Here is a 60,948-nt window from a genome sequence, read left to right as displayed (position 1 = left end):
CAGGGAGCTGGGCTCGTCCTGTCCCTTCTCCCTGCCTCAGTTTCCCCTCTGTAGGAGAAAGATGACAATACTCTCCTCTGTAAGGAGCTTGGAGATCTGTGGATGACAAGCCCTCTGGAGGGGCTAAGAACCACCCAGGGGCTGCACGACTGGGCCCAGGGGCTGCAGGACTGGGCCCCGGATTTGAGGCGTTTAAATAACAAGTAGCCATGGCGATGAAACAAGCCTTTATTTTCAGGGTACAGGCTTCGGACTCTCGCCTGTAACTAGCAGACGGGTTCTGTAGATAACGTCTGTAGATAACATTGCAGAAACCTCCATCCTGTGCATTACAATAGTGCCTGCCAGCCAGTCCCAGCCCAGGGCCCCAGTGCCAGGCGCTGGATAGACAGGCCCTACCCCAAGGAGCTGGCAATGTACACAGACAGGACAGTAACTGCGGCAGGGGACACTGAGGCACAGAGATGGCAAATGCCTTGTCCACATTCACCCAGTGGCAGGGCTGGGAATAGAACCTGAGTCTCCTGAGGTTATGACCTGATCCTATTCCCCGCCCGCCTTCGGGCTAAGTTCGTGTGCCAGAAACACACTGCTACAAAGTCATTTCAGTGGCTTGCCTGGACCCGGGTTCCACCCACCCTGGGCTCATTACTGACTCCTGGTGGCAGGCAGAAGCAATTCAGCCATGGAGTTAATCCCGGGGTGAAGGATCTGTCGGCGGGGGGTCAAACAAGAGAACTCCAGGGCGCATTACGGATGAAGCTCAAGGGGTTACCAGGGGTAACTCAGTCAGGGATCCGGTTCTGTGCATTTGCAGCCCAAACCCAGACCCACCGGTAGTTGCACTAGGTTATCAAGAGTCACTGACAGCAGGCCATCAAACACCAGGGAAAGGCTGTTGTTTCAATGCAGTGCACAATTGGCCTGTGGAACTCATTGCCACAAGATGCAGCTGACATAAAGAGCTTAGCAGGACTGGACGCTCCTATGGCTAAGGAGAGCATCCAACCCCGAGTGTTTTTTTAAAAAACTGACCCCCAGAAACAGGTTATTCCACAATTGTCCACAAGGGGGCATCATACACCTGGAGCAGCTGGCATTGGCCACTAGCAGAGACGGGATACCGGGGTAGATGGGCCTGTGGCACAGCGCGGCCCTGCTGGCACCTTGCTCTCAGTCCCGTGCTAGTTCCCCCAGTAAGGCATTCGCTGCTGAGTACTCCATTGGCCCTTCCAGCCTAGACCCTTCCCTCTTGGGGTTCCCAACTCCCCCCTAGCTCTGGGTTCCCAGGCCCCTCTGAGCCAGGGAGCCCTGTCTGTGCCCCCGCAGCCCCTGGCCTCTCCACGGAGTCTTTCCCACGGGCCACCTCCTGCCCTGCTCCCATAGCACCATCCCCCGGTAAGGGATCCCCCAGCCCTCCTCCGTGGGGCTGTGCATTGATTCCCACAGGCACCCCTGACCCACCAGTGTCTGGGTTCCAGCCCCCCCCACCCCAACCGCTCCTCTCGCCTGCCCCAGTCAGCTAACAGCTGGTTTTTCTCCTTGTCAGGCCTAGAGGGTTAAATCTGACCCCTGAATACCCAGTGTTGATATTCCTTTAATTAGCAGCCCTACAGCAATGGTCTAATGGACCAGCTGGCGTGAAACCAGGCCCAGACCATGCTAAAGGGCAGAATCACCTTTCCCTGAACCTGCACTGTCCTAAAGACTGTGTAACTGCCTTTCCCCTCCTCCTTCCTGAGCCAGAGACCCTCTGGAGCCAGGGATTGAATCACTTCCGTCTGAAGGCAGCATACAGCAGTGAGACCAGATGGCAAACGGACACCCCACGCTCCAGTATTCAAGAGAGTCATTTACTCACCCACCCTTGTCCGTGTGCTTGGACAGCTCCTACGCGGAAACCACGATCCTGGGCTAAAGCATCGACCAAATCGGGCATAAGATGTAATTTGATCACGGGCTCCCGTCAGGTTTCATTTTAAACCAACTATGTTCATGGTTCTCTGAAAAGTTGCATGGAAATTTACAAACGAAGGCCATAGTGTAAGTCTTGTGTCGCATTAAACACACTCCTAGTAGCTAAGACTCGGCCGTATGAGGCACCACTGTCCAGGAGAGGTGAGGTCACAGCCATTACACCAGACTCCCTTTGTGCTGGGGAGATCTCTCATCTCTACACTAAACCAGACACTGGGGCCCTTCTTGTAATGTAAACGCTTTGAGATGTACGCCAAGGAGTGAATTAATGTCCAAGTTCACACCAAGGTTCCCAGATTTAAATTAGAATTTAATTCTCAAGGTAACAACTCTCAATTCTTTTTTTGTAACAAAATCCTACAATTTGCCTCAATACATATAACTACATTTGTTACAATTTTGGTTTGTAATTAGTTTTTTTTATTAGCTTAGAAACAGTTTTTGGTTTTAGTATGAGAATTACTGTGGAAGTGTGTCTTTACACACTACTGATCTAGAGATGGTCTATACAGGAATTGTTATTTTCATTATACATGTGATATTACACCATATTATGAGTTAGAAATAGAATTTTTGCTTATTTTAGTAATGTTTTAAGTTACTTAGGATAATGCCTGGGATAGCCAGAATATTGTAGTTACTGGGAATTAGGAGATTTTTTTGATAATAAACCTAGAAGTTGTTTAAAATTAGAATCAAATTGGGAAAAACTTCTTATTCGTAAGAGAAAGATGGAATGAACTGTCCTCAAATTAAAGTTAAGAACCAGCAGAAAAAAGAACAAACCATGAAACTCTGCAATGTAGCAAAACTCCCAGAAAATAATTACCAAGTTACAGCAGAAGCTTTCTTTCTATGCTGAAATGGCCCAGGAAGTAACAACAGAACGTCGAGCCAAACGACATTTCAACGACTCGGTCAGTGTACATTTGAATCAACGGTGCTGAAGAAGCCCCTGAGGAATTCCCAGGGAGGCTGGACGCCCTGGAGAGGTGGCTATTTCTGGATCCAGCAGGCCAGCTGGATGCGTAAGAAACACTCAGTGACACTGTTGGACAAATTTACAATTTGCAACTGAATCTACCCCAAAATCCGGGCCTGCCCAATGGCTGATGATGGACACAATAAACTGATCGGTTTTTGGAACCGAGCTAGCCCCTCAATATAACTGAATAGGAAAAGAACTATATACAAAATGTTGCAAAATCCCAGTTTGTTGGATCTGTCCGCGAAGAGACCCGACTCTCTTCCCCCGAGAGCAGCCTTCATCTAAAGCCCCTGAGGTCTGGAAAGCCCGGGCATCTCGCTCCCGACTGGGGAAGAGCCCTCCTACGCACGCAAAGGTCAGGAACTTTGCTCTCCCGAGAGGGAGTCTCTTTTAACTAAAAGTCCTTTATGGACAAGAACCTGGGTTTTGGAACCTTAGAGGTCCGAAGTCCCAAATACACACAACCCGAGGAAAGAAAGTGCTTGTCTGACAAGCCAAACCTAGCTACGTAAAAATACAATAATAAATCCCCATCCCCACCATCACGCCAGGAGACTCTGGACACCAAAAGGAAGGGGAGAGAACCATCCCCCTTTGCACCAAAGGACGGGACGATTGAACAGGCCGTGCTCACTGCGACGGTTCCACAGGGAATTTCTGTGCTTTGAAGGAAGCCAGACTTTGGCCCTGTAAAGCACACATCTTCCAGAACCCTGATCTCCCTCCTAGTTCAGATTTGTGTCCCAGAAATGTCTTGGATCTTTGCATTGAAATTCTTAAACTTAACAACATCCACAGATACCAGTAAAATATCCTGGTTCCAAAGAAATGCCAAGCAAAATCACTCTAAACGTGGGGGGGATAGAGCCCTGAAATAGCCTTAAGCATTGAAATCTTCTCCTAAGAATCTGGACGGAGTTACAGGGTTAAATGGAACGCCCTGCAACGAAGTGCTGGTGGCTAAATCCCCGTGTTTGTTTCTCACCGGGAGAGCACTGTAATTGCACAGAAATAACATTTGCATGTTTGGTGGGATAAGGCTGAGCTAACAGGGACCAACTTACTGCAGCTATTTTGCTGTTGTTTAAAGAACTAACCACAAGCTCACAATTGTCTTGCTGGGTATTTTCCACAATCAGAAGCTGCCCTGCCTGTTGGGAGAGCTCTGTAACAATTCCTTGTTTAATGGTTCAGTTCTGCGTTGTCTTATTTAAACTCAGCTCCTAACTTGAAGTGCTACTGAGAACTAGCAACTTCGTTACGTCACTTGTTCTGCTCTGCCCGGTTTCTCACTCCCCCCTGCAGCCATCCGGTCTCCGCAGGGTGAGTGAGAATTGCCAGAGAGAGACAGTCTCAGATCTCTCCCTTGTAACGTGACACTATCGGTGAGAGAGCAAAGCTACCCTCTAACTGCCAAACCTCAGTTCTGTTTTAGTTGTGGGACATAAACGAGAAAACGTGCACGCTGACTTGAATTGTGGCGTGTGTTTGAACTGCAGAGACATCTAACGTGGTAACGTCTTACACGCCGCACTAGCCTCCGTCCCATTTCTGTGCACTCCAGCGGAAACGTTGCTGGTTTCTCTGTGATTTCAAATACTAAGAGGACAGTTTCTTCTTTTTCGGCAAAGTGCACTTCCTATCTGGAGACAGTCAGACCGGGAGCGAGGTGTACATTTTTACCAGTGAGGGTAACTAGCCATTGGAACAATTTACCGACGGCTGGGGTAGATTCTCCACCCCGACCATGTTTAAATCACAGCTGGCTGGTTTTCTCCGAGATCTGCCCCATTATTGACCGTAGGGCCGGTCTCTGGCCTGTGCTATCCAGGGGGTCAGCCTGATGATCACAGTGGTCCCGTCTGGCCTTGGACTCCCTCAGTCTCCATATACATGTGCTTTGCCTGTGACCTTCTGCATCTAAAGGCCTTGCCCGTAGGCCCGTGACCTGGAGGACAGACGCGCCTTCACGCCTCACACAGCCTTCCCCAGTGGCTCGCCTTGCCGGGCGTTTCAGGCCACAGCCCCACACCCTACTGGTCTGAGCCATGTTACGGTCTTCTGCCATTTCCAGACTTCTGCCTGTGAATGCCACCGAACCAGAGCTGACCCCTCTGCCGGTCCTGGGCCTCTCCCCAGCCTTTGCAATCTGGCACCGCTAGCCCCACATCGGGCACTGCTAGCCCCACACGCTGCAGCCATTGGGCACTGCTGCATTAACCCTTCATCCACCAGCAACACAGACAGCATCAGCTTTTCCAATCCTGGCAGAGGCTTTGATCCCCCCGGAGTTTCCAGCTCTGCCTGTGGGGGTGACAGACTGTCTCTGCCATCCCTGCCAGGGCGGGAGGGACCAGCTGGGGCTGCTGGGCCCCTCTTCTTCCCCTCCCATCAGTGACAGGCTTGGCCTGGCTACAGGTCCAGCTCGGGGGGGGGAAACCTCAGCCCTGCTCAGGGTCCCAGCAATCAGGAGACGCCCCCTCCCATCCTGGGGGCGCCTGTTTCATCCCTCTGGCATCAGCACAATTCCATCAGACACTCATCAGCTGCCTCCCATCCCTCCCCAATGCAAAGCATTCACAGCCTCGGCCACCGGATCTGAGAAACAAACCCTGCCGCCCCCAGCCCTGTACCTCCGTCCTCCCACACTCCCTGCCTGCCCCTACCTCCCTGCCACTGCAGGGATGAGGGACTCGCAGCCCCCCCCATCCCCTCTGGGTCAGCTGCTAGCTCTCAGTCCATGACTCTCACCCTCAGCCAACAGAAACCCCGCAGCCCCCAGCCCTGTACCGCCATCCTCCCATGCTCCCTGCCTGCCCCTACCTCCCCACACTGCCGGGATCAGGGACTCATGGTCCCCCCAAACACACCCCTCTCAGCCTCTCACTCCCGGTCCGTGACTCTCACCCTCAGCCGACAGAAACCCTGGAGCTTCCCGACGCAGCGACTCCTGGTCTTTTCTACATGGTTTATTGATCACTTGCAGGGTCCATCCAGCACTGAACTCTCTGGGGAGGGGGAAGAGGAGAAATGAGGCAAAGGGATGCGCAGGAGAGACCTGGCTGGACTCCTGGCCCGGTCAGGCGGCCTCGGCCATCCCGGGACGACGTCATCGGCCTTTTATCCACTGAACTAGAATGGAACGCCTCATCATAAATAGAGCTTGTTAAATACAGCCAGGAAGGGGGTGACAGCACTTGCCAAGTCCCCCAGGCAGCAGGGAGCTCTGACAAGGGCTCTGGGGTACCATTGACAGGGTGCACAGTGCCACGCTCCTTGGGGAGACACGGGGAAATGAGAGCGAGTGGGACTGGCTCTCCGTCCTACCAGCCAAGCCCCGGCACAGCCCATCACATGCGAGCCACCCCAGCACCCAGCTCCCTGGGGAGCACCAAAGGGAGAGGGCAGCGCCCCCCAGGACACGGCTCCAGCCGGGCAGGATGCAGCCCCCGTGTTTTCCATGGCTGGGGAATCAGAGGGAGGTGGCAGGTTCCGGGACCCAGCCGTGATAAGGAGCTGATCTGGGATGCCTGGGCTTGGCAGAGCCAGAGGAGGGGTCTGATCAGCGGCTAGCAGGGATGGGGTGAGACGTGAGGGAATAGGGGAGCGCACCCCTCACTCTGGCCGGCCCTAGCAGGGCGGCGAGGGGGTCTCCTGCCCCGCGTGGCGTCTCTGGTGGGCGGGGACCAGGGGACCCTAGCAGGGCGGCGAGGGGGTCTCCTGCCCCGCGTGGCGTCTCTGGTGGGCGGGGACCAGGGGACCCTAGCAGGGCGGCGAGGGGGTCTCCGGCCCCGCGTGGCGTCTCTGGTGGGCGGAGAGGCCGGCGCCGCGCTGGACGCTCTCCCCGCACTCGGGGCAGGGGCAGGCTCGGGGCCCGGCGTGGGTCCTCTGGTGGCGGCTGAGGTTGGAGCTCTGGCTGAAGGTTTTCTGGCAGCGGGGGCAGTGGAAGGGGCGCTCGCCCGTGTGCAGAATCAGGTGGGTGACCAGGTTGGAGCTCTGGAGGAAGCGCTTGCCGCACTCGGGGCAGCGGTAGGGCCGCTCGGCCGCGTGGGTGCGCCGGTGCCGGTTGAGGGTGGAGCTCTGGGCGAAGGCCCGGCCGCACTCGGCGCAGGCGTAGGGCCGCTCGGCCGTGTGGACCCGCCGGTGCGTCACCAGGGTGGACTTGACGCCGAAGCCCTTCCCGCACTCGGGGCAGCGGTGGGGCCGCTCGCCCGTGTGGACGCGCCGGTGCCGGTGCAGGTGGGAGCTGTGGCTGAAGCGCTTGCCGCAGTCGGGGCAGCGGTAGGGCCGCTCCCCGGTGTGGACGCGCCGGTGCATGGCCAGGTGGGAGGTGCGGCGGAAGCGCTTGCCGCAGTCGGGGCAGCGGTAGGGGGTCTCGGCCGTGTGGGTGCGCTGGTGCCGGATTAGGTTGGAGCTCTGGGCAAAGCGCTTGCCGCACTCGGCGCAGGCGTAGGGCTCCTCGCCCGTGTGGATGCGCCGGTGCGTGGTCAGGTCCGAGCTCTGGCTGAAGCCCTTCCCGCACTCGGGGCACTTGTAGGGCCGCTCCCCGGTGTGCACGGTCTGGTGCCGGAGCAGGTGCGCGCTCTGGCCGAAGCCCTTCCCGCACTCGGGGCAGGTGAAGAGTCTGTCTCCCAGGGAGGCTCTGGGCTGGGCCGCGGTCCTGTGGGGGCCCGTTAAATCCGCCCCGTACGGCGCGGGCTCGCCCGGTCTCTCTGCCTCCTGATGCTCGCAGGCCACTCCCCGCTGAGGACTCTGGGAACTTCCCGGTAACGTCCCATACAGTTCTGCTGGCTCCGGACCGTCCTGTTTGGGACTCTCCTCAGTCTCACTCATCAGCCCCTCGGCTGCCAGGAGAGAATCCAGACACGGGTCAGTCTCGACTCGGAAAGGGGGGTGGCAAAGCAAAGAACATTCCCCTGTGGCTGGGAATCTGCCCCTCAGGGAGAGACCCGAGCCGGGAGCCCTGCGGGGATCAGCCCTCATTTCAAAGCAATGCACTGACGTCCCCAGCCCGTCTGGCTGGGGAGATGATTCGCAGCTGCTGTGCTGCCTTCCTGAGTCTGCAGACAGGGAGCCGGGTGTCTGGGCTGCTGCTGGCCAGAGCTTCCCCAGCAGCAGAAGCAAAGGGAAATTGGCAAGAATCTGGTCAGTTTCAGGGCTGGGGGGAGAGGGATCAGGTCAATTTCACGCTGTCCCCTGGGAGGCTCTGAACTTGGAGCTATTCACCAGGGGGACAAACAGACAGATAAACACACTAGGATCTAGGGATGACGGACGGATGGGGTAGGAGCTAGGGATGGGACTAGACAGACGTCTCCCTTCCTGCAGCAGGTGGCCATCACATTTCCAGGCAGCACCTGGCTGCTGGAGCTCCCTGAGGCCCCCACCGGCTCAAATTGTCACAGATTTTCAGAAAGAAAATAATCCCTAGCTACAAGGCAGGTCATGGTCATTATCCCCATCTGTACAATGGGGAAACTGAGGCACTGCCCCCCAAACGCAAACCCAGCTCTCCTGACTCGCAGGCCAGAGCTGTATCCACTAGGCCTCCCGGTGCCTGTGAAGTGAACTGAATAAGGGCACAGCCAAAGCGAGCACAGGAGCAAACCCCAGGCGTCAGGGCACCCGAGCCATAGGGCGGGGGGTCTCTGAGAACAGGCAGCGTGAGCCAGCCGCTGTCCTCTGGTTCGGGACTCCGGGCTCTGTTCCCGGCCCTGCTGCCGGGTGACCCTGTACAAGCCACGTCCCCTCTCTGGGCCCGTTTCCCCTCCCGCCCTGTGTCCGTCCGGCCTAGTCAGACTGGGAGCTCTGCAGGGCGGGGCAGCCTCTGCGGGGGTCAGACAGCACCCAGCACGGTGGGGTCCCGGCCCACGAGCTCTGCTAATGCAAATAGTAATAACGACACCCCATGTTGGGGGGTTTGCCCTGGTTTCCGACTCGGTTGAAGCGATTCCTCACCTGTGCGGGCGTCTCTCGGGGTCTCCTCAGCACCCCGGGGACCCGGGACCCACCGCTCTGCCCCTCGCTCCATCCGGGAGAGCGCGTCCGGCCCAGGGATGAGAAATCCTGCTCGGGGGACGGGGACAGGCGAGATCAGGGCTGGGGACGTAGCCCCACGTTTGTCACATGGAAGGGTCCGTGATTCTAATGGAGCCCCTTTTCGGGCTGGCCCAGGGCGCAGGGAGTGGGGTGGAGAGATACAGAGCTCGACCGGTCTGACCCGGGGCGTGGGGATTGGGCAGGATACTGGGGGGATGGGCCCGTGGGACTGACCCAGGGGGCAGGGAGGGGACAGGATACCGGGCTGGATGGGCTCATGGGGGTGACCCGGGGGGCAGGGAGGGGGCAGGATATCAGGTGGGATGGGCCCGTGGGGCTGACCTGGGGGGCAGGGACGGGGCAGGATACTGGGCGGGATGGGCCCGGGGGGCAGGGAGGGGGATACCACCCCGGGGGGTACCACAGCCCCTGGGGTCTCACTGTCCCCGCTTCAGACACCCAGGGTGGGGGGGCTCTGGGAGGGCCGGGGGGGCTGTGGGATGTTCAGATCTCAGTCTCCCCCCTGCCCGGTGCCCATCAGCCGGTGGGGGCTGCTCCTGCCCGCCCCCTTCCAGCCCCCCCACCTCCACGCGCCCCCCCCCCGCGGCCCCCCGCACCTGCCGGCCCCGGCTCAGCAGCTCCCCCGGCGGAGCTCGGCGCTGCGCGGCCCAGGGGCGGCTCCAGCCCAGCGCGGCCCCCGGGCTCCCCCCGCCCGGGCCGGGCGCAGCAGCGGGGCCGGGCGCGGATGCAGCCGCGGCGCTGACCCAGGAAGCCCAACCCCCGGGCGGGGGGGCGGGGAGAGCGGCCCCCGGGATGGGGGGGCATGGACCCGCCCCCGGACCCGCCTCTCCCGGGCGGTTCCCACCCTCCCGGAGGGGCCTGGAGGCTCCCGGAATCACAGACCCGTGTCTGGGGGGAACCAGCAGGACCAGGGCCAAGCAAAGCGGCCCCCAGCTCTGGCTGCTCCCCGATCCCATGCTGGGCCCCCCAGTCCTGCAGCCCCCTGCCCCCCACCCGCTCAGCTCCCCTGCTCCAGGGCTGCCTGCCTGAGGGGCAAGGGGGGGCTGGACGGGGCACCCAGGTACCCCGGGGTTGGGGCGCTCGCCTGGGAGACCCGCCAGGGGGGCCTGGGAGAGCTTGGCCCAGGCCCTCAGCCTCTGGGTCCCGCCGGCCATGGGGTGACACCCCAAGATTCATGTATTAGACACTGGGACCTCAGAGCGACCCGCATGACCCCGAAGAGCCGCCGGGGTGTGAAGTCCTTGTTTCATTCCCTCCAGTCTCTCCCCAGTGAAGCAGGGTCACAGGGGAGCTGTGGGGTGTGTGTGGGGGGGGTGTTATTCTCACAACAAATATGTTAACAACTGGCAAGTTGATCAGGTCACTGGCTAAGAACACAGGAAAAGCCGGCTGGCGGGTTAATAACCGAGCCGGGTTAATAATTCAATCACGGGGCGTTTTCCTACCGGGAGCTGCAAAGAGCCGCAGGAGATGGGGTGAGCAGGCCCTCGGGGCGTGCGAGCCGCAGTCCGAGTATCCCTGCCCCAGAGCCCGCGAGGCTCAGACACGCTGGGAACGGGGGCCGGGTACGTCCCTTGGAGAGACAGAGGGGTTGACACCCGTATCGGACCCCTGCTCCGGCCTGGCTGGGATCAGCAGGGGTGTGGGGGAGCAGAGGGGCCACAGGGGAGCCCAGCGGGGGCTGCACAAGGCCTGGCTGGGCCATGGGGCCGGCCTGCATGTGGATCACGCAGGGGAACTCCCCAGCCGGCGTCGCGGGGCCTGGCACGCAGGGAGCTCCCGGGGGAGGGATCCGAAACTCAGCCTTGGGGCAAAACCTTCCAGGCCTACGCGGGTCACAGAGCAGAACCAGCAGGTTATACGGTGTCGCCGATAAACCCCTCAAGAGCATTTCCTGGGGGGCCCGCCGCCCCGTTTACACTCCTGTTCTCTCGGACACAGGACTCAGGGCGACTGGGAAACGCAAAGCCGCTTTAGTCCTCCTGGTTTGGAGCAGGAAAACCCCAAACAGCCCCGGCCCTGAGTGCCAGGGCCCGGTTCTGGATGCTGCATTTCAACCCCGCCCCAGGCCCTTCCCCGCGCCCCGTCCTTCCTTCCTGAACGAGAGGAAACCCGGCTGCCCGGTTTACTAACTGACACTATGGGCCAATTAACCCAGAAGCTAGAGAAAGAAACGCAGAGCTGGTCCTAGGGGAGTGACCATGTGCTGGAGGTAGAAAGAAGGGTAGCATGGGGAAAACACTGGGCTATATCTCAGGACGCCTGGGTCCTATTCCTGACTCTGCCACTGAGCTGCTGGCTGACCTTGGGCAAGTTACTCAATCTCTCCGTGCCTCATCTCCCTACTTGTGAATGGGGAGAACTTCTGCTTTGCCTGTTTAGAGTGTAAGCTCCTCGGGGCAGGACTGTCTCTTCCGCGGGTAGGGCCAGCCGCTGGCACCGGGGCCCCGGTCCCTGAGACGCTTTGGTAATACAATGGCAGTTAGCAGAGGCCCTCGACGGTGGAGATCTGATGAGTCCGTGTCGCGTCACCTGGAATAGGGCAGCTTCCCTTTAACCAGCCCGTAGCCTCCCGAGGCGCTCACCGTGCTCTGCGCGTCGGAAGCTGCCAGAACCCAGCCGCGTCTCCGTGTCGTTAACAAACACGGGGGTTTGGGGCCTGGGTTACTCTTGTGTAATGAGCGAATGACACGACGCGCCCCAATCAGAGACCGAGCCCTGGAGACCCCAGTGCGACCTCGGCTCCCTTCCCGTGGGCCTGTCCGACGCCCCGGCCCTCTGCACCCTTCTCCCCCCAGCTTTTCATTTACCACCGGCTGACGCTAGCTTAACCAAAGGACAGAAACTGCGTCAAGTCACAGCTGCGAACGTACGGAGCCAGCCTGTCCCGGAGACGCTGGTGAGCCGCTGTGACACCAGCCAGGCCGTCCCCGCTAACCAGCATTTACACGCCCAGCTGGCTTGGGCCTGCAGAGGTCGGTCAGTCGGCGGGGCTGATAGGCGGAGGGGCCAGATCCCCAGCCAGTGTGAATCCACACAGACCCCACTGGGGCTGGGGCCGATTCACGCCAGCTGGGGACCCGGCCCCACCGACCCCACTGGGGCTGTGGCTGATTTATGCCAGCCGGGGACCCGGCCCCACCGACCCCACTGGGGCTGCGGCTGATTTACGCCAGCCGGGGACTGAGCCCCACCGACCCCATTGGGGCTGCGGCTGATTTATGCCAGCCGAATCCAGAGCTCTGGGCAACGAGTGGCTCTGCCGGACACCCCAGCCTCGGCCCCTGCGGGCTCAGGGATCAACCCCTGCTGCTTCCCGGGGAATCAGCCGTGCCCTGGCACGCTGGGCTGGTAAAGTCTCTCTGGACAGAACCAGGGTTGGGATAGTAACTTCCTGGCTCTGTCCGACTGCTGGAAATCAGCTGGGTCCTGAGAGCAGAAGAAATGTCTGTTTGGAGCCACTTCACCTCCCGGCTGGCACCCCCTGCACCCAGCGTGGAGGAGGGGCTGGTCGGGGCTTTCCCTCCCCTCCCCCTCAGGCTGCTGGAGGGGCCCAGCAGTGGTGAGGGGGAGCCCGTCGGGGGGCTGGGTAGCCAGGGGGTCAGCGATCACCTCAGGGCACCATGCCCGGACTCCGCGGTGCTGTTGGGGCATTTGTAGGGGCACTGCCCGGTGTGGATCCTCTGGTGCCGGGTGAGCCCCGAAACCTGGCCAAAGCTTTTCTGGCAGACAGGGCCCTGGAAGGGGCGCTTGGCTGTGTGGGTGCACTGGTGGGTGACGAGGGTGGAGCTGGCCCTAGGGGCCCTCCAACAGTCGGGGCGCTCGCCCGTGTGGGTCCGGCGGGGCTTGACCCGCTGGGCGCTGTGGCTGAAGCCCTTGGCACACTAAGGACAGCAGTAGGGCATTCGCCCACGTGGACGCGCTGGTGGGGGACGAGGTGGGAGCTCACCCGGAACCCCTTCCCGCAGGCCGGGCACTTGTAGGGTTTCTCCTCCGTGGGCAGGCTCCGGTGCCGGGTGAGGTCGGAGCTGTGAGCAACGCCTTTCCCGCACTCAGGGCACGCGTAGGGACGCTCCCCTGTGTGGACGCGCTGATGCCTGGTCACGTCTGAGCCCAGGGCGAAGCCTTTCCCGCAGTCGGGGCATTTGTGGGGTCTCTCCCCTGTACGGACGGCCTGGTGTCTGAGAAGGTGGGCGCTCTGATGGAAGCTCCTCCCGCAATCCTGGCCCCGGTACAGCCTGTCTCATTCTCTGTCCCAGACTCATTCCCTTGGGATTGTCCCGGCACCATCCCACCCGGTTCCGCTCACTCCCGATCCTCCTTCTGGGGATGCCCCTCCTCGCTCCTGCTCGCCGGCCCGTCACCTGCAGGATTCAACGCGTTAAAGCTCCCAGCCCGGCTGGGCGGGAAGCAGAATCCAAATGGGGATCCCAGCACCACCTTCCTGAGTCTGCAACCAGCCCACCCGGTGCCTCTGCGTGCTCAGAGCCTCCCCAGCCGCAGCAGAGGGAAATGGGCCCAGAACCGGGACTCACACAGCTGCCTTTGAAATCAGCCAGGTAAAGCACTGGGACGTCCGGCACTTACAGCCTGTTCCACGCATGGCTTTGGCACCGTTCCTGGGCTTCTCTCTAGCTGCCAGGCGGCTCCCGGCCCCCAGCCGGAGCCCAGCCACCTCCCGGCTCAGCACCTTCCCCTGACCTGGCTTGGAGTGCGATTGGGATTGGGAGCTGATGGGACAGGCAGTCCCTGCTCAGCCAGGAGGAGGGACCCGTGCAATGGGGAGGGGGCTGATGGGAGCTGTACCCCCCAGCTTTGCAGATCCGTCACACCTCTCTCCTGAACTGGGATTGAAACATCCGTCCTGTCTCCTCCAGGCGGGAGTCGCTCGGACTCCCGTGAGCTTGAGCCAGGCCACCCGCTACCCTGGGTTACAGTCACTCCAGTTAGCCAGCGTCCCATGCCATGAGCCTCCCCCATGGGGGAGTTCTTGGTCCCCCCGTAGGGTGAGGACTGGGGAATTCGGGGACACATGCGTGCTGAATTAATCTTTATATAGCAGGGGTAGTCGTTGGACTTTGCCAAAGTCCAAATTTCTTGGTCAAGGAAGAGTCGAGGTCCAGACTCCAGAGACAAGAATAAACAACAACAACAACAAGTCAATAGATTTCAGGGTCCATGAAAACTACGGGGTTGTATGTTCTGTTGTAGGAATCTGGCCCCGGTCCCAGTTCGATCGGATGCGCGGGGCCCCGCTGTAATTGCTCCGGGGTATGGGACAGAGCTACGCAGCCCCCGCAGCCCCCCGGAGCGGGGTCAGGTCACTAGCCCAGGGACCTACAGGGACAATCGGGTTTATAACTTCAGCCTGCCTGGGAAGTAGTCACGAAAAGTCAGTCAGGTTATTCTGAATCAGGGTGTTACAGACTGGTGCGCAAAACCCAGACAGTTCAACCGAAAAGGACGACTGATACGGCCCTGGGGCTGTGTGTGTTAAGGGTTGAACTTAATAAATATGAAAACAGGGGAACGAAGTGACTTACACTAAGTTTGCCCGTAGGGAAATTGTGACGATGTGAAGCAGCAGGGAGGGGGGAGTGTTGCCCTGGGAATGTGCCCTGGGGACGGGAGACCTGAGAGCCTGTCACCTGAGCCAGGAGGGGGAGGGGGAGGTAACACCTCTGCCCAGGAATGTGGACGGAGGCTGCAGCAGGGAACCTGCTCGGTGGGGTTAGTTTCAGGTTGGGGCTGGGGGGAGGAACACAGGGAACCCCAGGGCTGGGGTCTAAGCTCCCTGCTCCCCCAGAAGGACTTGACTGAGGGGTCCTGGGTGTACCCACAAGCTCGGTTTTGGACTGTGTTCCTGTTGTCCAATAAACCTGCTGTTTTACTGGCTGGCTGAGAGTCTCAGTGAATCCCAGGAAGAGGGGTGCAGGGCCTGGACTCCCCCACACTCCGTGACAACTGGTGGCAGCGGTGGGATCTACTGCACCCCGTGAACGGCGCTTCCTGCAGTAAGTGACTGGGGAACAGTAAAACGAAGGGGGATTGACGGGGACCAGGTGTGCTGAAGATTCAGAGAGAGACGGTTTCAGGGGGCGGTTAACCCCTGGGAGTGTGTGACCAGAGAGAAGGACTTTTGCAGTAACAGGGTCCCCCGGGGGATTGCAGCGAGCGGTCCCAGGGGCGGAGGAGTCTGCAGCTCGACCCTGGCAAAGAGGTGGTGACCTCAAGAAGGACTGGCACACTAGGGGCTTTTCCTGGAAACCGTGGAAAGCTGCCCGGCCTGCGAGTGGCCAGCAGGGAGATGTACGCTAAACGCCTGAAGAGCGACCTGGTGGAGCTGTGCAGGCAGAGGGGGCTGCGCATCGGGAGGTCCACCAAGGAACAGCTGATTGCCCAGTTGGAGGAGAGGGATCGCTTGGATGACCCGATCCCTGTCCCCGAGGGAAGCCGCCCGGCGGACGCAGCGTGGGCCCTGGGGCCTGACCAGGCTGGGAGGGGTCAGACTGCTGCCCAGGACACCCCGAGACCCTTCCTACCTATGCCTGGGGGAGGGGTTGGGGGAAGCCCAGCGAATACCGAGGGCACCCTGACCCCAGCAGCCAGCAGGGGATCCTCCCGGCGGAGCTCCCCGTCCCTGGAGCGGATGCGGCTGGAATGGGAGAGGGAGAGGAAAATGAGGGAGCTGGAGGATCATGAAAAACAACGTCAACATGAGGAGAAACAACGTCAACATGAGCAGGAGGAGAAGGAGAAACAACGTCAACATGAGCAGGAGGAGAAGGAGAGGGAGCGTCAGGAGAAGGAGAGGGAGCGTCAGGAGAAGGAGAGGGAGCGTCAGGAGAAGGAGAAACAACGTCAACATGAGCAGGAGGAGAAGGAGAGGGAGCGTCAGGAGAAGGAGAGACAAAGACAGCATGAACTGGAGCTGGCCAGGCTGAGGAGCAGTGGGGCCCCGGCTGCGGTGAGTGAGGGGGGACCCCGGACTGCAAGGAGCTTTGATAAGTGCCTCCTGGCCCAGCGGAAGGAGGGGGAGGACATAGATAGCTTCCTGACGGCCTTTGAGAATGCCTGCGAGATGCACAGGGTTGACCCTGCAGACAGGCTCCAGTTCCTCACCCCCTTACTGGACCCCAAAGCCGTAGAGGTCTACAGCCGGATGACAGGGGCAGAGGCAGGGGACTATGAACTGTTCAAACAGGCCCTGCTCCGTGAGTTTGGGCTGACCCCCGAGATGTACCGGAGAAGGTTCCGGGGTCAGCGTAAAACGCCTGAGGTCACCTACCTACAACTGGTCAACAGGATGCAGGGATATGCCCGCAAGTGGACAGCGGGGGCCCAAACTAAAGAGGACCTGCTTGACCTGTTCGTACTGGAGCACCTGTATGAGCAGTGCCCTTCCGACCTGAGGCTGTGGCTGGTGGACAAAAAGCTCGCGAACCCCCAGCACGCAGGGCAGCTGGCCGACGAGTTTGTGAACAGTCGGTCAGGGGGTAGCCGGGAGGAATCCCAAAAGAACAGGCCCCCCCCGATGCAGAGAGAGAGTCACCATGGGGCCTCCCAGCGGGGAAATAGGGAGAACCCCCTCCAAAGGGGAACGCCTGGTGTCGGGCCCCTCCGACCCGCTCGAGGGGACCAACGTGACCTGAGCTGCTATCACTGTGGCCAGAGAGGCCACGTACGGGCCCAGTGCCCCGGGCTCAGGGACAAACTGAGCAGACCCAACCTACCCAGGGTTAACTGGGTAGGGACTCAGCTGGACGAGGGGCAGGCGACCCAGGAAAGGGGGGTTACCAGTTTGCCACCTGCTCAGGAGGGAAGAGTACCCCCAGCCAGCCCCGCCAGAGGGCCGGATGCTCCGGACTCAGGGTGCTCAGTTTACAGGGTGGGTGCGGGGCTGTCCCTCCGGAGAGAGTGCCTTGTTCCCCTGGAGGTGGATGGGAGGAAGGTCAATGGATACTGGGATACGGGGGCGGAGGTGACGCTGGCCCGGCCCGAGGTGGTGGCCCCAGATCGGGTGGTGCCCAACACCTACCTGACCCTGACGGGGGTGGGCGGGACCCCATTTAAGGTGCCCGTGGCAAGGGTACACCTGAAATGGGGGGCCAAGGAGGGCCCCAAGGATGTGGGGGTACACCACCATTTGCCCACTGAAGTTTTGATGGGGGGAGACCTAGAGGACTGGCCAAGCGACCCCCAGACCGCCCTGGTTGTGACCCGTAGCCAGAGCCGGCGAGGGGCACTGCGACCTGACCCTGGGGAGGGTACCACACTGGAGGCGCGAGACCCTACTCGGGTGGGGAGGGAGCGCCGAGGGGCACGGCTCAGAGAGGCTGAGGCCTCAGACCTGGCCACGGAGGGGGAACCGGGCCCCATCCCTTCCCCAGCCGCTGAGTTCCAGGCCGAGTTGAGGAAAGATCCCTCCTTGCAGAAGCTCAGGGACCTGGCCGACCTCAGTGTGGGACGGACCATGAGGAGAGGCTGCCAGGAGAGGTTCCTGTGGGAGAAGGGGTTCCTGTACCGAGAATGGGCTCCCCCAGGGGAAGGGGAGTCCTGTGGGATCAGGAGGCAGCTGGTGGTCCCCCAGAAGTATCGCCGCAAGCTCCTGTCCCTGGCCCATGACATCCCCCTCGCAGGGCACCAGGGAATCCGGCGCACCCGGCAGAGGTTGCTACAGAACTTTTACTGGCCCGGGGTCTTTACCACCGTCCGGCAGTATTGCCGATCCTGTGACCCCTGTCAGAGGGTGGGGAAGGCCGGGGACAAGGGGAAAGCGGCGTTGAGACCTTTGCCCATCATAGAGGAGCCTTTCCAGAAGGTGGCCATGGACATCGTGGGGCCTCTCAGCAAGACGACCCGGTCGGGGAAGAAATACATTCTGGTGGTGGTAGATTTCGCCACCCGCTACCCCGAGGCAGTGCCCTTAGCTTCCATTGAAGCAGACACCGTGGCAGATGCGCTCCTGACCATTTTCAGCCGAGTGGGGTTCCCCAGGGAAGTCTTGACAGACCAAGGCTCCAACTTCATGTCGGCCCTGCTCCGGTGCTTGTGGGAGAAATGTGGGGTCCGGCACGACTGGGCCTCAGCGTATCACCCCCAGTCCAATGGGCTGGTGGAGAGGTTTAACGGGACGCTAAAGATGATGCTGAAAACCTTTATGAACCAGCACCCGCAGGATTGGGACAAGTACTTACCTCACCTGCTGTTCGCGTACAGGGAGGTGCCCCAGGAGTCTACCGGATTTTCGCCTTTCGAACTGTTATATGGAAGGAGGGTGAGGGGCCCCCTGGACCTGATGAGAGACGAGTGGGAGGGGAAGGCCACTCCCGATGGAGAGTCAGTGGTGGAGTATGTCCTGACCTTCCGAGAGAGACTGGCTGAACTCATGGGCCTGGCCAGGGAGAATCTGGCCAGAGCCCAGAGGAAGCAGAAGGTCTGGTATGACCGCACGGCGCGGGCCCGTGCCTACGCCACCGGGGATCAGGTGATGGTTCTCATCCCCGTGAGAAAGAACAAACTACAGGCCGCCTGGGAGGGCCCGTTCAAGGTCGTCAAGCAGCTCAATGAGGTAAACTATGTGGTGGAGCTGTCGAACCGGGCCCACCACCGCCGGGTGTACCATGTGAATATGATGAAGCCATATTATGCCAGGGGGAATGTGGTGTTAGCTGTGTGTGGTCAGTGGGAGGAGCAGGGAGATGACCCTTTAGTAGATCTATTCCCTGGGACCAGAGCTGGTTCCCCCCTGGAAACAATTCCCCTCTCGGATCAGCTAACCCCTGCCCAGCAAGCTGAGGTCAGGGGGGTGCTGTATCCGTACCGACAGCTGTTTTCCAACCAGCCTGGACGCACTAATCTGACTGTCCACCGGGTGCAGACAGGGTCGCACCCGCCGATAAGATGCTCCCCCTTCCGAGTCACAGGGAAAACTGCTCAGGACCTGGAAAGAGAGGTCCGGGACATGCTGGCTTTGGGGGTGATCCAGCCATCGGCCAGCCCTTGGGCCTCGCCGGTGGTGCTGGTCCCCAAAAAGGATGGGTCAGTCCGGTTCTGTGTGGACTATCGGAAGCTCAATGCCATCACTGTATCGGATGCCTACCCCATGCCCAGGCCGGACGAGCTCCTAGACAAGCTGGGAGGAGCTCGGTACCTTACCACCATGGACCTTACAAAGGGCTACTGGCAAGTGCCGCTGGATGCAGATGCCCGGCTGAAATCGGCCTTTATCACCCCTCTGGGGCTCTATGAGTTCCTGACCCTGCCTTTCGGCCTCAAGGGAGCGCCGGCCACCTTCCAGCGCCTGGTGGACCAGCTCCTGAGGGGGATGGAGAGTTTTGCCGTGGCGTATATTGACGACATCTGTGTCTTTAGCCAGACCTGGGAGGACCACGTGTCCCAGGTTAGACAAGTGCTGGACCGACTCCAGGGGGCTGGGCTGACTGTCAAAGCGGAGAAGTGCAAGGTGGGGATGGCTGAAGTATCTTACCTGGGCCATCGGGTGGGGAGCGGCCGCCTAAAGCCGGAACCGGCCAAGGTGGAGGTGATCAGAGACTGGCCCGCTCCCCACACCAAAAAGCAGGTCCAAGCCTTTATTGGGATGGCAGGATACTACCGAAGATTTGTGCCCCACTTTAGCGCCATAGCCACCCCCATCACTGAGCTATGCAAGAAGGGGAAGCCAGACAAGGTGGTCTGGACCGAGCAGTGCCAGGAGGCTTTCCGGGCGCTGAAGGAGGCTCTGGTCAGTGGCCCAGTTCTGGCAAACCCAGACTTTGACAAGCCCTTTGTGGTGTTCACCGACGCCTCCGACACGGGACTGGGCGCGGTGTTAATGCAGGAGGATGAAAAGGGGGAGAGACACCCCATCGTGTATCTGAGCAAGAAGTTGCTACCCCGGGAGCAACACTACGCGGCCATCGAGAAGGAGTGCCTGGCCATGGTGTGGGCCCTCAAGAAACTAGAGCCCTATCTCTTCGGGCGACACTTCACCGTGTACACCGACCACTCTCCCCTGACCTGGCTGCACCAGATGAAAGGAGCCAACGCCAAACTCCTGAGGTGGAGCCTGCTCCTGCAGGATTACGACATGGACGTGGTCCACGTGAAGGGAAGTGCCAACCTGATAGCGGATGCGCTGTCCCGGAGAGGGGGCCCCGAACTTCCCCAGGTCACTGGTCACAGTGACCCCGCTCAGTTCAGTCTCGAAGGGGGGAGAGATGTGACGATGTGAAGCAGCAGGGAGGGGGGAGTGTTGCCCTGGGAATGTGCCCTGGGGACGGGAGACCTGAGAGCCTGTCACCTGAGCCAGGAGGGGGAGGGGGAGGTAACACCTCTGCCCAGGAATGTGGACGGAGGCTGCAGCAGGGAACCTGCTCGGTGGGGTTAGTTTCAGGTTGGGGCTGGGGGGAGGAACACAGGGAACCCCAGGGCTGGGGTCTAAGCTCCCTGCTCCCCCAGAAGGACTTGACTGAGGGGTCCTGGGTGTACCCACAAGCTCGGTTTTGGACTGTGTTCCTGTTGTCCAATAAACCTGCTGTTTTACTGGCTGGCTGAGAGTCTCAGTGAATCCCAGGAAGAGGGGTGCAGGGCCTGGACTCCCCCACACTCCGTGACAGAAATAAATTTAATTTATTACATAATGACGAGGGGCTGGGCTGGGCCGCCCACCACCCGCTTTGCGGGGCCTCAAAGAAAGAGACGTTGGGGGGAAAAACAAAACAACCAGATGGGTCTACTGGAGCAAGTTTCCCCACCCTGGCTGCCACCCCCGTCTCCTGGGATCTCGACCCTGAGAAATGCCGACCCAGCCCGGGCCAGAGAGCGGGACCCAGAGGACACGGCCACCTCCCCCAGCTCCAGCCAAAGCCCAGACAACACCTGGGCTGAACAGGATCGGACGACTGGCTCCAGCCCGTCTCAGCTCCCTTCTCCTGTCCCGTCACAGCCAGCTCTGACGCACCCCGGAGACGCTCAGAGGAAGGGAGTTTCCTCTCCCGGGCGGATGGGAAGGGGACCAGGGACGCTGTGACAAGGAAAGCCTGGCTGGCTTCGTACTTCATGCTGCGAAGGCTTTACCGGCTTGGCCTTTTTTGCGGCGTGCTCAAGAAAAGGTGCCCTGGCGCTGAGCGGGCAGAGGACTCTGCCCCCCGACCCCGGCCCGCCTCCAACGCCGTGGGGCGACAGTGGACAGCGTTAGCGCCTTTGGCCCCTTCACGCCGGGCCGGCCGGGGGCTGCCGAGCCGGAGGAGCCCCCGACCGGCCGCCCCCGGTGCCGGCGAGCCGGCCGGGGGGTCAGTCCCCGGCGTGCAGCCGCAGGTGGGCCCGCAGGTTGGCGAGCTGGCTGAAGCGCTTGCCGCAGCCGGGGCACTGGTGGGGCCGCTCGCCCGTGTGGACCCGCTGGTGGGTCAGCAGGTTGGCCCGCTGGTTGAAGCGCTTGGGGCAGCGGGGGCAGGGGTAGGGGCGCTCGCCCGTATGCAGCACCTGGTGGGTCAGCAGGTTGGAGCTGCGGCTGAAGCGCTTGCCGCACTCCAGGCAGCGGTAGGGCCGCTCGCCCGCGTGGACCCGCCGGTGCCGGTTGAGGGTGGAGCTCTGGGCGAAGGCCCGGCCGCACTCGGGGCAGGCGAAGGGCCGCTCGCCCGCGTGGACCCGCCGGTGGCTCACGAGGGTGGACCGCACGCTGAAGCGCTCGCCGCACTCCGGGCACTGGTGGGGCCGCTCGCCCGTGTGGACCCGCCGGTGCTGCGCCACGTCCGAGCGGGTGCGGAAGCCCTTGCCGCAGTCGGGGCAGGGGCAGGGGCGCTCGGCCGTGTGGGTGCGCTGGTGGGCCAGGCGGTGCGAGCTGCGCCGGAAGCGCTTGCCGCACTCGGGGCAGGGGTAGGGGGCCTCGGCCGTGTGGCCGCGCTGGTGGACGAGGAGCTCCGAGCTCTGCCGGAAGCGCCTGCCGCACTCGGCGCAGTGGAAGGGCTCTTCGCCCGTGTGGAGCCGGCGGTGGGTCACCAGGTCCGAGTTCTGCCGGTAGCTCTTGCCGCAGTCGGCGCACTGGTAGGGCCGCTCCCCGGTGTGCACCGTCTGGTGCCGGATGAAGTGCGAGCTCTGCGTGAAGCTTTTCCCGCACTCCGGGCAGGTGTAGAGTCGCCCTGGCCGGGCCGTGGCTTCGCTGAGGTCCGTTGTGTCGCCCCCGCGGGGAGCGGATTCACCCCCACTCTCCTCCGCGGGGTTCCCCTCCTGCCCCTCGGAAGCTTTCCCCGGCTCCGGACTCCAGGAAACGTCCCCTGGCAGCGTCTCGTTCACCGCCCCCGGCTGGGTTGCCTCCTCCTCGTTCCCATGTGCTGGAAGAAAGAGAGAATCCAGACACCCGTCACTCCCTGCGCTGGACTCCTCAGGAAAGGGGAACAAACCCAAGGTGTAAAAAATCCCCTGGCTGCTGTGACTGCCCCTGGTGGGAGGAGAGGCCCCCGGCCGGGAACTCCCACAGGAGTCAAGCTCTCATTTCTGGCCCTTCTTGTTGGGAGGCTGATTTTGTAGGGAGCCAGGTGAGGCCGCACTGCCTTCCTGAGTCTGCAGACAGGCAGCCTGGTGCTGCTCAGAGATCCCCCGGCAGCCGGAAATTGAGAGACACAGGCCATTTTCAGGGCCGTTTCCTGTGGGCTGCTGCGACACTGCCTGAGTCAGGCGGATTTCACTCTGGCAGCGCTGCAGGGGCTCCCAGTGCGGGGCGGGGGGGTAGACTGGATACACTAGGATCCGGGGTGGATGGACAGATAGTGCAGGGTCTGGGGACGAGACCGGACCCGTCTCCTTGGCCGCAGCCAGTGGCCGCCAGGTTCCCCACACCCCTGACTGGAGCATTGCCGGGAGTCCCAGGATCAGCTTCTCGCGCCCATGTCAGCGCTTTAGAAATGAGCTTAGAAACGACCCTGCAAGTCCCAGGACGTCGGCGGGGCGGGCGTGGGAGCGATCCATGAAAGCGGCCGCGCTGCCGGGCACCGGGCACAGCCGGCCAGGGAGGCTGGGTGACTAGTCAGTGTCAGCGTGACCCCCACGCGTCACCCCAGGGGAATCACCGGTGCGATGGGTGCTGAGGGGCAGTGCGGTCCGGTGGGTCAGATTCACAGAGCTCACGGCCAGAAGGGACCCGGCCAAAGATCCCTTTAGTAGCTGCTACTTTCCCCCCTCCCAGGTACTTAACCACCACAAACAAGTCACTCCTCCGCCTCGGGCTCTATTCCCGGCTCCATCGCTGGCTGCTACGTCCTCTCGCTGGGCTTCTCTTTGCCCTCACACCCCTCCTCTCGCTGCCGGGTCCGCGGGGCAGGGACTGTCTCTCGCTAGCTGTATGTCCAGCTCCGAGCACAATGGGCTCCTGACCTCAGTCCGGGCTAGATGCTCATCACACAAATCTGGAAGGCCTGTAAATCCCCTGCTGTTACTGCCCAGGATTTAAAGACTCCAGGAAGCCAGGGGTGAATTTCCGAGCCAGTTTAAGCGATTCCTCACCTGTGCGGGCGTCTCTTGGGGTCTCCTCAGCACCCCGGGGGCCTGGGACCCACAGCTCTGCCCCTCGCTCCATCCGGGAGAGCGTGTCCGGCCCAGGGATGAGAAATCCTGCTCGGGGGACGGGGACAGGCGAGATCAGGGCGTGCGACGCAGCAGGAGAATATCTGCTACAAGGAACGTCCTGTGATTTGAACCCAGCCCCGGCCTGCTCCGGCCCGGGGGACCTGGCCTGACCTGGGGCACAGGGAGGGGGCAGGACACCGGGCGAGATGGGCCCGTGGGGCTGACCAGGGACGCAGGGAGGGGGCGGGAGGGGCCCGTGGGGGTGACCCGGGGGGCAGGGAGGGGGATACCACCCCAGGGGGGACCATTGTCCCCACTGCAGACACCCAGGGCGGTGGGGGGTCTCTGGGAGGGCGGGGGGGGCGGGGGGGCTGTGGGATGTTCAGATCTTAGTCAGACACACACGCGGCCAGGCGCTGCCTCCCTCCGGGGAGAAACACCCCAAGGGACGCTAGTGGGGGCTGCTCCTGCCCCATGGCTGGATGGGGTCTGTGCCCCCCCCGCTTCCTCCCGCCCCTTCCAGCCCCCCACCTGCCCCACTCCCCCGGTATCCCGCCCGGCCCCGGCCCGCGGTCCCGCAGCGCCCCTCCCCGCGGCCCCCCCCGCACCTGCCGGCCCCGGCTCAGCAGCTCCCCCGGCGGAGCTCGGCGCTGCGCGGCCCAGGGGCGGCTCCAGCCCAGCGCGGCCCCCGGGCTCCCCCCGCCCGGGCCGGGCGCAGCAGCGGGGCCGGGCGCGGATGCAGCCGCGGCGCTGACCCAGGAAGCCCAACCCCCGGGCGGGGGGGCGGGGAGAGCGGCCCCCGGAATGGGGGGGGAGCAGCCCATGGACCCGCCCCCGCTGCCGGGAGGGGAGCGGCACAGGCAGGGACCGTCTACACCGCACCGCACACCCGGGGCTGCGGCCCCTGCTAGTGCGCTCGGGGCAGATCTGGGGCCGGGGGCTCGGGGAAGGCGGGGACGGGGCCCTTTGTGCAGGGTCCGCGCCCCGCCTGGCCCCGGGTCCCTGTCGCCCGCTGCCCCTGGCTCAGGAGTGGGTGTCCCAGAGCCCACCACGGTCCCCGGGGAACAGCTGGTGGAACCCGCCCCCACCCCCGACCTCCCCCCCAGGGGAGAGAGAGAGACAGGGCTGGCATGGGGGGGCGGTGGGCCCTGCTTTGCAGGGGGTCCAGGAGGGGGAGCCGGTGTTTGGGGCGGAGGGGGAACAATCTCTCACCCCACAGTCCTGGGCACCCCGAGATCCCTCATTCTGCTATTGACTGAAACACCCCTTCCCTCCCCGTAGGCAGCGTCTACACTAGGGCGCAGCCAGGGGAGTGTGGACGTACCCCAGCCACCGTCTCCTCCTCCCCCACCGGCCAGGCAAGCCGTGAGCGGGGACAGGGCGCCCGGCTGCCTGTCCCCCCATCACCACAATCTGCCCCCTGGAACCCCCTGGCCCCACTCTCCCCGAGCCCCCAGCTCTGTGGAGGGCTGCGAAGGGTGCTGAAGAGGTGCCAAGGGTGGCTGGGTGGGTGCTGGGCCAGCTGGTGGGTGGGTGCTAGGGTCCCTGGGTGGGGGACCTGGGCCGGGGGCAGAGAGTCTGTCTGTGCAGAACCCCTGGGCACGTCCCGAGCAGGAGACCCCAAGCCAACGCAGTGGGGTGCGCTGACCCAGGAAGGCCTGGGGGAGGCATCAGTAACTCAGCCATGGGGCGACACCTTCGGGGCTGTGAACTCACGGTGCCGACAGGGCGCCAGGGATCCCAGCCGGGTCTCTGCCCAGGCCATAGGGAGTCTCTGCCCCCATGGGAGCCCCATTTACACCCATCATCTCCAGAGAAAGGCTGTGAAGCCCCTGGAGATGCCCATGCTGGGGAAGGGGGTGCTGGGACCAGGGGTGTCTGGTTCAGGGTCTGCTTTCCCCACCCAGTAGCTGTGGGGCGGGTGGGGAGACCAGCTGGACTGGGGGGCTGCTCTTCCCCCTCGGCCCTCAGCCATGGGCCTGGCCCGGCTCCAGGCCCAGCCTGGGGGCTTCCCCACCACTTCCCTACACAGCTCAGGCTCTCAGCAATCGGGGGCACCCCTCTCCCTCCCTGGGGGGTGTCTGACACGCAGGGCAAACCCTTCCAACACTCGTCAGCTATTTCCCATCTCCCCACAGTGCAGCCAGTTCCCAGCTCCCAGCCTGCGTCCGGCTCTGAGGAGCAAACCCTGCAGAATCCCAGCTCCAAATCTCCCCGCTCCCACCCTCTGCCTCTTCCTGCCACCCCCTGGCGACGGCTCTCGTGGCTGCGGGGATCCAGGTCTCACTCTTCCCTCCATCGCTCGACTGTCGATACGAATCCTGGCCCCGACTCAGAGGATCTGTGTGTTTCATACATTTTTATTGCTCATTCTCGGAGTCCCACCTGTTGTCATAATTACACTGAGACTGGAAGCTGTCTGGGGCAGGGACTGTGAGTTTTCTTTGTACAGCGCCTGGCGCAGTGGGCTCCGTGACTGGACCGCCTCGGTGCTACGGTGATAAAGAAATAATCATCATTTGACCAGCCCTGAACTCGCATGGGCTGACTGAGAACAATGGGGGCAGTAGGAGAAATTAGGCAAAGAAACCCGAGAGGGACGCAACAGTTGCCGAAATGAACCCCCCAGATCGCTCTATGCTGGGTCCTGACACACCCCAGTGCAGGGAGGGGAGAGGCACCGTCCACACCATCCAGAGCGAAATCCCAGAGCGGCTCCAGATCTGGGGAACGCACCGTCCCGTTGTCCTGTGATCCCCCTGACCCGGCTTCCCACAGCGCCTCCTGCTGATTGGTCAGTCAGTCGTTTGACACACTCACTTCCCCTCTGCGAACGAGCCTCCCCCAGCTGGGGAAAGGCTCAGAAACTTCACCCCGACGGAGACGGGGACTGACGCCTCCATCATGTTTCCTGCCGCGGCTGACTCCACCAAACGCTCTTTGCTCCCGGTCACTTTCGTTACCCGGTCGCCCGCTCCGTGATGCTCTTACAGCCATTGATCGGCTGGTCCTTGGGGAAAGTGCAGCCTGGAGAGTTCTGTGAAATGTCGGCCATGTATTAATCGCCTTGGCGTTTACAGAACAGCAAGAACCAGAGTGTCCGAGAGAGCCGCCCGAGTCAGCCAAACAGCCGAGAGCCGCCCGCACCGACCGCCTGGAGGGGACTTCGTTCCAAGACCCGGGGTGGCCCTTCTCGGGTGCCACGCTGGGGAGCCACGTGCAGCTGGGAGGGAGGTGGGGAAATGTCTCGTGTGTAAGAGCCGGGCCTGGCCCGGGCTCCCTTCTCCCTGTCTCCGTGGCTGGAGGCAGGAGCGGGAGCTACCCAGATGGGTTGTTTTCTCCCCATCATTGAGGAGTCGTCGATTGGGGCTGCCCCACCTCTCCCGGGGGTTTGCGGAGCCAGAGGGGCCCCGCTCAGCAAGGGGGTGGTAGCTGCAAGCTCCTGACCCTGCAGCCAGACGCTCGAGAGCCGATTGTCACTGGGTGTCCTGGGCGGGCGGGACAGCCGTTGCCAGGCTGGCCGCGGGCCTGGCCTGCTGGGCATGGGTCCGCTGGTGCTTGGTGAGGGTCGAGCTGCAGCTGAAGCTGGCTCCGCAGACCGGGCAGGGGTAGGGCCGCTCGCCCGTGTGCACCCAGCGATGGGTGGCGATGTGGGAGCTGCGGCTGACGCTCTTCCCGCAGTCGGGGCAGGGGTAGGGCCGCTCGCCCGTGTGGACGCACGGGTGCCGTGCCAGGCTGGAGCTCTCGCTGAACTCCTTCAGGCAGCGCGGGCACCAGAAGGGGCGCTCGCCCGCGTGCAGCCGGCGGTGGGTGGCGATGTGGGAGCTGCGGCTGACGCTCTTCCTGCAGTCGGGGCGGGGTAGGGCCGCTCGCCCGTGTGGACGCACGGGTGCCGTGCCAGGCTGGAGCTCTCGCTGAACTCCTTCAGGCAGCGCGGGCACCAGAAGGGGCGCTCGCCCGCGTGCAGCCGGCGGTGGGCCACCAGGTGGGAGCTGCGGGTGAAGCTCTTCTCGCACTCGGGACACTGGTAGGGCCGATGGGGCCCCCGGGGCGTCGCCGGCTCCGTGCTCTCCCCCGCGTGGGCCCGCTGGTGGGCAACGAGGGCCGGCCTGGCGCTGAAGCCCTTCCCGCAGGCTGGACACTTGTGCAGCTTGTCCTCCAGGTGGGTGCCCTGGTGCGACACCAGGGCCGACCTCTGCACGAAGCCCTTCCCGCAGTCGGGGCAGCGGTGGGGACGCTCGCCGGTGTGGGTGCCCTGGTGGGTGGCCACGGCCGAGCTCTCCAGGAAGCCCTTCCCGCAGACGCGGCAGGTGTAGGGCCGCTCCCCGGTGTGGAGCCGCCGGTGGGTGGCCAGGGCTGAGCCGTTGCGGAAGCGCTTGGGCAGTTGGGGCAGGCGTAGGGCCGGTCCCGCGTGCGGGCCCGCTGGTGCGTCACCACGTCCGACCGCTGCTTGAAGCATTTCCGGCACACGGGGCACCGGTGGGGCCGCTCGCCCGTGGGCGCCCTGCGGCGCGTGACGAGCGCCGAGCTCACCACAAAGCCTCGGCTGCACTCGGGGCAGGGGTAGGGGCGCTCCCCCGTGTGTCTTCGCCGGTAGATGGTCAGGGCCAAGCGGGCGCTGAAGCTCTTCCCACACTCGGCGCACGTGGTTTCTTTCTCTCCCGCGGGGGCTCCTGGCTGGATTTCTGGTTCACGGGGGGCCGTGGCATCTCCCCCCAGCTCAGTAGATTTGCCCCGTCTCTCCTCCGGGGGGTTTCCCTGCTCTGGCCGGCTCTGACTCTCCCAGGCCTTTCCCAGGGCAGGACTCTGGGAACCGTTCCCGGGGGATCTGCCCGAAACCGCCCCGCGGGGCTCCACTCGCTCCAGCCCTGCCTGCTGGGCCTTCTCCTCCACGTTCCCACTCGCCGGCCCGTCACCTGCGGGGATAGAGAGAGAATCCAGACCCGGCTCAGGCCCTGTGCCGGGGACCAGGACATGGGGCAACAAACCAAAATAACCACTGAGGAGACTGAAGGTTCGGGAGTCCTCACCCCCCTTCTCCAGAGCAGCAGGAGGGACCCACCCGGCCTCCAGGGCCCGTCCAAACACTCAGGGGAAGGGAGTGGCTGCTAGGAGCCTGGTGTGACGTCTGCTGTCCGCTGGGCACAATCCCGACTGCAGGGAGCGGAGCCAGGTCCGAGGGAGCCCGCGAGGCCTCTGTGGGAAGCTGTTTCCCTCCCTCCCGGGTTTTCTGGGAATTGGTTTCACTGATTCCTCACCTCTTAGGGCGGCCCTGGGGATCGTGTGTTCCTCAGAGGTTGGCAGCTCCAGGACCCAGGCCTCCTCCCCTCGCTCCAGCCGGGAGATCACCGCGGGTGTGAAAATCGGGAACCCTGCTCGAGAGAAAGAGGGAATCAGGGGGAATGAGGGATCGGGGCAGCGTCAGGGACCAAGACCAATCCCTGAGTGTCACCTGCGTGCGTGCGTGCGTGCGTGTGTGTGTGTACACAAACTAATGAACAAAGAACAGGAGGACTTGTGGCACCTTAGAGACTAACCAATTTATCTGAGCATAAGCTTTCGTCATCCGATGACGTGAGCTGTAGGTCACGAAAGCTTAGGCTCAAATAAATTGGTTAGTCTCTAAGGTGCCACGAGTCCTCCTGTTCTTTTTGCGGATACAGACTAACATGAAATGGCCCAACTTGATTATCATACACATTGTAAGGAGAGTGATCACTTTAGATAAGCTATTAGCAGCAGGAGAGTGGGGTGGGGGGAGGTATTTTTTCATGCTTTGTGTGTATAAAAAGATCTTCTACACTTTCCACAGTATGCATCCGATGAAGCGAGCTGTAGCTCACGAAAGCTTAGGCTCAAATAAATTGGTTAGTCTCTAAGGTGCCACAAGTACTCCTTTTCTTTTTACTCTGAAACTACTGAGCACAACACTTCTGCCCCCCGAAAGCTCTTGGGGTGGGGGTGGATTAGCATCTCCTCTGTGTTTCTGAATCACTTACCCCTGGGAGGGTTTGGGGGAGGTGGGGACAAACTCCCACAAGCTTTGAGGAAGCGAGGGGGCCTGGGAAGGATCCTGGGCAGGAGATGACAGGGGGCACGTTGGACACCCCCAAACCGCTGGTACCCGAGGGGGCAGGAGTACTTACCCAGCAAGGCCACCGTCTCGTAGTTCTCCCGCATGACGCCCCAGTAGAGAGCTCTCTGACCCGGGCCCAGCAGAGCCCATTCGCCTTCGGTGAAATACAGAGCCAGGGGGGGTTTTAAGCCTTTTTGTTTGTTCGGTTTTATCACTTTACACATCGCCCTTGTGGGAGATGCGGGGGTCGGACGGTTATTGCCTGGCAGCGATGGGGGAGACTGCGAACGTTAAAGCTTGGCAGCTGTCCGAACACAGCGTGTGGACACGGCGTGCCAGACCCCACAAGAGAACAGCCCCAAATCGAGCGCGGACACGGGCTCGGTTACCTCGTTTCTTACCTTGCCCGGCAAACGTTTTCATTATTATCGACGGTAACATGGGTGGGGGGTGTGTGAACATTTCCTGACATTCACCAATAAAACTCTCGTCCCTTCCAGGGCCGGGTACAGGTACCCAGCCCGCACTGGGGGCCCAGGGCCCCACGCTGCCTGGGGTGGATCACAACGGTTCTATCCAGGGCCGAAAAATACCAACGATCCTAGGAGCGGCCAGACTGGGTCAGACCAAGGGTCCATCCGGCCCCGTGTCCCGTCTGCCGACACTGGCCGGTGCCAGGCCCCCGCAGGGAATGAACAGAACAGGGCAGTTCTCGAGGGATCCCTCCCCGGTCGGCCAGTCCCGGCTCCTGGCAGGCAGCACCCAGCAAATGCTATTCTAGCCTATTGTGCCAGGAGATGGGGATCGTCACACCCACACACGCTCGCACACACACAGGGGTCACAGGGGCAGGGACCGTCTGCGGGCTCTGTGTCCGTGCAGCGCCCCGTGCCATCGGTCTATCCCCAGGGCCCCTAGATGCTGCTGCCCTACAACCCCCCACACCAGGCGCTGAGAGCCCCGGTGACATCTCGCCTGCCCTGACCGATGCGCGCTGCATTCAGGGATGGGCAGCCCCTGGGGTCGTTGTCGTGCCGTCTGGCCGGTGCTTTCCCTCTGGGGGCGTCCGCGGGGCCCGGGCCCTGGAGGAACACGGGGTGAATTGTCCCCGCTGCGTTGGACCCCAGCGATAGCCGGTGAGCTGCCCGGCTGCGAGGAGCACCGTGCCGCAAGCTGAGTGCGGCCTCGGGGGTCAGGGCAGGTGCCCGGCTGGTCACAGGCTCAGCGACTCGCCTGGGCCCTGCTCGGTGGTTTGTTCCCGGGGGAGCTGTGGGGACCCCCGGAGCAGAACACGCTCACACACAGACCATCCCGCACGTCAAGGGGCCCCACAGACACTGCCAGAGGGGGAGGGGGCGATATCTGTCACACCCGGGCACGGGGCGGGGGCTGTACAGGGGACGTAGGGTGACCAGATGTCCCGATTTTATAGGGACAGTCCCAATATTTGGGGATTTTTTTTATATGGGCTCCTATTACCCCCCACCCCATCCCGATTTTTCAATCTGAAACCGCTGCTGCTCTGAAACCACCCCTTCCTTGTTCTTCTCCACCTCCCCCATTTATCTCCTTATGACAAGTGAGGGGGGTGCCCCTCTTTTTGAAGCCGGGGTGGCCAGCCTGAGAAGGAGCCAGAATTTACCAGTGGTTTCAGAGCAGCAGCCCTGTGAGTCTGTATCCGCAAAAAGAACAGGAGGACTCATGGCACCTTAGAGACGAACCCATTTATCTGAGCATCTGCTTCTCACATCATCGGGTGCCTGCAGTGGACAATACAGGGGGGAGATTTATATACCCAGAGAACAGGAAACAAGGGGTGCGGCCAGACGCACGGGAACCGGAGCGATCCGGTGAGGTGAGCTGCTACCGGCGTATATTGCCAAACAGCCCCCCAGCCGCTCCCCGTGATGCGGTGCGCAGAGGCTCTGGCTTGGGGCGGCAGGCTCGGGGGAAGGGGTGCAGCGGGGGCAGACCCGGGGGTTGGGCAGTGAGCACCCCCAGCACACTGGAAGTTAGCGTCTGTAGCTCCAGCCCTGGAGCCGGTGCCTATGCAAGGAGCCATGCGGCTCTGGGGCCACAGGTTGGCCACCCCCGATTGAAAGTGATGGGCATGCTACCATGGCACCAGCAAGCCCGGCAGCCACCCCACACTGCCCGGCTCCGGCTTCCTCCAGCCTCCAACCTGGCCTCGGTGCGGTGTCTGGGGGGCAGAGGAGGAGGCAGGCTCTGCACTTCCCAGAGGAGGATTGAAGCCAGGGCCACGGGGCGGGGAGGGGGTGCTCCCTTATGGCAGGGGGCAGCACCCCCCAATTTTCTGGCCCTAAGGGTGAGTGATGGGGGGAGGGGCAGAGAGGCTGGGGTGGGTCAGGATCTTGGGCAGAAGAAGCAGCGCGAGGGTGGGGCCTTGGGGAAGGGGGCAGGGCCTCAGGGGAGGGGCCTCAGGGGAGGGGGTGGTGTCGGGGCAGGGATTTAGGAGAAGGGGCAGGGAGAGGGTGGGGCCTCGGGGGAAGGGGCATGTGACGAAGGGGGTGCCGGGAGGTGTCTGAGGATGGTGCTCTTCAGGGGGAGCAGCCCCTGCGGAGGGCAGATGCCTGCCCCCCTGCACCGCCCCTTCTCCCGAGTCCCCGCCCCACACCACCCCGTCCACCAAGTCCCCACCCTCCTGCTGCTTCTTTCGCCCAAGAGCCTGCCCCTTCCCCAGTCGCTCACCCTCAGGCCAGAAAATTGGGGGGTGCTCCCCCCCTCGCCATAAGGACCCACCCCTCTCTCAGGCCCTGCCCTGTCCCCCTACTCTGGGAGGTGCCTGCCCTGCCTCTCCCCTCAAGTCCCCGCACCAGGCCAGGTTGGCAGAGCTGGGCAGTGTGGGGCTGCTGCTGTGCTAGCTGGTGCCATGGCAGGAGTGGGCCCCCCCACTTTTAAAAGTGGGAGGGGCAACACCCCCTCCCCCTTGTTACCAGCCATAATGCCGAGACCAGAGAGCAGGGGCCGGGTTTCAGGAAAAAGGGCCATCGCATGGATGGCGCCTGGGGAGACGGCACAGGGACTCCGGGGAAAAGGGGACACAGCTCCTGCAGGGAGCTGGGTCGGGGCCCAGGGCACCCTGTTTTGGGACCCCCGATTGTGCACAGGCCCCTTTGGCCCAGCGGTTAATTCCTCCCCCCCCGGTGCTGCCGGAGCTCTGCTGGTGCCCGGGGGCGGGGGGGGGGGCAGATTTCGGGCTTCCAGCCTCCATCAGCCCCCAGCCCAGCCGGGCCTGCCCCAGTTCCATACAGGGGGTCAGACTAGATGGTCACAATGGTCCCTTCCGGCCTGGGGGTCTAGGAGTCCGAGAGGGGAGAAGCCCCTTCTGCGTCTAGGGCAGGAGCCAGAATTCAGGGACGGTACTGTCCACTGGGTGGCGCCCTCGCACCATCCGCCCAGGCCTCCCTCTGCCCAGGGTCTGTGCCCCGCGCCTGCAAGGCGGCTCTCGAGGGCCCGCGTGGCTCAGGCGGAGACAGCACCAAGGGGGTTAAATTAACCTAACCCGCCTGGCGTCTCCCCTGCTTCCCTTCACGTCCTGCCCTGTCTGGGCCTGACCCCGGGCCAGCTGCGGGTGCTGGGACCCTGTGTCCCCTCCCCTCCCCACGGCACTCGGGGAAGGGGGCAGCCGAGCCCAGCTCTCCCTGGTGATGCTCCCCATGCTGCCTGGCCCTTTGGCTGGGGGTGCCCCCCGGGGTGACGGGCAGTGCCCCCCGGGGTGATGGGGTGCGGAGATGGGCAGAGAAGTTCGCGGTCTGGGTGAGTCTCCCCGGGCCCGTCCCTTTGGAGCAGCCCTGGGGGCTGGCTGGGGCTCGGCTTGTGACGGGGCTGAGAACCCACCTGGCTCATTGCACGGAGCCGCCAGGTGAGCAAAGCGCTGCCGGGCAGAGATCCCCACACTGGGACATCCTCTTCCAAGGAAGGCTGTAAAAATTGGAGCTGGAACCTGTTCTCTGAGTCCTACTGCCATCTCTCACCCGTTTCCCAGCTCTTTCTCTCTCCTGTCCCTTCCAGTTCACCCAAGGTGAAAGTTTCCCCCTGAGATTGGGGTTCCAGCCCCATCCTGACCTGCTGGTTTGCTCGGTGATTTGCTCGAGATTAAGTGGTTGAAGAACGGGCAGGAGCAGACGGCCGGGGTGGTGTCCACGGAGCTGCTCCAGAACAGAGACTGGACCTTCCACATCCTGGTGATGCTGGAGATGAGCCCCCGGCACGGGGACGTCTACACCTGCCAGGTGGAGCACATCAGCCTGCGGGGCCCCCTCAGGGTGCACTGGGGTAAGAGCCTCTGGGTGTGGGGCAGCCACTGAGCGTGCAGCCCTTGCTCTGTGAAGCCCTCAGGCGATGGGCCCGGGTCAGAGCCCCGCCCCACCCCTGGGGCAGAGAGCAGGGAGATTATTGCAAAGGCAAAGAGAGGCTGGGCTCAGCCCAAACCACCTGTGCTCTTGTTTTCACAGCGGCGCAGCCTGACTCCCCCAGGAGCGAGAGGCTGATGGGGGTCAGGGCCTTCGTGCTGGGGCTGATCTTCCTGGCGCCGGGACTCCTCACCTTCCTGAAGGCTAAGAAAGGTGAATGGCTCCGGGATGGGGCCAGCGGCCCAGGAAATGAGTCCCCAGTGGGGCCATGATGCAATGGCACTGGAGGGTTTCACTAGAATTTTGACAGGTTTCAGAGCAGCAGCCGTGTTAGTCTGTATCCGTAAAAAGAACAGGAGGACTTGTGGCACCTTAGAGGCTAACAAATTTATTAGAGCATAAGCTTTCATGAGCTGGATGCAGTGAGCTGTAGCCCACGAAAGCTTATGCTCTAATAAATTTGTTAGTCTCTAAGGTGCCACAAGTCCTCCTTTTCTTTTTACTAGAAGTTTGATTCACCACAATTTACTTTAGCTTCCCCTTCTGGCACAAATAAAGTGTTCTAGTGACCAAGGAACTTCCTTCCCATCTCTCAGCCCACGTCCGGGATGTGCAGGGCTAATCCCAGCCCCTGGCTTCCCATAAACCTGAGTCAGACCCTTCAGATTCTGAGCTACAGTTGTGCCCTCCTGGCCTCCCCTCCACCTCTCCTCTCTAGTCCTGGAGCCACAGGTTGGCCACCCCTGTTTTAAAGTGATGGGCCTCCTCCTGCCACTGGCCTCTAGTCCCACACACTCCTGGAACATCAGGGAGTTGCAGACACAGTTTGAAGTGCCTGCAAATCAGTCAGTTCCTCTCCAGTGGTGAAACAAATCCACTTCCCCTTTTAAAAATATGGAGACCAGACTCACTTGAGAAAGTATCAGAGGGGCAGCCGTGTTAGTCTGGATCTGTAAAAGCGGCAAAGAGTCCTGTGGCACCTTATAGACTAACAGACGTATTGGAGCATAAGCTTTCGTGGGATGCATGTCATTTGAGAAACACACCAGAAATGAATGAACTCCTGACCCTGAATTTTGACTTACTTGTGCTACCCTCTGTCACGGAGTGTGGGGGAGTCCAGGCCCTGCACCCCTCTTCCTGGGATTCACTGAGACTCTCAGCCAGCCAGTAAAACAGAAGGTTTATTGGACAACAGGAACACAGTCCAAAACAGAGCTTGTGGGGACCCCCAGGACCCCTCAGTCAAGTCCTTCTGGGGGAGCAGGGAGCTCAGACCCCAGCCCTGGGGTTCCCTGTGTTCCTCCACCCAGCCCCAAACTGAAACTAAACCCACCCAGCAGGTTCCCTGCTGCAGCCTCCGTCCACATTCCTGGGCAGAGGTGTTACCTCCCCCTCCCCCTCCTGGCTCAGGTGACAGGCTCTCAGGTCTCCCCTCCCCAGGGCACATTCCCAGGTCAACACTCCCCCCTCCCTGCTGCCTCACATCGTCACACCCTCCAAGCTGTTTCTCTTTTTGCTAAATACGTGAAAAAACATGTAATAACTTGCAGGTCAAAATGCAGACCAGCAGCCTTGGGGGCTGGGGACTCCCCAGAACAGGCCCTAGTTACCAGCAGGTTCAGAGGAGCAGTGCTGGGTACAACACACATACCTTAGACAAAACAGGAGCACAGACATGAGGAAGCCACTTCTTTACTCCAGTTTAGGGGGTCCTTGTTTCTAGCTCTCCCCCATCAGCTTCTCTTGCTCCCTCTCTCAGGTGAAGGGCTGGTCGCGAAAGTCACTGCCAACATCAACCACCCACGTACTGATACCCCGGTCTGTGGAATAAAACAATCCAGACCGAGTCCTGCCTATAGTCACATTTTGCTTCCACACAGGTTGTGTAAGCCGGGGCTGAATGAGCTCTCCCCTGACATCTGGACTTCAGGACCAGACCGTATTTGCATAAAGACACCTACTCTGTTCTGGCTGGTGTCAAAAAGTAACTAAAGTACTTCCCAGAGAGACAACCTATCCTAAATTCTCAATTACTGAGGGACAATCTACACTCACTGTTATATTTGCTTTCCACAAGCCACTCTTTTTAGGAGTGATGTACCCAAATAGTTGGATGCTAATGTTTAAATGTATTAACCTTAATTTGGGATATTGCAGTTTATGTACTGTATGTGTCTTATGACTTTTAAACTAAACTTTGTACATTTGAATAATTTAAGCACGACACCCAGATGTACACACACTCTTTCCTTAACCTGTGTATGAGATCATTTTAGCATTAGCTTTAATAAAAACAATTAAATTTGAATGCAGGGGTCCTGCAAAGTTGTTATCCGTATGGTATAAGTAAAGGGCAGCAGATCTGTGCTTCGCAGACCTTTCTTGAGGGGTTACGCTCCTGGCACTGCACTCGCTAAGCAGGCGCTGGGGGGGCCAAATCCCTGTGGAAGGGAAAGAGGGTGGGAGAGGCGTTTCTATCCAGTGGGGGGGGATTCTGCCTAAGACCATCTCTACACTAGAAATGACTTGGGAATAATCCACACTCCCAGGGGTGGAAGTAAAATGCAGATTTTACCGGTATGGGGCCGCTCTGCCCTCCTCCGCTCGAAAGGGGCGAGGCCTCGGGTGGAAGGGGTGGGGCTGGGGGTCAGCATCCCGCAGCCAGTCAGTCTCTGCTCCCTGACCTGCGCCGCCCGTGGCTCCCGCAGCGATTTAAAGGGCCCCGGGGTCCGGCCGGCGCAGCCGCAGTAGCGGCAGAGGCGGCCGGAGCCCGGGGCCCTTTTAAATCGTGGCTCCGGGGCAGCTATTTCTTTTGGCCCCCCACCGTCAGCAGCCGGGGGGGGGGGAAGGGGCAGCGATATTAAAGTGCTGCCACGGCAGCTTTTTAACATCTCTGCCCTTTTTGCGCCCCCCCCGGCCGGGTCGTCGCTGCCCCTTTTGGGCCCCCCCATTGGCAGCCCTGCTGGTAGGGACCCGGCGGGGGCGCAAAAGGGGCAGCGACGTTAATGCGCTGCTGGGGCAGGGCTTTAAGCAGCGCTTTAAAGTCAGCGGTACGGGCCGGTCCTGGTGGCTACCTTTCACCGGCCCGCCGTGCCGGCCCGTATCCCCTTCCTCTCGCCCCTGCACGCTCCCGAGCGACGTAGTTATAACCCATCTAAGTGCTGATGTCGAGGCGGGGCCGACAGACTTACCGCCTCTCGCTGAGGCAGGATTTATTAAGCCAAGGGGAGAGCTCTCTCCCATCGGCTTGGAGCACCGTCGCCTGCTGTAAGGGATCTAGTGTGGACACAGCCTAAGGAATCTACGCACCATTAGACCCCACTGCTCGCTCTGATGGAAAGGCAGAGCCGATTAGAGTCAGTCGAGAGTCTGCTGTTTTGTTCAGTGGTCACTGGAGCTCAAATCACTGACACCCAGGTGTAAGCGCTGAGGCCCAGACCTGCTGTGAGACAGCGACTGCTCAGCCCGCACCAGCAGTGAGGTTCCCCCCCACTGAGCGCTGGGTTAAGTGGGGTGACCTCGAGATGTGGCATCACAGAGGCTGCAATAGAGAGGCAGGGCGGTGGCAGGAGAAAACGCGGTGGCGCAGGGCAGGGCAAACAAGAGCACGGCGGGGTGCAGCGTGAAAGGTGGCCTTCGCGGCTCTATTGCCCTGCCGCGGCAGCAGCAGCTGGGGCATCACTCAACGGGGGTGGGAGATGAACGCACGTGAATGCAATTAATGCAATGCCCAAATGCAATGCCCAAATGCAATGCAATGCCCAAAACCCAGACCTGCCCAGACCCTCCGGACTCTGAGTCTCTCTGGCCAAGGACAGCAGCTGTGAGGGGGGTACAGCGGAGGGAGGGAGAGTGGCGTGTGAAAGGAGTATTTGTTGTTGGACTTTCCCAGCGCAAATGAGGAACTCAGGCAAAGGGCACTGCCCAACTTACTCGGAGGTGGGCGTTTTGCTCATGGGCACATGCCTATGACTAGTGGTTGTGGTGTTTTACCAAATCAGTGCCGGGTTCCTTTCCCCTGTGTATCACAAGTTTTCTTTGCTAGATACACGTCAGGGCTTGCGGGAGGGGAAGCGTTGCCTCTTACAGGTGCAGTGGGGGTGGGGGTGGTTAATTTTCTCAGATGTCTGGGTGAGAGCTCGAGCTGGTTCTGTGCTGTATTAAGAGGAACCCCTAGATGTGGAACCTGGTCTGGTTGCTGCCGACTCCACCTGGCAGAAGGGTTCCCTTTGTACAGCAGGGGCATGCGATGAAAAGCCGTCAGAGCCTCCACTGCAGGGGCTGGCCGAGACGGTGTTTAGCTACATCAGAACACCTGGGTTCTGTCCAGCTCTGCTGCAGCCTCACTGTGACCTCGGACAGGTCACATCACCTCCCCGTTTCCTTCTCTCTGGAACAGGGGCTAATGGTGTTTGCCTGCTTGGCTGGTGGGTTAACTGTCAGCGCAAACCTGAAACCACATGAGGAAATGGTGAGAAGACAGAATGGACACAGCCCTGGTGCTAACAAGTGACCTCGCTGAAATAAACCAGCCTGTGTCGTCTTATCGTCACTCGTAATGGCCCAGGGACCGAACACGCTGGTGTGTCCCAGGAAGGTCATTTCTGTGCTGCCCCAGAGCTCAAATGTCGACCCTCAGACACACAAGACAAAATAACAAAGCCCCCTGCTGCAGAAGCAGACAAACCCCAGCAGCAGCGCTGCAGAGCACACAGGGTAGAACAACCACCGCAAAACGGTGTGAACCCGTGGCACTCACCTCGCTGCGCTCACCGGGGCCTGGGGGGCCGCTCCCCAGTCTCTCCTGCGGTCTCGCCGTGCAGGGACCCGCTGCCCCTGCTCCACAGCGGAGATACAGGGACGGCCCGTGGCCTCCTCCGGCAGGACGTGCGGGGTCTGTCTGCAGCTGCGACTGCCGGGCCTTCTTCCCTCTTTCACACAGCTCAGTGGGGGTGTCATGAAGGGGGGGTCACCCCAGGGGATTGCACCCCCTGCTGCGTGTGTCAATCGTCTGCTCACTTACTCTGGGCTGGTGGAAATAGGGGACCCTGAGGGGGGCAGGGCCCAAAACCCAGACCTGCCCTGACCCTAACAATGGGGTTGGGACGAGAGCCGGAACCCAGAGGATGAATTGGGGGAGATTCACTCTGGAAAAGCAGCGTCTGCTCCAGGGCCAAGTGGGGAAAACCAAGCCGGGGGCTCCCCCTGCACAGCGAGGTCCCCCCACCCCCAGAACAGCCGCACCCCACATAGGGTCCCAAACACCAGGTGGCAATTTGCACCCAGAATCAACTGGCCACCGCCCAGCGCTCCCCAGCGACCCTACAATAACACCCCAGCCTGTCCACAGCCCAGAGCTCCCCAGCGACCCTACAATAACACCCCAGCCTGTCCACAGCCCAGCGCTCCCCAGCGACCCTACAATAACACCCCAGCCTGTCCACAGCCCAGAGCTCCCCAGCGACCCTACAATAACACCCCAGCCTGTCCACCGCCCAGCGCTCCCCAGCGACCCTACAATAACACCCCAGCCTGTCCACCGCCCAGAGCTCCCCAGTGACCCTACAATAACACCCCAGCCTGTCCACAGCCCAGCACTCCCCAGCGACCCTACGATAACACCCCAGCCTGTCCACCACCCAGCGCTCCCCAGCGACCCTACAATAACATCCCAGCCTGTCCCCAGCCCAGCGCTCCCCAGAGACCCTACAATAACACCCCAGCCTGTCCACCGCCCAGAGCTCCCCAGTGATCCTACAATAACACCCCAGCCTGTCCCCAGCCCAGCACTCCCCAGCGACCCTACAATAACACCCCAGCCTGTCCACCACCCAGCGCTCCCCAGCGACCCTACGATAACACCCCAGCCTGTCCACCACCCAGCGCTCCCCAGCGACCCTACAATAACACCCCAGCCTGTCCACAGCCCAGCGCTCCCCAGCGACCCTACAATAACACCCCAGCCTGTCCACCGCCCAGCGCTCCCCAGCGACCCTACAATAACATCCCAGCCTGTCCACAGCCCAGCACTCCCCAGCGACCCTACAATAACACCCCAGCCTCTCCACGGCCCAGCGCTCCCCAGCGACCCTACAATAACACCCCAGCCTGTCCACCGCCCAGCGCTCCCCAGCGACCCTACAATAACACCCCAGCCTGTCCACAGCCCAGCGCTCCCCAGCGACCCTACAATAACACCCCAGCCTGTCCACGGCCCAGCGCTCCCCAGCGACCCTACAATAACATCCCAGCCTGTCCACCGCCCAGCGCTCCCCAGCGACCCTACAATAACACCCCAGCCTGTCCACCGCCCAGCGCTCCCCAGCGACCCTACGATAACACCCCAGCCTGTCCACCGCCCAGCGCTCCCCAGAGACCCTACGATAACACCCCAGCCTCTCCACAGCCCAGCGCTCCCCAGCGACCCTACAATAACACCCCAGCCTGTCCACAGCCCAGCGCTCCCCAGCGACCCTACGATAACACCCCAGCCTGTCCACAGCGCAGCGCTCCCCAGCGACCCTACAATAACACCCCAGCCTGTCCACCGCCCAGCGCTCCCCAGCGACCCTACAATAACACCCCAGCCTGTCCACCGCCCAGCGCTCCCCAGCGACCCTACAATAACACCCCAGCCTGTCCACCGCCCAGCGCTCCCCAGCGACCCTACAATAACACCCCAGCCTGTCCACCGCCCAGCGCTCCCCAGCGACCCTACAATAACACCCCAGCCTGTCCACCGCCCAGCGCTCCCCAGAGACCCTACGATAACACCCCAGCCTGTCCACAGCGCAGCGCTCCCCAGCGACCCTACAATAACACCCCAGCCTGTCCACCGCCCAGCGCTCCCCAGCGACCCTACAATAACACCCCAGCCTGTCCACCGCCCAGCGCTCCCCAGCGACCCTACAATAACACCCCAGCCTGTCCACCGCCCAGCGCTCCCCAGCGACCCTACAATAACACCCCAGCCTGTCCACCGCCCAGCGCTCCCCAGCGACCCTACAATAACACCCCAGCCTGTCCACCGCCCAGCGCTCCCCAGCGACCCTACAATAACACCCCAGCCTGTCCACGGCCCAGCGCTCCCCAGCGACCCTACAATAACACCCCAGCCTGTCCACGGCCCAGCGCTCCCCAGCGACCCTACAATAACACCCCAGCCTGTCCACGGCCCAGCGCTCCCCAGCGACCCTACAATAACACCCCAGCCTGTCCACCAACCAGCGCTCCCCAGCGACCCTACAATAACACCCCAGCCTGTCCACCGCCCAGCGCTCCCCAGCGACCCTACAATAACACCCCAGCCTGTCCACAGCCCAGCGCTCCCCAGCGACCCTACAATAACACCCCAGCCTGTCCACCGCCCAGCGCTGAGGGGTGATAGTTGGCCCCTCCCCCTCCCTCAGGTGACAGTTGGCCCCTCCCCCTCAGGTGATAGTTGGCCCCTCCCCCTCCCTCAGGTGACAGTTGGCCCCTCCCCCTCAGGTGACAGTTGGCCCCTCCCCCTCCCTCAGGTGACAGTTGCTCTCTGGGGCCTTTGGAGCCTTGAGCCACCTCCCCCCCCCCGGGGCAGTTCCCGCCTTTTTTCCTCCTTCCCGCCTTTTGCTGCTCAGGCTGACTCCTCCTGGCAACTACTGATGCGGCCACAGGGCAGCGCGTCCTGATTGGCTGATCTGCCTGAAGGGGTGAGGGGAAGGGCGGAGCCCGGGAGAGGGACGGGGTGGGGAGGAGCATGGGGAGGCGGGGCCCCAGAGTGGGCGTGGCTAGCGAGCTGGAGGAAGGGGCAGAGAGGGGGAGGGGCTAATAGGAAAGAGGCCAGGGAGGGGGCGGAGCTACTGAGAGAGGGGAGGGACTATTGGGAGGGGCAGGCAGGGAGTGACCCCCCACGCCCCATCTCCTTTGTTCACCCTGGGGCAGCCAGCCCCAGCCCCCCCGTGGGATGAGTGGGGGGGGAATCCCCCTCCGAACGCCCCCCCCCCCCGTGGGGCCACGGTTGGGGCGTGGGGCCAGGCTGCAGCGATGGGCGGGCAGCGCCCCTCGGCGCGGGGAGGGGCAGGACGCTGACCGTTGTCGGTCCCGCCACAGATTGGAGCCTTAGTTACCCGCCTAGTTTGCCTGTGTGTGAATCTGGCCCTACCGGGGGGTGGGGCACTGTCCCTGGGCAGCCAGGGCTGGCCCCATTGCCCCAGGGCGGCGCTAGGGGCTGGGCTGCAGGGAGCAGGCCGGGGGGCAGCAGGGGGCTCTCCCCGGGCAGACAGGGCTGGCCCCATTGCCCCAGGGCGGCGCTAGGGGCTGGGCTGGGAGCAGTGGTACCCCAGGCTGGAGGAGATGGAGGGGGCGTCACACGCACTGACCCGGGGACAGGGCCTGGTTCTGATCTTGCGGTCGGGGATCCCCCTCCCGCGCTGCCTCCGCTCCCCGACTCCCTCTGCCCTGATTGGCTCGGGGCTGGCAGCTGCGGGGACGGAGCTGAGCAGAGACAGACAAAGAGAGAAGTTGGCAGAGAGGGGTGTGCCCTGGGTAGGAACCTACAGCATGTGGGCGACTCTGGACCCCTCGTCCCGCTGCCCTGACACCTGCCACAGCCTGGGTCCCGCTTCCCCTGCCAGGATGCTGCTCCCTCTGCTGCTCCTCCCCTGGGCATGGGGGGCCCGGGCTGGTAAGTGGGGACCCCCCTCCCTGCCCTTTTTTCCTACTGGGGTGGAAGTGGATGGTGTAATACTAAAACCAGGGTGGGGCAGCTCCACGCTGGGCTAGTGACCATTGCTGTGGGTGAAGGATAGGGGAGGCGGGTTAGGGGTCTGCAGGGAGATCCTGGAGCCCGGGAGACTCATTAATCTCTCTCCCCACCCGCTTTGCTCTCCACTTCTTTCCTGATGCCTCCCCCCAGCCTCCCCTTCTCTCCCCACAGCGTCTCTCACCCTCCGGCTGCTCCAGATCAATGTCTTCCACAACGCCAGCTCCGCGGACATGGAGGGGATGGCCCTGGTTGGCGACCTGGAGACCCACTCCATGGACTGCAGCACCTGCAAGATCCGCTTCCGGCAGCCCTGGGCCCAGCAGGGCCTGAAACCGAAGCAGTGGCAGGACCTGGAGCTGCTGCTCCATCGCTACCTGTCAGACTTCATCCGTCTGGTGAACAAAGTGGTTAAGGATCAAGGAGAGGGCTGTGAGTATGGAGCGGTCTGAGGGCGTCCCTCCCACTACCCACCAGAGAGCTGAGAACTGACACACTCACCACAGCGACTGAGTGTATCCTGGCAGGGTGGATGGAGGGCAAAACAGTCAGTCCCTGGCCCTTAGGCTGACTGAAGCCAACATTCCCTAGAAGGGAAACACCCCGTGTCCCATTCTCCACCCCACTGAGCCAGTCCCCCAGCTCTGGGGCCAGATTGTAGCCTGCGCACCCTAGAGGGGAAAGGCCCCGTGTCCCAGCCCCTGTCCCGGCTCGTGGCCACGTGTCCTACCAAAGGCCTTTGTGGAAGGAGCGTGTCGGCTGCTCACGGTGCCACCTGTCCTCCCTGAACGTTGAAAACTGACACCTCTGCGAACCACGAAACACCCAGCCCACGAGCAGGAAATGCAGAGCTAAGATAGTGCCTCCCCCCACAACCCGCGCTGCCCCGGGGCATGGGACAGACCCAGCTCCCTCTGCTCAGCTGCTCAGCCCAGGGTCTGTGCTGGAGCACTAAGGTCCCCCGGGGAGACTTTCTCTCAGGAACCCCTTAACCACCTGCCCCCAAATTAGCACCACAAAGTCTCCCCTGCACCTTGCTGGGGCAGAGCTAGGTGCGTTTCACGACAGCGGGAGAGCCGGCCCTGCCCTCACAGCTCACAGGCGCAGGACCCTCTCGGTGACAGGGCGCGGACGGCTCCTCCCGGGGCTCGGAGGGTGCTGCCTCTCCCGCTGAGCGAGTGTCTGACTCGGGGTGTCGCCCTGAGGTGCTGCTGAGGAAACAATCGCTCGCAGAGGTGTGACCTCTCTGTGGGCACAGGTGCGCCACCGCCCGGCGTACCGCTCCTCACGCAGAACCAAGGCCCGGGCACTTGGGTAACGTTGCGTTGGGAAGCCAAACGTGTCCTTGCTATCGGTGCGGAGCCCAGCTCCGGGGAGCCCAGGGATGTACGTTTATCGAGGCTCAGGGCCACAGTTTTCCTCTGAGCAGCACAAATAACTTTCAAAAAAGCTCTAGATTTGAAAAGCAGGTCATTTGGGCGGGGGTCTGTATCTCCCCCACCCCGTGACCAAGGGACCCCAGATGCCTCAGGCCCTGATGTCTCACAGCGATTCTCAACCCGATCTGTCTGTACACATGGACCTTAGAGCACTTTGAAAAATCAGTTTTAAACAGAAACTGCAAGGTGCCCTGAACGCCAGCCAGGGCCGCCCCACCATCCCGCCGCCATCGTGTGGCCAAACGTCTTCATATCACTTGATGTTATGTCATAACCCTGCCCCCCCATCTGTCTATTTCTGCCCCCCCATGGTGACCTCTGGACGCCCATCCTCATCCCACCTGCCCTTCCTGTTCCAGACCCCTTCGTTACCCAGGTCTTCTTCAGCTGCGAGCTGGACCCCAACGGCACCTTGAGGAGAGTCTGTGATGCTGCGGTGGACGGCGAGGACTTCATCAGCTTTGACCTGGACACAGGCAAATGGGTCACTCGGCAGGGGGACCAGCTGGGGATCTACGTCGAGTATCTTGTCAACCAGGATAAGAGCCTGTCCACCCTGTTCCCGTTTCTTGAGAGAACAATGTGTGTCTATGGGCTCAATACCTTTGCCCAGTATGGGAAAGAGTCTCTGGAGAGGCAAGGTGAGGCTGGTCGCCACTCCCTGCTCACTGAGATGCAGCCACCTCTGGGGTGGGGCACGGGGGCTGTTTATCCAGGGACCCCTTGCCTGGTGTACAAATGCAGCTATAGCTGGGGTGGAGCATAGTAGCCGTTTCATAGCCGCACTGCACAGCCGTTTAGGACAGGAAGTGAAGGGGGATTCCCTCACCACTGGTAACTGCAGGGCCTGGCCAGGACAGCGGGGCCAACGCCTGACCCCGGGGGATGGAGCTGGGCTTGGCGAGTGAGCCCCTGAGGCTCAGACTGAATCGTCCCTCTCCCCCGCCCCGTCTCTCTCCCCCTGTCTCAGAGCGGCCGGTCGCCGTGGTGTTTGCCCGAGCGCCTCCCCCAGCCGGGACCCCCGCGCCGTTACTGCTGGTTTGCCGGGTCACCGGTTTCTACCCCCGGCCCATCCGCGTGGCCTGGCTGCAGGACGGGGAGGAGGTGGCGCCGAGCGGGCGGCTGAACTCCAGCGGGATCCTGCCCAACGCGGACCTCACCTACCAGCTGCACAGCTCCCTGGCCGTGGAGCCGGGCGACGGGCACAGCTACGCCTGCCGGGTGGAGCACAGCAGCCTGGGGGGCCAGAGCCTGCTGATCCCCTGGGGTAGGGGCACGTCCCCAGGGTTGGGGGTGCGGTCGTGGTCTCTGGGGCTTTTCCTGCACGTCCTGAGTGGGACGGGGGTGGGTCCAGGCAGCGGGATTCGGGCACAGGGAGGCAGAGGGGTGAGTGAGGGTTGTGGGGATGGACCAGGGGGAGCAGGATGGAGGAGCTGAGGGGGACGGGACAGGACTGGGATGGAGGGAGGCAGAGGGGTGAGTGAGGGTTGTGGGGATGGACCAGGGGGAGCAGGATGGAGGAGCTGAGGGGGACGGGACAGGACTGGGATGGAGGGAGGCAGAGGGGTGAGTGAGGGTTGTGGGGATGGACCAGGGGGAGCAGGATGGAGGAGCTGAGGGGGACGGGACAGGACTGGGATGGAGGGAGGCAGAGGGGTGAGTGAGGGTTGTGGGGGTGGACAAGGGGGAGCAGGATGGAGGAGCTGAGGGGGACGGGACAGGACTGGGATGGAGGGAGGCAGAGGGGTGAGTGAGGGTTGTGGGGATGGACCAGGGGGAGCAGGATGGAGGAGCTGAGGGGGACGGGACAGGACTGGGATGGAGGGAGGCAGAGGGGTGAGTGAGGGTTGTGGGGATGGACCAGGGGGAGCAGGATGGAGGAGCTGAGGGGGACGGGACAGGACTGGGATGGAGGGAGCAGGGTGAGGGCGGAGGGGAGCACGAATGGGGTGGGCGGAGAGATCTGTGTGGAGCCAGGAGGGGCAGGGCTGGGGAGGGCTTGGGGTGGTTGGGGAGAGAGTCAGGGGTCTGGAGGGGGTCGGACAGAGGGGAGCAGGACTGGAGCAGAGGGAGGCTGAGGGGGAGGGACTGTGGAGGGAGCAGGTGGGACTGCAGGGGAGGCTGAGGGAACAGGGTCCATATTCCTGTGTCCATTCCCAGCGGGTCAGGTGTGGGGGCAGCAGAGGGGGAGGCTGAGGGAACACGGTCAGGGGGGCTGAGGGCAGTGGGTCGGGTGGCTGGGGGGGACTGCGGAAGAGGCAGAGGGACCAGGGCCCATACTCCTGTCCCCGTTCCCAGCATGGCACCCCCTGTTTTACAGGGCACAGCAGGCGCTGGGGCCCCGGCCTGGTCGTGGGCATCACCCTGGGGGCTCTGGCCGTAGCCGCCGTGGCCGTGGTGCTGTGGAGGAGCAGACGCAGGTGAGTCCTCTCCCTCTTGGGGGTGGGGGTGGGACCGTTACACCCCCTAACCCCTCCCCTCTGCTCTCTCCTTCCAGGGGCTACCAGGACGTTGGACCAGGGGAGTCCAGGGCCTGAGTGGGCAGCACCGGCCCAGGAGTGGGGATTGGCCCCTCTCCTGGGGACATGGACCTTGGGGCTGGATCCGTGCCCAGCTCCAGAGCTGAGGGCCCTGAGGGCTGATCTGGTTTGGAGTGCTGAGGGATCGGGGCCCGGGCTGTGGGGTTGGGATTTTCCTTCCTCTGCCAAGTTCAGGGCACGCTGGACATTTGGGAGCTGTCACAGAACGGGAATTCTCTGAAATATTTTGGACAACTACTGTGTGTGCCACCGTTAGCCCTACGAGCTGCCTGGTTAACGAGGTGGCAGGGGAAGGTGGCTCACTCTGCAGGGACCCAGGTGTGACCGATGCCAGCTGTGGGGCCTGGTAGTTGGCTGCACCATAGCGCAGACAGCCCTTGGTTAGCACAGAGAGCAGAGCTGCAGCCTGGTCAGCCCCAAGCCCACAGTCCTTTGACCCCTCCTTTGTCCCAGCTCAGGAGAGAGCCCCAGCTTCCAGCCCCCACCCCCCACACTTCACACACACACCCCCCCCAACCTGGCCCCTCCTCAGCCCTTTGTTCCCCTGCTGGGCACACCCAGATGGCAGGGCAGCGCTCCCTTTGGGTGCACAAGTCTCTCTCAGTGTCCTTGTGGTAGTAGGATTTTATGGTTGTACTTTGTATAATTTAGAATGAAGGATAAAGAAGAATAATGTAGCACGTATTAAATGTATTGATGTAGGATTTCACCATATCCTGCCAGCCACCCTTTCTGAAAGCAGGAAGGAATGGCCCAATGGGCCATTGGTAGAGATGCATCGGCCAGAATCTTGTGTCTGAAGCTGATTTCAAGGCAGTGACAGACCTTTCGGGTCACCACTTCCTTGTAGGTTTAGCATTTTGAAAGAAGTAAAAGAATGGAATGATTGTTTTCTCCTGCATTGCAACTTGATGCTCCTGTTCAAATGCTCTGGGTAAATCAATCCTGTTTTGTGTGTGAATGAGGAATGTGTGTGTTAGAAGATAAGTGGATAAAGGACAAGATAAAGGATGAGAAAAACAATTTAAGAAAACAAGCACTCGTCAAACAACAACTGATTCCAGCATGACTGTGCAGAACTCCTTGGTCCCAATGAAGGAAGATCGCTATCTAACAGGCTGCCTTGCCATGAAACTTTGGGTTCGTCCTGCCAAGACTTTCCTGGAGCATCGTGTCATGACCGATGGAACCCGGCTCCTCCCTACCCATAATCAACCTAGCTGGCCACTAGATTGATCCAGACTCTGCACTGGTAACTGGCAGGACAGCGTGTGTGTGATTGAATGCATATGCTAATTGTTGTATCTCCAGTAAACGAGGCGTATTGCCTTTTCCCCTGAAAAAGAGCCCGTGTGCTTCTTCTAAGCAAAACATCCCACCCAGGGAGCTCACAGCGTGAAGCAGGGTGCTGACGGCTCCGAGGTTTGGTTCCAGGAGGTGGTGAAGTCACGTCACTTGCCCTAGTCAGAGAGTGAGACACTAAGTGGGTCTGGCGCCCTGAAGGGGCCCTCCCAGGGACTGTGGGTCCTCCCAGACCACTGGACCTGTGGATCCGTGACAGGGCGCCGTGGGATCGCAGGGATCCAGGAGCCGCATGGAGCCGGCGCTGGCCTCTGCCATTCAATAAACACTTCAGGGAGGGGCTGCCCAGTGGGCCCCACCGGGGGCTGTAGGAGCCAGGGCCTGGGTGTAGGGGTCAAACACGGCTACATACACCAAGGTGGTGGGCGTGGGTGGGGCATGGGAACCAGGAGGGTCCTGGCAGGGTGTCCAGGCTGAGCTGGGGTGTCCGGGTAGCAAGCGGGCTCCCCATGGGTCATAGGCCCAACTACCCACAGGGAGCCCTGACAACACTACGCCCCACAGGGCGCCGGGGAGGCAGCTGGCTGGGCTGGGCTGAGAGCTCCTGGGGGCAGGGCCCCTCCAGAGCTGGGTGTGAGGGCCCCGGGCTCTGGGGGTAGGTTCTGTGTTTTTGTTCTGCATCTGGGCAGCACCGAGCCCAAGGGGGTCCTGGGCACGACCGTCTCCTCGACCCTGTGGTAATATAGCAATAATAATAATAGTCCTGGCTGGGGAGGGGAAGTGGATTCGAGCCGGGGGGGGGGGGGGGCGGAGAGTTAGTCAGGACTCCTGGGTTCTATCAGCTCAGGGAGGGGGGTCTAGTGAGTTAGAGCAGGGGGCTGGGAGCCAGGACTCCTGGGTTCTATCCCAGCTCTGGGAGGGGAGTGGGGGCTAGTGGGTTAGAGCGGGGTGGGGCTGCATTGACTAGTCTGTTACCAGGTAGAACAGCAGCCCAGAGCCACACTGAGAGAAGATGGACAAATTCCTGGCCACACACCTGCCGCTTCGGGCATGGCTACACAGCAGGATCTAGAGGGGTGCAGTCCGCCAGCAGCCCAGTGTGGGGCAAGGAATCGGACGCAGGGCCATTACCCTCCTAGGGGTGCCAGCTCCGATCTGCTGTTAGTGAGCTGGGGGACGGAGCGGGAATTTTCTGTAATATTTTGTATGAATACTGTGAGTGCCTCAGTTTCCCCTCTATGCTGCATTGTTGCTAGGTGGGAGGAAAATGGCTGTTTACTCTTTGCAGAGGCCCAATGGCCCGCATAGACTTCCTGCCTCTCAGCAAGGGAGCTGCGCCCCATTCCCCGGCCAAGAGCATGGCCTGAGGAGGGGCCAGGTGGGGGGTGAGCTCACCCGGGAACTAGAGACAAAGAGGGGACAGGGGACAAAGAGGACCAGAGCAGGAGCCAAGGGGTCCACACAGCTTGGCTGGGGCTGGGAGACCCCCCAAAGGAACTCAGCTGTACCCCAGTTCTCTGTGCTGGCCTGAGGGCTTCCTATGCCGTGTGCTAGTCACCTAATAAACCCGCCTGCTTTGACAAGGCTGCCTGAGTCCCTGCACATGCTGGGGGGGCCATCGCCCCCTTTGGGGTACACGTCTCTTGGAGGTGTCCAGCCCAGGAGGACTCCCTGAAGGACGCTCACAGTGTGAGGCCGGGGTGCTCACGGCTCCGAGGTTTGACCCAAGGGGGCAGGGAAGCCACGTGGCTCCCCTGATAGCAGAGTGGGACCCGGGGGGGGGGAGGGGGGGGTCTGACACTCCAAACGGGTCCCCCAGACCCAGGTCGAAGGCTGGGACAAGGCACCAGACCTGGGGAGCTGTCCCAGAGGGGTCCAGAGAGGAGACAACCCAGGAGCTCAGGGGCTGGCATCTGAGCCTGGATCCCAGGGTTCAATTCCTGGCTCTGCCAGTGACTTCATGTGTGACCCTGGGCCAGACCCTGAATTCTCTGGCCTCCCTCCCCACCTGGGCCATGGGGACACTGGCCTTGCCCTGAGGAAGGGGGGGGCGAATGCAGCAGAGAGGGGGGGGGGCTCAGAGACTGGGAGGCCTGAAAAGCCCCTTACAGAAGTTGATGGTGGGACCATCTGGGAGGCCGAGCTGTGCCTGACCCATGGAGACTGAGCCCCCCTGCTCTGGTGGGCTGCCTGGGGGTCAAGGCTCAGCCCCGTGGAAGTGGGAGCTCACATCTTTTCCCTGAGACGCCAGCCCTGAACCTTTCACTGGGATTAAATTTACAGAGACAAAGCCAAGTGATCCTCCCCGCCTTGCCCCCCACGGCCTGCCCCGCTCCCCCCAGCAGCGAGGGGTTTCGGGCAGAAGGCCAAGCAGATGGCGCAGCCCAGACACTTTGCTGTGTGTCCTGTTATGGGGCGGCTGGCCCCGCTCTCCAGCGTCATCCCAGCTGTTCTGGGGCAGGCGCCGGGCGAGTACGAGGGAGAAGTATGGAACCGAGCCCTGCTGGGGCCGGCTCTGCCTGGCGACTGGTGACGCTGCCCAGCCCCGATGCTGCCTGGCCTCTGGGCCGAGGGTGCCCATCCCCAGAGCGATGGGCGTAGTCCCGGGGCTGGTGCTCGGAGCTGCCAACTCCACATGGCAGGAAGTCGCCAGAGGCCCCCTGAAAAGTCACTAGATGTCGCTATTTAAGCATTCAAAACGGCATCAAGAACGTCACTAAACAAAATGTCCACAGAATTCAGCCGAGCATTAGCCGAGTGTCTGTGCCTGGGCCGGAGGACACCCTGCTGCTGAACAAGAAACCACCGCAATGCCGGGCACGCCCTGCCAGGGGTTTATTCCCTCGCCCCAGTTTCCCCGCAGCGAATCTCAGGCAGAAGCAAAGGTCCCTTTGCTCCTCACTGCTCTGGATGTTTGCTACCAGGCCAGCAGCCATTGGAGTTGTCTAGAAACGCGCAGATCCCATCTGATCCCTTCCCTCCCTCCAAACCTCCTTCCCTCCCAGACAGCCGAACCCCGGGCAGACAACACGTGCGCACCGGCCGATGGAGAGAATCGACATCACGTTCAGAGACCGCCGAGCCAGCGCTCGCAGCAAAGCCCCTGGCGATCGCAGGCACGGGTTGGGGGGGTTGCTGGCTGGGAGCTGAGCCCCAGGACTTAGGGGAGGCGTGACCCGCCGGTGGGATTTGATCAGCACGAAGAATAACCGTTTCTATGGCTGGAGAGCCCAAACTGCCCCCCTTGGGCGGCGCGGAGCGATTTCCACAGGAGCCCTTTCTCAAGGCAACATCTGCTCCGGGGGAGGCAGGTTCACCCTGCCTGGGACAGCTCATCCCCTTGGCTGGGGCCAAGGGAATCTGGGCCGCGCCGCCAGGGAGCAGAGCCCCGAAGGGAGGGCTGGAGGGGCAGCCAAATGCCAGGTTAAGAAATAGGGGGGACCCCAGCCCTGCCCCGCGTAACCAGGACAGCCAGAAACCCTTTGCCAGCCCCCTTCCAGCTGAGAGACGCCCATGGAGCCTGTCAATGATAACAAAATACAGTCAGCTGCTCAGACGATCCGGCCAGAAAGGGAGTGCCCAGCATGGGAGTGTCCTCGGCCCGGGCAGGGGGAGCGCAGAAGCTAGTCACGGGGGCAGGCCCAGCAGAGACCCGGGACTCACCCAACTAGACAAGCCGGCTTCCCGCTCCTTGGAGGGGGATTTTGATCAGGAAACATTTCAGTGGCCAAAGGCTCACAGATCTGTTGACAAAGGGCTTTTCCTGCCTCACCCTCGCCCAGGGAGCGGCGCCAGCCCTGCTCACCAGTGCTTTTCACGAAGCAGAAGATCCTAACTTGTCCCCCTACGGGTAGTTGTGTCCTCCCCTCTTCCAGCCACCCCTCGCCATTAGCTCTGGCTTTCCACCCCCCTCCCCACCCCAAGGAATTGAGGCTGAGCCCCACTTCCTTTGGCCCCCAGGAGCGGGAGTCACACCCAGCCCCGGCCGGCCAGCCCCAGAAGCCCGGGAATGGGTTTCCTTCCGAGGCCATGCCCGAGGGAGATGCAGTGACAGTGACTCGGTGTCCCACAGAGCCATGGACTTCATGACCACCACTGAGCTGCTCGGGAGTGATTTAGTGAGGGGACAACTTGGCGACGCCTGCCTCTGACTATCACTGTAATTGGCAGGGAAAGTCGCGAGATCTGTCCCGGGTCACTTGGACACCTCATTCGTCCCGAGAGAAACCCAAAAGCCACGAAATCTAGTGACAAAATCGCAAAGTTGGCAACGGGGTTTACAGAAGAGCCCAACACCCGAGGACGAATTTGGGGGAGATTCTCTCTGGAAAAGCAACATCTCCTCCGGGACCAAGTGGGGGAAACCAAGCAGGGGGCTCCCCCTGCACAGTGAGGTCCCCGCGCCCCCAGAGCAGCCGCACCCCACATAGGGTCCCAAACACCAGGCAGCGATTTTCATCCACAACCTACTGGGGATGGTCATTGCATGTCACTGTTATCATGAGACCAGCGTGAGGCAGCCCAGCACTGAGGAGCAAACCTACAATAACACCCCAGCCTGTCCACAGCCCAGCGCTCCCCAGCGACCCTACAATAACACCCCAGCCTGTCCACAGCCCAGTGCTCCCCAGCGACCCTACAATAACACCCCAGCCTGTCCACCGCCCAGCGCTCCCCAGCGACCCTACAATAACACCCCAGCCTGTCCACAGCCCAGCGCTCCCCAGCGACCCTACAATAACACCCCAGCCTGTCCACCACCCAGCGCTCCCCAGCGACCCTACAATAACACCCCAGCCTGTCCACCGCCCAGCGCTCCCCAGCGACCCTACAATAACACCCCAGCCTGTCCACGGTCCAGTGCTCCTCAGCGACCCGACAATAACACCCCAGCCTGTCCACGGCCCAGAGCTCCCCAGCGACCCTACAATAACACCCCCGGCCTGTCCACAGCCCAGCGCTCCCCAGCGACCCTACAATAACACCCCAGCCTGTCCACCGCCCAGCGCTCCCCAGAGACCCTACAATAACACCCCAGCCTGTCCACCGCCCAGCGCTCCCCAGCGACCCTACAATAACACCCCAGCCTGTCCACCGCCCAGCGCTCCCCAGAGACCCTACGATAACACCCCAGCCTGTCCACAGCCCAGCGCTCCCCAGAGACCCTACAATAACACCCCAGCCTGTCCACGGCCCAGCGCTCCCCAGCGACCCGACCATAACACCCCAGCCTGTCCACGGCCCAGCACTCCCCAGCGACCCTACAATAACACCCCAGCCTGTCCACCATCCCAGCGCTCCCCAGAGACCCTACAATAACACCCCAGCCTGTCCACGGTCCAGCGCTCCTCAGCAACCCTACGATAACACCCCAGCCTGTCCACCGCCCAGCGCTCCCCAGAGACCCTACAATAACACCCCAGCCTGTCCACCGCCCAGCGCTCCCCAGAGACCCTACAATAACACCCCAGCCTGTCCACCGCCCAGCGCTCCCCAGAGACCCTACAATAACACCCCAGCCTGTCCACGGTCCAGCGCTCCTCAGCAACCCTACAATAACACCCCAGCCTGTCCACAGCCCAGCGCTCCCCAGCGACCCTACAATAACACCCCAGCCTGTCCACAGCCCAGTGCTCCCCAGCGACCCTACAATAACACCCCAGCCTGTCCACCGCCCAGCGCTCCCCAGCGACCCTACAATAACACCCCAGCCTGTCCACAGCCCAGTGCTCCCCAGCGACCCTACAATAACACCCCAGCCTGTCCACGGTCCAGTGCTCCTCAGCGACCCGACAATAACACCCCAGCCTGTCCACGGCCCAGAGCTCCCCAGCGACCCTACAATAACACCCCGGCCTGTCCACAGCCCAGCGCTCCCCAGCGACCCTACAATAACACCCCAGCCTGTCCACCGCCCAGCGCTCCCCAGCGACCCTACAATAACACCCCAGCCTGTCCACCACCCAGCGCTCCCCAGCGACCCTACAATAACACCCCAGCCTGTCCACCGCCCAGCGCTCCCCAGCGACCCTACGATAACACCCCAGCCTGTCCACAGCCCAGCGCTCCCCAGAGACCCTACAATAACACCCCAGCCTGTCCACGGCCCAGCGCTCCCCAGCGACCCGACCATAACACCCCAGCCTGTCCACGGCCCAGCACTCCCCAGCGACCCTACAATAACACCCCAGCCTGTCCACCGCCCAGCGCTCCCCAGAGACCCTACAATAACACCCCAGCCTGTCCACGGTCCAGCGCTCCTCAGCAACCCTACGATAACACCCCAGCCTGTCCACCGCCCAGCGCTCCCCAGAGACCCTACAATAACACCCCAGCCTGTCCACGGCCCAGAGCTCCCCAGCGACCCTACGATAACACCCCAGCCTGTCCACAGCCCAGCGCTCCCCAGCGACCCTACAATAACACCCCAGCCTGTCCACCGCCCAGCGCTCCCCAGCGACCCTACAATAACACCCCAGCCTGACCACAGCCCAGCACTCCTCAGCGACCCTACAATAACACCCCAGCCTGTCCACAGCCCAGCGCGTCCCCAGCGACCCTACAATAACACCCCAGCCTGTCCACGGCCCAGCGCTCCCCAGCGACCCTACAATAACACCCCAGCCTGTCCACCGCCCAGCACGCCCCAGAGACCCTACAATAACAACCCAGCCTGTCCACGGTCCAGCGCTCCCCAGCGACCCTACAATAACACCCCAGCCTGTCCACAGCCCAGCACTCCCCAGCGACCCTACAATAACACCCCAGCCTGTCCACAGCCCAGCGCTCCCCAGAGACCCTACAATAACACCCCAGCCTGTCCACCGCGCAGCGCTCCCCAGCGACCCTACAATAACACCCCAGCCTGTCCACAGCCCAGCGCTCCCCAGCGACCCTACAATAACACCCCAGCCTGTCCACCGCCCAGCGCTCCCCAGCGACCCTACAATAACACCCCAGCCTGTCCACCGCCCAGCGCTCCCCAGCGACCCTACAATAACACCCAGCCTGTCCCACGGCCCAGCGCTCCCCAGCGACCCTACAATAACACCCCAGCCTGTCCACAGCCCAGCGCTCCCCAGCGACCCTACAATAACACCCCAGCCTGTCCACAGCCCAGCGCTCCCCAGCGACCCTACAATAACACCCCAGCCTGTCCACAGCCCAGCGCTCCCCAGCGACCCTACAATAACACCCCAGCCTGTCCACAGCCCAGCGCTCCCCAGCGACCCTACAATAACACCCCAGCCTGTCCACAGCCCAGCGCTCCCCAGCGACCCTACAATAACACCCCAGCCCGTCCACCGCCCAGCGCTCCCCAGCGACCCTACAATAACACCCCAGCCTGTCCACAGCCCAGCGCTCCCCAGAGACCCTACAATAACACCCCAGCCTGTCCACAGCCCAGCGCTCCCCAGCAACCCTACAAAAACACCCCAGCCTGTCCACCGCCCAGCGCTCCCCAGCGACCCTACAATAACACCCCAGCCTGTCCACGGCCCAGCGCTCCCCAGCGACCCTACAATAACACCCCAGCCTGTCCACGGCCCAGCGCTCCCCAGCGACCCTACAATAACACCCCAGCCTGTCCACCGGCCCAGCGCTCCCCAGCGACCCTACAATAACACCCCAGCCTGTCCACAGCCCAGCGCTCCCCAGCGACCCTACAATAACACCCCAGCCTGTCCACGGCCCAGCGCTCCCCAGCGACCCTACAATAACACCCCAGCCTGTCCACGGCCCAGCGCTCCCCAGCGACCCTACAATAACACCCCCGGCCTGTCCACGGCCCAGCGCTCCCCAGCGACCCTACAATAACACCCCAGCCTGTCCACGGCCCAGCGCTCCCCAGCGACCCTACAATAACACCCCAGCCTGTCCACCGCCCAGCGCTCCCCAGCGACCCTACAATAACACCCCAGCCTGTCCACAGCCCAGCGCTCCCCAGCGACCCTACAATAACACCCCAGCCTGTCCACAGCCCAGCGCTCCCCAGCGACCCTACAATAACACCCCAGCCTGTCCACGGCCCAGCGCTCCCCAGCGACCCTACAATAACACCCCAGCCTGTCCACGGCCCAGCGCTCCCCAGCGACCCTACAATAACACCCCAGCCTGTCCACCGCCCAGCGCTCCCCAGCGACGCTACAATAACACCCCAGCCTGTCCACAGCCCAGTGCTCCCCAGCGACCCTACAATAACACCCCAGCCCGTCCACCGCCCAGCGCTCCCCAGCGACCCTACAATAACACCCCAGCCTGTCCACCGCCCAGCGCTCCCCAGCGACCCTACAATAACACCCCAGCCTGTCCACAGCCCAGCACTCCCCAGCGACCCTACAATAACACCCCAGCCTGTCCCCAGCCCAGCGCTCCCCAGCAACCCTACAATAACACCCCAGCCTGTCCACCACCCAGCGCTCCCCAGCGACCCTACAATAACACCCCAGCCTGTCCACAGCCCAGCGCTCCCCAGCGACCCTACAATAACACCCCAGCCTGTCCACCACCCAGCGCTCCCCAGCGACCCTACAATAACACCCCAGCCTGTCCACAGCCCAGCGCTCCCCAGCGACCCTACAATAACATCCCAGCCTGTCCACCGCCCAGCGCTCCCCAGAGACCCTACAATAACACCCCAGCCTGTCCACCGCCCAGCGCTCCCCAGCGACCCTACGATAACACCCCACCCTGTCCACCACCCAGCGCTCCCCAGCGACCCTACAATAACACCCCAGCCTGTCCACAGCCCAGCGCTCCCCAGCGACCCTACAATAACACCCCAGCCTGTCCACCACCCAGCGCTCCCCAGCGACCCTACAATAACACCCCAGCCCGTCCACCGCCCAGCGCTCCCCAGCGACCCTACAATAACAACCCAGCCTGTCCACCGCCCAGCGCTCCTCAGGAACCCTACAATAACACCCCAGCCTGTCCACCGCCCAGAGCTCCCCAGCGACCCTACAATAACACCCCAGCCTGTCCACGGCCCAGCGCTCCCCAGCGACCCTACAATAACACCCCAGCCTGTCCACGGCCCAGCGCTCCCCAGCGACCCTACAATAACACCCCAGCCTGTCCACGGCCCAGCGCTCCCCAGCGACCCTACAATAACACCCCAGCCTGTCCACGGCCCAGCGCTCCCCAGCGACCCTACAATAACACCCCAGCCTGTCCACGGCCCAGCGCTCCCCAGCGACCCTACAATAACACCCCAGCCTGTCCACGGCCCAGCGCTCCCCAGCGACCCTACAATAACACCCCAGCCTGTCCACGGCCCAGCGCTCCCCAGCGACCCTACAATAACACCCCCGGCCTGTCCACGGCCCAGCGCTCCCCAGCGACCCTACAATAACACCCCAGCCTGTCCACGGCCCAGCGCTCCCCAGCGACCCTACAATAACACCCCAGCCTGTCCACCGCCCAGCGCTCCCCAGCGACCCTACAATAACACCCCAGCCTGTCCACAGCCCAGCGCTCCCCAGCGACCCTACAATAACACCCCAGCCTGTCCACAGCCCAGCGCTCCCCAGCGACCCTACAATAACACCCCAGCCTGTCCACGGCCCAGCGCTCCCCAGCGACCCTACAATAACACCCCAGCCTGTCCACGGCCCAGCGCTCCCCAGCGACCCTACAATAACACCCCAGCCTGTCCACCGCCCAGCGCTCCCCAGCGACGCTACAATAACACCCCAGCCTGTCCACAGCCCAGTGCTCCCCAGCGACCCTACAATAACACCCCAGCCCGTCCACCGCCCAGCGCTCCCCAGCGACCCTACAATAACACCCCAGCCTGTCCCCAGCCCAGCGCTCCCCAGCAACCCTACAATAACACCCCAGCCTGTCCACCACCCAGCGCTCCCCAGCGACCCTACAATAACACCCCAGCCTGTCCACAGCCCAGCGCTCCCCAGCGACCCTACAATAACACCCCAGCCTGTCCACCGCCCAGCGCTCCCCAGCGACCCTACAATAACACCCCAGCCTGTCCACAGCCCAGCGCTCCCCAGCGACCCTACAATAACATCCCAGCCTGTCCACCGCCCAGCGCTCCCCAGAGACCCTACAATAACACCCCAGCCTGTCCACCGCCCAGCGCTCCCCAGCGACCCTACGATAACACCCCACCCTGTCCACCACCCAGCGCTCCCCAGCGACCCTACAATAACACCCCAGCCTGTCCACAGCCCAGCGCTCCCCAGCGACCCTACAATAACACCCCAGCCTGTCCACCACCCAGCGCTCCCCAGCGACCCTACAATAACACCCCAGCCCGTCCACCGCCCAGCGCTCCCCAGCGACCCTACAATAACAACCCAGCCTGTCCACCGCCCAGCGCTCCTCAGGAACCCTACAATAACACCCCAGCCTGTCCACCGCCCAGAGCTCCCCAGCGACCCTACAATAACACCCCAGCCTGTCCACAGCCCCAGAGCTCCCCAGCGACCCTACAATAACACCCCAGCCTGTCCACAGCCCCAGAGCTCCCCAGAGACCCTACAATAACAACCCAGCCTGTCCACCGCCCAGCGCTCCTCAGCAACCCTACAATAACACCCCAGCCTGTCCACAGCCCAGCGCTCCCCAGCGACCCTACAATAACACCCCAGCCTCTCCACAGCCCAGCGCTCCCCAGCGACCCTACGATAACACCCCAGCCTCTCCACAGCCCAGCGCTCCCCAGCGACCCTACGATAACACCCCAGCCTGTCCACAGCCCAGCGCTCCCCAGCGACCCTACAATAACACCCCAGCCTGTCCACAGCCCAGCGCTCCCCAGAGACCCTACGATAACACCCCAGCCTGTCCACCGCCCAGCGCTCCCCAGCGACCCTACAATAACACCCCAGCCTGTCCACAGCCCAGCGCTCCCCAGAGACCCTACAATAACACCCCAGCCTGTCCACAGCCCAGCGCTCCCCAGCAACCCTACAAAAACACCCCAGCCTGTCCACGGCCCAGCGCTCCCCAGCGACCCTACAATAACACCCCAGCCTGTCCACAGCCCAGCGCTCCCCAGCGACCCTACAATAACACCCCAGCCTGTCCACGGCCCAGCGCTCCCCAGCGACCCTACAATAACACCCCAGCCTGTCCACCGCCCAGCGCTCCCCAGCGACCCTACAATAACACCCCGGCCTGTCCACAGCCCAGCGCTCCCCAGCGACCCTACAATAACACCCCAGCCTGTCCACGGCCCAGCGCTCCCCAGCGACCCTACAATAACACCCCAGCCTGTCCACAGCCCAGCACTCCCCAGCGACCCTACAATAACACCCCAGCCTGTCCACAGCCCAGCGCTCCCCAGCGACCCTACAATAACACCCCAGCCTGTCCACGGCCCAGCGCTCCCCAGCGACCCTACAATAACACCCCAGCCTGTCCACAGCCCAGCGCTCCCCAGCGACCCTACAATAACACCCCAGCCTGTCCACCGCCCAGCGCTCCCCAGCGACCCTACAATAACACCCCAGCCTGTCCACGGCCCAGCGCTCCCCAGCGACCCTACAATAACACCCCAGCCTGTCCACGGCCCAGCGCTCCCCAGCGACCCTACAATAACACCCCAGCCTGTCCACAGCCCAGCGCTCCCCAGCAACCCTACAAAAACACCCCAGCCTGTCCACCGCCCAGCACGCCCCAGCGACCCTACAATAACACCCCAGCCTGTCCACCGCCCAGCGCTCCCCAGAGACCCTACAATAACACCCCAGCCTGTCCACAGCCCAGCGCTCCCCAGCGACCCTACAATAACACCCCAGCCTGTCCACAGCCCAGCGCTCCCCAGCAACCCTACAAAAACACCCCAGCCTGTCCACCGCCCAGCACGCCCCAGCGACCCTACGATAACACCCCAGCCTGTCCACCGCCCAGCGCTCCCCAGAGACCCTACAATAACACCCCAGCCTGTCCACCGCCCAGCACTCCCCAGCGACCCTACAATAACACCCCAGCCTGTCCACGGTCCAGCGCTCTCCAGAGACCCTACAATAACACCCCAGCCTGTCCACAGCCCAGCGCTCCCCAGCGACCCTACAATAACACCCCAGCCTGTCCACCGCCCAGCGCTCCCCAGAGACCCTACAATAACACCCCAGCCTGTCCACAGCCCAGCGCTCCCCAGCGACCCTACAATAACACCCCAGCCTGTCCACAGCCCAGCGCTCCCCAGCGACCCTACAATAACACCCCAGCCTGTCCACCGCCCAGCGCTCCCCAGAGACCCTACAATAACACCCCAGCCTGTCCACAGCCCAGCGCTCCCCAGCGACCCTACAATAACACCCCAGCCTGTCCACAGCCCAGCGCTCCCCAGCGACCCTACAATAACACCCCAGCCTGTCCACGGCCCAGTGCTCCCCAGAGACCCTACGATAGCACCCCAGCCTGTCCACCGCCCAGCGCTCCCCAGCGACCCTACAATAACACCCCAGCCTGTCCACGGCCCAGTGCTCCCCAGCGACCCTACGATAACACCCCAGCCTGTCCACCGCCCAGCGCTCCCCAGAGACCCTATAATAACACCCCAGCCTGTCCACCGCCCAGCGCTCCCCAGAGACCCTACAATAACACCCCAGCCTCTCCACCGCCCAGCGCTCCCCAGCGACCCTACAATAACACCCCAGCCCGTCCACACCCCAGCGCTCCCCAGCGACCCTACAATAACACCCCAGCCTGTCCACCGCCCAGCGCTCCCCAGAGACCCTACAATAACACCCCAGCCTGTCCACAGCCCAGCGCTCCCCAGCGACCCTACAATAACACCCCAGCCCGTCCACCGCCCAGCGCTCCCCAGCGACCCTACAATAACACCCCAGCCTGTCCACCGCCCAGCGCTCCCCAGCGACCCTACAATAACACCCCAGCCTGTCCACGGCCCAGCGC

General features: G+C 62.3%; 5 protein-coding genes across 5 annotated transcripts; 2 read left to right on the top strand and 3 right to left on the bottom strand.

The window, feature by feature from the left end:
- Nucleotides 1–210: 210 nt before the first annotated feature.
- Nucleotides 211–9,844, bottom strand: LOC119567534 (zinc finger protein OZF). The gene is made up of 3 exons (XM_037913742.2): nucleotides 9,622–9,844; nucleotides 8,924–9,031; nucleotides 211–7,809 (listed from the first exon to the last, which is right to left on the bottom strand). The coding sequence occupies exons 1-3, from the start codon at nucleotides 9,827–9,829 to the stop codon at nucleotides 6,728–6,730; spliced, it is 1,398 nt and encodes a 465-aa protein (XP_037769670.2). The 5' UTR covers nucleotides 9,830–9,844; the 3' UTR covers nucleotides 211–6,727.
- Nucleotides 9,845–20,648: 10,804 nt separating this feature from the next.
- LOC102941539 (zinc finger protein 239) lies at nucleotides 20,649–24,358 on the bottom strand. The gene is made up of 3 exons (XM_037913745.2): nucleotides 24,196–24,358; nucleotides 23,525–23,632; nucleotides 20,649–22,356 (listed from the first exon to the last, which is right to left on the bottom strand). Exons 2-3 carry the CDS (start codon nucleotides 23,595–23,597, stop codon nucleotides 21,320–21,322), a joined length of 1,110 nt encoding a protein of 369 aa, XP_037769673.1. The 5' UTR covers nucleotides 23,598–23,632; nucleotides 24,196–24,358; the 3' UTR covers nucleotides 20,649–21,319.
- Nucleotides 24,359–27,063: 2,705 nt separating this feature from the next.
- On the bottom strand, nucleotides 27,064–35,981 carry LOC119567483 (zinc finger protein 239-like). Its single transcript, XM_043527628.1, has 4 exons — nucleotides 35,691–35,981; nucleotides 28,846–28,959; nucleotides 27,444–28,503; nucleotides 27,064–27,342 (listed from the first exon to the last, which is right to left on the bottom strand). Exons 3-4 carry the CDS (start codon nucleotides 28,044–28,046, stop codon nucleotides 27,064–27,066), a joined length of 882 nt encoding a protein of 293 aa, XP_043383563.1. The 5' UTR covers nucleotides 28,047–28,503; nucleotides 28,846–28,959; nucleotides 35,691–35,981.
- LOC102933762 (HLA class II histocompatibility antigen, DQ beta 1 chain) lies at nucleotides 33,403–34,352 on the top strand. The gene is given in 5 exon segments (XM_043527627.1): nucleotides 33,403–33,440; nucleotides 33,696–33,718; nucleotides 33,721–33,768; nucleotides 33,771–33,959; nucleotides 34,139–34,352. Coding segments are annotated over 5 exon segments (468 nt in total). The 3' UTR covers nucleotides 34,309–34,352.
- Nucleotides 35,982–42,366: 6,385 nt separating the features above from the next.
- LOC114021952 (antigen-presenting glycoprotein CD1d) lies at nucleotides 42,367–48,090 on the top strand. Its single transcript, XM_037913743.2, has 6 exons — nucleotides 42,367–42,701; nucleotides 42,933–43,211; nucleotides 44,578–44,859; nucleotides 45,189–45,485; nucleotides 46,539–46,638; nucleotides 46,716–48,090. The coding sequence occupies exons 1-6, from the start codon at nucleotides 42,371–42,373 to the stop codon at nucleotides 46,753–46,755; spliced, it is 1,329 nt and encodes a 442-aa protein (XP_037769671.2). The 5' UTR covers nucleotides 42,367–42,370; the 3' UTR covers nucleotides 46,756–48,090.
- The last annotated feature ends 12,858 nt before the right edge of the window (nucleotides 48,091–60,948 follow it).

Source organism: Chelonia mydas, chromosome 14, assembly GCF_015237465.2.
Source record: "Chelonia mydas isolate rCheMyd1 chromosome 14, rCheMyd1.pri.v2, whole genome shotgun sequence".
NCBI classification, from domain to species: Eukaryota; Metazoa; Chordata; order Testudines; family Cheloniidae; genus Chelonia; species Chelonia mydas.
This window is presented reverse-complemented; position numbering and strand designations above follow the sequence as displayed.

Excerpts from the sequence above, each read along its gene's own strand:
- LOC119567534 (XM_037913742.2), bottom strand. The coding sequence starts at position 9,829 with ATGCCCCCCCATCCCGGGGGCCGCTCTCCCCGCCCCCCCGCCCGGGGG. Across the intron at positions 9,032-9,621 it reads TGCTGAGCCGGGGCCGGCAG|GATTTCTCATCCCTGGGCCG; the intron begins GTGCGGGGGGCC and ends TCCCCCGAGCAG. Across the intron at positions 7,810-8,923 it reads CCCGAGAGACGCCCGCACAG|CCGAGGGGCTGATGAGTGAG; the intron begins GTGAGGAATCGC and ends CTCTCCTGGCAG.
- LOC102941539 (XM_037913745.2), bottom strand. The coding sequence starts at position 23,597 with ATGGAGCGAGGGGCAGAGCTGTGGGTCCCAGGCCCCCGGGGTGCTGAG. Across the intron at positions 22,357-23,524 it reads CCCAAGAGACGCCCGCACAG|CACATGGGAACGAGGAGGAG; the intron begins GTGAGGAATCGC and ends TCTTTCTTCCAG.
- LOC119567483 (XM_043527628.1), bottom strand. The coding sequence starts at position 28,046 with ATGCTTCAAGCAGCGGTCGGACGTGGTGACGCACCAGCGGGCCCGCAC. Across the intron at positions 27,343-27,443 it reads CGGGCGAGCGGCCCTACCCC|GAGTTCAGCGAGAGCTCCAG; the intron begins GCCCCGACTGCA and ends CGCTGCCTGAAG.
- LOC114021952 (XM_037913743.2), top strand. The coding sequence starts at position 42,371 with ATGGAGGGGGCGTCACACGCACTGACCCGGGGACAGGGCCTGGTTCTG. Across the intron at positions 42,702-42,932 it reads GGCATGGGGGGCCCGGGCTG|CCTCCCCTTCTCTCCCCACA; the intron begins GTAAGTGGGGAC and ends GCCTCCCCCCAG. Across the intron at positions 45,486-46,538 it reads GAGCCTGCTGATCCCCTGGG|GGCACAGCAGGCGCTGGGGC; the intron begins GTAGGGGCACGT and ends CCTGTTTTACAG.